This window comes from Pteronotus mesoamericanus, unplaced genomic scaffold (genome assembly GCF_021234165.1).
Source record: "Pteronotus mesoamericanus isolate MK-2021 breed Mesoamerican mustached bat unplaced genomic scaffold, CSHL_Meso_final contig_126, whole genome shotgun sequence".
Lineage (NCBI taxonomy): Eukaryota > Metazoa > Chordata > Mammalia > Chiroptera > Mormoopidae > Pteronotus > Pteronotus mesoamericanus.
In genome coordinates this window covers 267,054-339,142 of record NW_026555056.1, presented here as the reverse complement: position 1 = coordinate 339,142, position 72,089 = coordinate 267,054, and the positions used below count along the sequence as shown (strand labels likewise).

The window sequence follows — 72,089 nt, the reverse complement described above, 5'->3', positions numbered from 1 at the left end:
TCACCCGTTGGGATGTGTGAGAGTCGAATCCACTGTCTGCGGCACCAAGGCTCCTCTCCCACTATCGCTCCACTGCTTTCCAGGTGATTACTCCATTATTTAGTTGCAATTCCAGTTTGGTTTGGGAGGAGGTCAGCGTGACTCCCTTTCACTCCTCCGCTATCTTTCTCCAATCCTAATAAGAGTCTTTTTTTGGAGTTTTGTTCTGTTCTTTCATTGGGCTATTTATTTCTTTTTCTCCTCATTTTGACAGCCTCCCTGTGTTTGCTTCTATGTATTAGGTAGAGCTCCTATGACTCCATGTCTTGGTAGTGTGGCCTAATGCAGCAGGTTTCATGTAGGGTCCAGTGGCACAGCCTCCCCTATGTCCCAAACTGTACTGGATGTGTGCCCTGCGTGTGAGCTTAGTACTCCCTCCTCTTGTAGTTAAGTCTTGGCTGTGACCCCTGGCCAGCAACCATGGCTTTTGCAGGTTATGGTTCGGTGTTCCAAGCTGGTCTCTAAAAGTCCACTGGGTGTGCAGGCTCTGGGTTTTCCTGGGTGGTGCAGGCCAAGGTCAGCTTCCACCTCTGTTCTGTCTGGGCCCCTTGGAATAAGCTATAAAGTGATCTGTGGGTGGCTTTTCCTAGTTCTGGGCCTGGGGACACTCAGTGAGAAATACGGGGACTGGACTCAGCTGTTGCTCATTTGAGTGGATTTAGGGAGGTCTGAAGCCTGCATCCAGCAAAGCCCTTCATATGGAAAAGCCACTGTTACCAGCTTAGATGGGCCCATAAGTTGGATGGGGTCGACCCTTATGTAATCATCAGAGCAGGGATTTTCGTGCAAGCCAGGTTGACTGGGATCCAGATATGGTGCTGCTGCATTATGGCTGTGTATGTGGGAAGGCTCAGAAAAGGGACTTTTGCTGCTGCCTGCACTTTTGTCTGGGAGGAAGCTGTCCCCCAACTCTGACCCTGATGTGAAGTACTTCAGTTCTTCCCTGTATGCCACTGGTGCCCTTTAAGCTGCTGCTCCAGTGTTGGAGCCCAGAAGGAATGAATCTGAGTAAGTCTGTGTGCAGTGTGAGGTCCTTTAAGAGGAGAGGCCTGAGAATCCTGCAGTTTCTTCCACTGACCCAAACCCCACTGGTTTTTATAGTCAGAAGTTATGAAAACTTATCTTCTTGGTATTTGCACCTTGGGCTAGGTAGTCTGGTGTGGGGGTGGGTTCCCTCACTCCCAAGATATCTCTCTGTTTTATATCCACCACATACGGGTTTGAGACCAGCTGGTTCCATGTCTCTGTGTTTCTACCTCTCCATCTGTGCTACCAGTCTGGATGAATGTGGTTTATTTAAATCCTTAGTTGTCTGATGTCCATACAGCTCGATATTCTGATAGTTCTGAGTGATTTTTTCCCTAAGGTTTAGCTGTAATTTTTCTGTGGTTGTGCAAAGAGGTGAGCCATATTTACCTACACCCCCATCTTCTAGAGGAAAATTTATCTCGTCAATAACCTAAGGTTTCACCTTTAGTAACTAGAAAAAACAAACTAAATATAAAATAATTAGAAGAAGATATGAGTAAAATTAAAGTAAATAAAGAATAAAAAGAGGGAAAATAAAAGAAATAACAACTTGATTGAAAAAATTAACAATGTTAACAGGACTTTAGTTAGACTGAACAAGAAAAATAGAAGTATCTAAATTACTAAAACTAGGAATGAAAGAGAGAAAATTCTTATTGTTTTTTCAGAAATAAAAAAAGGTAATAAGGGAACACTAAACAACAGTATGTCAACAAATTAGATAACTTTGATGAAATGGGCATTTTCTTAGGCACAAACTATAGAAACTAACTCATGAAGAAAGAAAATGTGTATAAACTTATAGCAAGTAAAATCATTGAGTCAGTAATAGAAAGTTTCTCAAGAAGAAAAGGAGGACCAGATAGCTTTGCTGGTGGTTCCTATGAAAAGTTTAAAGAAAAACTAACACCAGCCTTTCACAAACTCTTCTAAAAATAGAAGAATATGGAATTTGTGCCAACTTATTCTGTACATCCAGTATTACTCAGATCAAAGAATAACATGGAAAGAAAACTACAGATTGATATTCCTTATTAATATAGATCCAAATGTCCACAACAATATGTAGCATGAGCAAACTGAATGCAGAAACATATAAGTATTACACATATTATACATACTATATAATTGTATATAACATAGAGGTACATATTATGTAATTGTACATAGAGGTATATTTTATTATATGCGTCTTATATACCATGACCAATGGAGGTTTATTTCAGCCATGGTTGGTTGGTTGAATGTTTGCTTTAATATCTCAAATCAATGAAATATATCATATCTATAAATTAAAAGATAAAAAGTTCACCAACATCCCAAAAGACATAGAAAAAGCATTGGCAAAATCTTATATCCTTTCATGATAAATACTAGGAATACCTGGGAACTGTCTGAAACTGATAAAGGGCACTTACAATATTCCCACAGCTAACATCATAGTTAATGAGGAAAGATTGAGAGCATTCTCCCTAATACCAGGAGCAAGACAAGGATGTCCACTCTCACCACCTGGATTTTACTAGTGGTTCTAGCAAGGAAAATTGGGCAAAAAAGGAAATAAAAGGCATCCAGTTACCAAAAGAAAAAAAGGAATAAAAATATCTCTACTTACAGAAAATATGATTTTATAAAATCTTGAAGAATGCACTAAGTCCCTAATAACAAACAAATAAAAACTTCAACAAGGTTACAGGCGCCAAGATCAATTCACAAAAATCAAGTGTATTTTTCTATGACAGAAATTAATAGTAGGAAAATGAAATTAAGAGCAAAAAAGAAAAAGGACTCATTCTGGTGGAGGGGGATATTGCTGGGGGGAAGGGGATATAAGGGGACTAAATGGTAATGGAAAAAAATACAACAAAGATTATATATTTTTAAAAAGAAAATTCCATTTAAAATAACATAAAAAATACTTAGGAATAAATTAACTAATGAGGTGCAAGGCTTGTACAGTGACAAATACAAGACATCACTAAAGGAAATTAGAGAGGATCTGGACCTAAATATATGGAAAGGTATCTCATGCTTTTGGATTGAAAGATTTAATATCGTTAAATGGCAAAACTCAAATTGATTTAATGATTTAATACAACCTTTTCAAAATCACACTTACTGTTTTTATATAAATTGATAAACTGATTCTAAAGTTCACATGGAAATGCTAGGGACTCAAAATAGCCAAAATAATGTTGAAAAGAAGAATAAAGTGGGAGGACTCACAGTTCCTCATTTTGAAATTTAATACACAGTTATAATCAAGATAGTGTAGTGTTAGTGTAAGAATAGACATATAGAACAATGGAATAGGATTGAAATTATAGAAATAAACCCTCGCATTGGTACTGATTTTCTACAAGGGTACCAAGATAGTTGTTTCAACAAATGGCACTGAAACAACTGCACATCCACATGCAAAATAATGAGGTTGGACCCTTTCATCGCCATATACAAAAATTTACTCAAAATGAATCAAATACCTATATGTAAATACCAAAACTATAAAATTGTTAGAAGAAACCTTAGACAGGAAACTTCATGACCTTAGGTATGGCACTGTATTCTCAGATATGACATCGTAAACATAAGCAACAGAAGAGAAAATGATAAGTTGGATTTCATCAGTATTTTTTAAAAAAGGACATTTTTGTAATTCAAAGGACAGTATCAAGTAAGTGAAAAGATACCCTACAGGATGGGAGAACATATTTCCAAATCATATATGTGATAAGTGACTTGTATCCAGAGTATATAAATAACATTTAAAAGTGAACAACAAAAGACAAACAACCCAATTAAAAATGGGCAAAAGACATGAATTGACATTTCTCCAAAGGTAATGGTCATACTAATGGTCATTAAGTGCATGAAAAGATTCATAATATTATTCATTATTATGGAAATACAAGTCAAAATCAAAATAAGACACCAATTTAAACCAAGTAGGATGGCTATATGGCAAAGACAAACAGTAACGGGTGTTGGAGATGGTGTGGAGAAATAGGAATACTCATACTTTGCTGAATTGCTCATGAATTCATGAATTCTCACACATATAAAACATTGTAGCTACTGTGGAAAACAATTTGGTACTTCCTCAAAAAGTTAAATGGAGAATTAACTTATCACCCAACGACTCCATTCCTAAGTGTATACCTAAGATAATTGAAAACATATAGTCACACAAAAACTTGTATGTGAAATAGAAGAATTATTCATTATCACTACAAAAGTAGAAACAATCCAAATATCCATCAATGGATAAAAAACATTTGGTAAAACCATGCACTGTAATATTACTCATAATAGAAAAACACACAGTATTGATACATTCTACAACATTGATGAACCTTGCAAACATTAGGCTAAATGAAAGAAGTTGTAAACAAAAGGCCTCATTATTGTATGATTCCATTTACATGAAATGTTCTGAATAGGAAAATCTATAGAGACAGAAAGTAGATTAATGGTTGCCAGGGATGGGGTGAGGGGAGAATTGAGAGTGACTGCCAGTGTGTGTGGGATTCTTTATGAGGGTGATGAAAATGTTCCAGAATTAGATGAATTAGATAGTGTTAGTCATTGCATGAATTTGTGAATATACTAAAGTCAATGGAATTTATCACTGAAAATGTGAATTTTATGATATGTAAAATATACATCAATAAAAAGTTATTGTCTGAGAAAAATATGTATTCTATTGCTGTCATTAATTAATAGACTGGTGTTATTATGATGATATGTATTGGTAAAGAATAGTGAAGCATGAGGCCAGAATATTTTGCTACAAGAATTTTGAAGGAAAAATACTAAGGTAATTAAAGTGGAAAAACAACGCAAGTAATATAAGAATGCCTCCTATCCCTGTTGCTACTGGTGTTATCATGATCATTTTTATTATTGTTATTATCATCATATTATAGAAGCTCTTGTAAGAACAATACATCATGAAACAGAAATGACAACTAAAGCTATTGAAAATAAGGAGGAAGTATTTCCATTATTTGCAGAGTATATGACTGTTCTCTGGAAACATTCCATGAAGTTCAATTTAAAAAGTTAGAATAAGAATGAATAAGAATAAGACGGACATATATACATGTAAAATCAACATGTTGCATTTAAATTACAAAACATCATTAGAACATATTACCCCCAAGAGTTCATTTTTCAAGATTATAAAAAAGTTAAAAGCCTAGAAATAAACACCCTACAAGACTTGATATTTATGTGAAGAAAAGCGAAAATTGAGCACTTTAAGAAAACACAAATAAATGTAGAGGTGAGTCATAATTCTGAACAGCAACATTGAATGGTTTTAAATTGTCATATTATTTTCAAAAGAACTTATGAGTCCAATGTAATTTTTTTTATTGATATGAAGTTCTTTTTTTTATTTACTTTTTAAATACATTTGTCTCTGCCCCGCCCCCACCTCTTTCCCTTGCCGCCTCCCTCCTTCCCTCCCTCAGCTCTTCCCCTTTGGTTTTGTCCATGAGTCCTTACCAATGTAATTTTTATTCCAACCTCTTAAAGAATTTATATTGGAATATTATGAAAAGATCCTAAGGATAATCTTGAAGAAGTAACAGTGAGACTAGTCAAGGAAATTTTGAAAAGAGAGAATAGAGAGGCCTCGTCATATCATATATTATAATTTCATCCCCCTAACATGCCTGCCTCACTCCAAACTACAATAGCCAAGAAGATGTGGAGCTGGTACAATAATTAATATCTGGATCAATAGGAAAAAATGGCCCCACAGAAAAGCAACCTCTACCATTACCGCTACTATCACCAGCAACAATTAAATACTTGATTTTATAAAGATTTTAGAATATGACTAATATGACCTTAAAAATTTGTAGGAGAAATAGAAGAATTACTCAGTGGTGCTGGTACAATTGTTTAAGTGTTTGAAAAATAAATTTATATCCCAATTATTTTCCTTATATCAGATTAATTAGTTGAATATGAGAACCAAAAAATGATAAAGACCAGAAAAATAAAGGTGAATATTTATTTAGCTTTAGCTAAGAAAAAACTTTGAGGATAAATTAATGGAAGAAACCACAAAGGGAGAGATTGATCAATAAGACTACATAAAATTAAAACATTATATACATAAAAGTACCCCATAGATGGTATCTGCCATGGGTTTAGAGAGAAAAATTGGTAGTTCTGGATTCGTGTTTTGAAAAATCACTGTGACTGCTTTGCGGAGAATGGGTTCTACAAGGGCAAGAGTTAGAAGCAGATAAACTATTTAGCTGAGTATTGCAGTAAATTAGGAGAGAGGTGATTCCAGCTAGGACTAGAGGAATAATGGAGATGGTTTAAAGAGGTTAGATTTGTGTTGCATTTTGAAGCTAGATTACTATTTCTAGAAAGATTTGCTCTGTGCAGATAATTAAGGAAATAGGATAGAGGGGTACTCAGGGTCAGCGGAGAGTTTTTAAGATGTGGTCAAGATTTAAATACACTTATAACTTGAAGGGGAAGTACCAGTACAGAGGAAGGTGTTGATCAGGAAAGAGTAAATATACATGGCAGAGGAAAGTATCAGAAGAAATGATATTGGGATAGAAAGCATAGCACACCTAAATGAATTAGCTTTGACAAGAAGAAAGCACATTTCATTTTATGAAATGATAAAAAAAGAGAGATGGGTACAGGATATTGCTGTGTTTGTAAAGTGGTGGATTTGTAAGGTGAAGAAGTCCATGCCTCAAACCTCTGTTTTATTTGTAGTGGGGCAAATGTGCATTAGGGCAGAGTGGTCTTCATGAGAGAGTGACCTATGCAGTCACATAGGGCTCCTCACTCAGAGGGGGACTGCACACTTGTTGTTTTAATATTCTGGGATTGCCATCTTGGAACTCTAAATCGTTTTATCTTCAAATTTGTTTTGTACAAGTGGAGTCTGATGGGAAAGTGGAAGTGTGTGGGTCTTGGTGCGTTGGATAGGCTGCCCCAGCGCACACATGGTTTTACTTCCTGCTGCACCCCTAGAACTGATTCTTGGCTGCCCACTCCCCTGCCCCTGCCCAGTTATTCCTGCCACCCTCTGTCACTAGCAGAGGTCTGGGTAGGAATACTTTGAGGATCAGGGTCAGGTGTGCATGGCCCATTCCTTAAGTGGTAGGGCAGGGACCTGGATAAATATGAGTGTCTACATTTGTCCTAGGAGTATCCCTGCACCTGAGGGAATGCAGCATTATATAGTAATTAAAAGAATATTGTGATGAACTGAGACAGAGGTTGCAGAAGGAAGAAAAATGCTTTTATCTTCCCTTTGGAACCAGGGACCTTGTACTTTCATTTTGCATTGGGTCCTGCAAATTACGTAGTTGGCCCTATTTAGGGGCCTGGAAGAGGACAGTTAAAGTTTGGAAAATGCTTCAGTAGAATGGGAGATGGAGTATGTAATAGGGTCTCTAAGCAATGTTCATCAATTTGGATTGACACTAATATACATGGTTATGTGTCATCACTCTAGAAGCATCCAGCATCAATTTATCCATTATTGATGATTTCAGAGCACATGTGATAGAAATGCAATACTGAAATCAAGCAAGAAACATTTATGTGATTAATAAGGCTTTTTAATGGAAATTCCACAAAGCAATGATTCTTTGAAAGTGTTGACATTAGTGCCCAAATGCAATCCCTCAAACTTCTGCAGTACTCATGTAGTAAACATTCAGCTTTTCAAGACTATGTGGTTTAGATACTTCATCATCTGTGTGACTCTCTCCAGGTGTGGGGCAATGGAGGATATAGATTCTGTTCTTACTTTTATAATATTTATTGGGCCCTATCAGTAGGCATAGTTGAAAATCAAAACATTTCATAGAAAATTTCAGGCTTCTTCTCAAAGACCCAGGAAAGAACTTTAACCACCTTAAGATCAGAAAGATTTGTTCTGGTCCAGAAAGTCAAAGACTTATTTAAAATATACATTTTTATCTTAATCTTAAACTGGAAAGTTCCATTAAAATCCAGGGCTTCCTTGCTTTGGCCAAGCAGCATTTTGAGGGGAGGTTAGTATAAACATTAATTTAGGATTTATAGGATAACACCAGCTTTTGTTTTTTGTTTGAATCCATGTGTTGGTTTCATTTCACTCATTGTCCCTTTAGATTGGGGAAGATAGGAGTATAAACATGCAATTTCTCAGTGATGTTACTCTGAACTACGTTATTATGCAGTTAGCTCTTTGGCCAGCAATGTGTTTCAGTGACTTACCTGATTCTCCGTGCACACATGCTTTCACTCTTGCTTTTTGATAAATGCACTAATTTTCTTGAGTAGAGATCAAAAACATTATCAAATTGAAAGTGTTTAGTGTTTCTGAGAAGCTATTTTTTTTTTTGGTCTCACTTGAGTTGTTAGAGAATAGGCTTGCATCTCAAAAATCTGACTTTTCCCAAGAATAACACTAGTTGAAGAGACAAGTAAGTTGAATACTCAGTGGTTTATGCTACTTTTTGCATCAATATGCAATTCATAAATGAAGGTAATATAGTAGGTTTGTCGAACATTTGGGTTTTATTTTTTATCTCAGTCTCCTACCAATTGCAAATTCATCCATATCTCCCAAGACATGAGGAATTCAGTATCAAGGCACCTGATTGTAGTTCTCCATTTTTAAAATCCTAGTTCAAGTAACTATGTCTCTACTTGGTCCCTGAGATTTTTCTGTACTGACAGGCTATCCGGTCTTGAGGGATGAGGACCCTGACTTGTTCTTGTCGGTTCTAACCCCAAACTACCTATGACAAAAACTCTATTATGAGCTACAGACTTTCCTTGGTGCTGCCTGCAACCTTAGATCTTTGAATACTGTGTTCCTTAACTCTTTGTGGCTGGGCTTTGTATAATTGCTGGGTAATTCTTTTGCTCATTGGTATCACTATGTTAACAGCTTATCCATGCCACATAACTGTTATTTCATTTTCTTGGAGACCATCTTTGTTTTGCCTGGCAGGGTCTATTCTCATTACTTGACATTTAGCAAGTTTCCACAGTCTGTAGCACCCAAAGTACCTTAGTTCTGTTAACCCTTTGGCTACTATATCTGTCATAGGAAGACAGAATGATACACAGGAATATCATCAGAAGACTGTAGATTCAGTTGCTCTCAACTTGTAAGACATATATATATTTTTTGCCATGAAGATGTTTATAAGGGAAATAAAGGTGAAATCAGTATTATGAGAAATGTAGAGAAACTGAATATTGAAAACTTAGAGGTAAAAGAATGAAGTAGTTAAAATATTTTGGATGGTTGACAATCAACAGAAAACAATTAGTAACATCTTAAGCAAAAGAGGGAGAATTTGTTGTAAAGAAGTATCTAGAATACACAGGTGAAATTGCAGGTCATCTTGAGGAAGAGACTCTCTTGTCTCTCAAATTTGCTTCTATTTATACATCTGCTTCATTTTTTCAAGACAAGTCTTCTCAGCTTTTAAGATGATGTAACAGAAAAGATGATCTTCTAAAAAAGCAAACATACATGTGATCACTTAACTCCTTGCTTTAAAACACTCTGAGCACTTTTTTCTTGGGGAGAATCAAGATGGCAGAGGAGTGAATGGAAGTCATGCTAACCTCCTCACAGGACCAACCTGGAATTACAAATAAATTGTGGAGAAATTGCCTGGAACAAACCACTGAACAATAGCGAAGAGAAGCCTTGTAACCTCAGACACAGAAGAATCGGCTTTAGCGCAATATAACTGGTAAGGAGCGCGGTACAGACATGAGAAGGCGGGCGGGGTGCCCATAGGCAGTAGCACAGAAGGATATTTAAAGGGCCAGTTGGATCACTCTGAGAAGAATGGGTTCTAAACCAAAAGCGGGAATCTCTAGCCCACAGCACCAGAGCCTGAAAGTTACACAGAAAACAGCCAGCTGCGAAGAGCGGCAGGATTGCTCTCTGCCAGAGACAGGTGGCTGGAGATGCAAAGAACTGTTTAAAGGTTCAATGCATAAATTTTTATTTGCAGCCTCTTACCCTGGTCTCTGGCAAAGGTGGGGGTAGAGTGGGCTAGAGATGCCTGAGGAGAGATTGGGGAAGGAGGCTTTGGGGAGAAAAAAGAGAGAGTACCCAGTGGGATCTCGATACTGACTCACCCCCACATGCAGCAGCAGCCACCTTCTTCAGGCAAAGACCAATCCTCCTGAGCGACACCAGCATCAAAGGATCCAATAGCCCCCGCCCCCAGGTAGGATTGCACCCCGCCCTGTGCAGTCTAAGCTGCCTGCTGAGTGCAGAGTGGCAGCCACAGACGGTAGATCCCAGGCTAAAGGAGGTGCAGAGACACTTGGTGACACTTGAGGAAAGACTGGGGATGGAGGCTTTGGTGAGAGAATGGAGAGAGTAGCTGAAAGGATCCCTGTGCAGACTCCTCCCCCATACGGCCGCAGCCTGAGTAGGCCCAATAACCCCGCCCTCAGGAGGGACTCTGCCCCGCCTGCCCCGAGCTGTCTATGGTGGTCTGCTGAGTGCAGACTGAATAGATTATCAGTGGAAGGAGGCAGCCACAAACAGTAGATTACTGGAAGTCTCGAACAGACTATCTAAGGTCAGACATGGTTAACATCTGACATCATCAGAAGCAGATCCAGAAAGTAAAGACAGCGGTCTCCAACCATTGAAGTTCACATCAAAAAGTCAGGAAATCAGGACAGAAAACCTTAAGAATCAGAAGCAAAAGAAAAGAGTCTCACAAATAATGGGAAGACAAAGAAATACACCCCACTTGAAGGGAAAGGAGCAATCCCCAGACAGAGAACTAAATGATAGAGGCAAGTAAACTATCAGATATTGAGTTCCAAACAACAGTTCTAAGGAAGCTCAAGAAGCTCAGTGAGCTCAGAGAGAATTACCAAAAACTATAGGGAAACTACAAAGAACTTACTGCAAACTCTATCAGCATGAAAAAGGACATAGACCATATGATCTTACCTATAAGCGGCACCTAATCAACAAAACAAAGATGCAAGGAAAATAAGACTGGCAACACTGAAAGAAAAAGAAACCGAAACTAGCTAATTGTTGGTGTTGGTTCAATTGTCTTAACATACATAAGTAAAATATAATGAGAACTGTGGGAAAACATTACTTCACATTGTGAGGGCCCATGGAAGGCTACTTCAAGATATCCCACAATGGAATTTTGACTATTTTGAATTAAAGTTAATTGAGGAGGAATAAAGATGGCGGAGGAGTGAATGAGAGTCACGTGGAACTCCTCCCAAGACCAAACTGGAATTGCGACTAGATACTGGAGAAATCACTGGAAAACAATTGAACATAGAGGGAGAGGAGCCTTGGAGCTGCAGACAGACAGTGGAATCAACTTTCATACATCCTAACTGGTGAGAAGTGCGGTGGAGGCTCGAGAGGGTGGGCGGAGCGCCCACGGGCACCAGCACAAGAGAGACATCCAAATGGCCAGTTGGATCCCCCTGAGAAGAACAGAGTCTGAACCATAAACAGGGACCCCTAGACTACAGCAGCTAAACCCAGGAAAACACACAGACAAAAGGCAACCCTGAAAAGCTTAGGGGCACTCTCTGCCAGAGACAGGCGGCTGGGGATGCAAAGAGACATTTAAAGGGCCAATGTAAAAATTTGCAGTGGCAGCCACCCTCCTTGATCTCTGGGTAGAGGCGGCAGCAGAGTGGGCTGGTGCCTGAGGAAAGATTGGCGAGGAAAACTTTGTGAAGAGAACAGAGACTGTGACCAGGAGAGCCCCAGTCATAACTCACCTCCCACTCTGCAGCAACCACCTCGCCCAGGCATAAGAGAATCAATTAACCTGTCTTTTGGACGCTCCGCACACAGCTTGTGCGCGTGTGGCCTGAGTGCAGACTAGCTGGAAGAAATAGAGGATCCCTGGCCGAAGGGGTCACAGAGCTGCCCAGACCCTTCGGGAGAGACTGGAGACAGGATTAACTGTAGAGTCCTGGAGCTGACGTATTCCCATTTCCGTAGTCTCCATTTTGTGGGGACAGGTCGTGCTCCCAAGAGTGAAAAGCAGGGAAAGCACGCAATAGAAGACCGTAAACTGACCAGTGCCTGGAGCGAGCGCTGGGTGACAGGTGAGCGCTGGAGATTGGGGAAGTGCACCTGGTGGGGCGCGGGCTTGCACAGACCATGAGCCCACTCAAAGAGCCTGCGTGAGAATGCAGAGCAATCCACAGAAATAGTGGATCCCTGGCCAAAGGGGTCACAGAGCTGCCCAAAGCAGAAGTCAGACACAGACAGTAGATTCTTGGAAGGCTAAAACAAACAACCCAAGGACAGATAGAGTCAACAACTGACATCATCAGAGGCAGGCTCAGAAAGAAAAGTCAAGAAAAATAAATTAATAAATAAATAAAGAGGCCGACCTCCTACCATAGAAGTTTAATCCCCAAAGTCAGGAAGATAGATGAATCAACTGAAGGACAAGCAAAAATAAATAAATAAACAAATACATAAATTAATTAATTAATACACTCTCAAAGAAATGGGAAAAAAAAGAAGTTGTCCCCAAGTGAGGGGACAAGAGGAATCGCAACAGAGAGAGCTAAGTGAAATATAGGCAAGGGAACTATCAGACATTGAATTCAAAACAATGACTCTATGGAAGCTAAATGAGCTCAGCGAGCTTAAAGATAACTATGAGAAACTGCAGAGAAACTATCAGGATCTTACAGCAAACTATATCAACCTGGAAAAGCACATAGAAACTATGAAGAAGACACAAGAGGCTATGAAGAATACCATTTCTGAATGAGGAACACAGAAGAAGGAATCTAAAGCAGGCTAGATGAAACTGAGGATTGAATCAGTGAGATGGAGGAAAAGGAGGAGAAAAGCTCCCAGAAAGAATAAGAAATGGAAAAAAAGACTAAAAAAGAGAGGATAGGCATTGAGGGAAATGCAGGACAACCTGAAAAGCAATAATATCCGTGTAATAGGGATACCAGAAGGAGAAAAAGAAGAGCAAGGGATAGAGACCTCCATCATTATGAAAAAGTAATGATGGAAAATTTCCCCAATTTGAGGAGAGAAAAGGTCGTATGGATCCAGGAAACACAGAGGGCTCCACTGAAGAGGGACACAAGGAGGCCGACTCCAAGACACATCATCATTAAAATAGCAAATATCAAAGACAGAGAACCCTCAAGGCAGCAAGGGAGAAACAGGGAGTAACATACAAGAGAAACCCGATACTGCTAGGAGCTGACTTCTCAACAGAAACACTACAAGCCAGAAGGGAATGTCAAGAAATATTCCAAGTAATGAAAAACAAGGGCCTACAACCAAGGCTGCTCTACCCTGCTAGGTTCTCAATTAAAATAGCTGGGAAACAAGGAATTTCCCAAAGGAAGGCTAAAAAAACACGTCTCCACAAACCAACACTATAAGATATGCTAAAGGGACTGGTTTAAGAAGATGAATAAAAAGAGTGAGAAGAAAAACAGAGGTACAAAGAGAAGAAATGAATAGGTTTCTATCAGTAGTAACTCTCAATGTAAATGGAATAAATGCCTCAATCAAAAGATACAGGATAGCAGAGTGGATTAGAAAACATGACCCACACATATGCTACCTACAAGAGCCCAAACACAGAACAAAAGACTTACACAGATTGAAAGTAAAGGGATGGAAAAATATATTAAAAGGAAGTGGACAAGATAAGAAGCAGGGGTAGCAATACTTATATCAGACAAAATAAATTTCAAAACAAAGACCATAAAAAAGAGACCCAAGGGACACTTGATAATACTTAAAGGAAGAATCTATCAAGAAGACATAAACATTGTAAACTTATATGCTCCCAACATAGGAGCACCCAAATATATAAGGACAAACTTGGATGACTTGAAAAAAGGGACAGACAGCAGCACATTATTAATAGGGGATTTTAACACCCCATTGTTAAAAATGGACAGATCTTCCAAACAAAACATCAACAAGGATATTGTGGAGCTGAATGACACACTGAATCAAATGGAATTAACTGACATATACAGAACCTTACATCCCAAAGAAGCAAAGTACACATACTTTTCAAATGCGCATGGAACTTTTTCAAAGATAGACCACATGATAAGACACAAGGCAAGCCTCTGCAAATTCAGGAAAATTGAAATAATATCAAGCATTTCCTCAGACCACAAGGGCTTGAAACTCGAAATCAACCTCAGAGAGAAACATCAAAACTTGCAAACTCATGGAGACTGAACAGTAGACTATTAAACAATGAATGGGTCAATAATGAGATAAGAGGAAATCAAAATGTTTCTGGAAACAAATGAAAATGAACAAACAACAGTCCAAAAGCTATGGGACACAGCAAAGGCAGTCCTGAGAGGTAAGTTCATAGCAATACAGGGTTACCTAAAAAAGATAAAAACATTTTAAATAAAAGATCTAACACTACAGCTTCAAGAACTGGAGAAACAACAACAAATCAATCCCAGAACAAGCAGAAGGAAGGAAATAGTCAAGATTAGAACAGAACTGAATGAGACAGAGACTAAAAGAACAATTGGAAGGATCAACCAATCCAGAAGATGGTTCTTTGAAAAGATAAATAAAATTGACAAGCCTTTAAGCAGACTCATGAAGAAAAAAAGGGAGAGGACCCAAATTAATAATATCAGAAATGAAAGAGGAGAAATAACAACTGACACCACAGAAATACAAAGGATTGTCAGAAACTACAATGAAAAATTATATGCCAAGAAATTTGAAAATCTTGATGAAATGGACAGATTTCTACAAAAGTATAATCTTCCAACACTGAATGAGGAGGAAGCCAAAGCTTGAATACACCGATAACGGCTAGGGAAATTGAAGCAGTAATCAAGAAGCTCCTTTTACACAAAAGCCCAGGGTCGGACACTTTCACAGGAGAATTTTACAAAACATTTAAGGAAGAGCTAACCCCTGTCCTTCTCAGACGATTTCAAAAAATCCAAGACGAGGGAAGACTCAGACTCTTTTTCATAAAAAGGCCAGCATCACCCTAATTGCAAAATGAGATAAGGACCCTACAAAGAAAGAAAACTATAGGCCAATTTCGCTGATGAGCACAAGTGCTAAAATCATCAACAAAATATTGGCAAACCACATCCAGCAACACACTCGAAAGATTATCGACCATGATCAAGTTGGATTCATCCCAGGGATGCAGGGATGAATCAATATACTCAAGTCAATAAATGTAATATCTCACATAAATAACAGAAAAGACAAAAACCACATGATCATCTCGATAGACACAGAAAAAACATTCAATAAAGTACAGCACCGATTTATGATCAAAACACTCAGCAAAATGGAAATAAGTGGGGCATTCCTCAAAGTAGTAAAGACCATATATGAAAAACTGCAGCCTACATCATACTCAATGGGCAAAAACTAAAAGCCTTCCCACTAAGATCAGGAACATGACAATGATGTCCGCTTTCACCACTTCTTTTCAACACCATATTGGAAGACCTAGCCACAGCAGTCAGACAAGGAAAAGAAATAAAGGCATCCAAATAGGAAAGGAAGAAGTAAAAATATTGTTTGCAGATGACATGATAGTGTACATAGAAAACCCTGTAGACTCCACCAAAAAACTATGCAAACTTATAAGTGAATTTGGCAAAACAGCAGGATACAAAGTCAGTATTCAGAAATCAAAGGCATGTTTGTACACCAGCAATGTAATAGAAGAAGAAGAAATCAGAAGAAAAATACCATTCGATATAGCAAGAAGAAAAATGAAGTACCCAAGAATTAATTAACCAAAGAGGTAAAAGACCTGTACGCAGAAAAGTATACAACATTGAAGAAGAAAATTAAGGAAGACACAGATAATTGGAAGCATATGCCGTGTTCATGGATTGGAAGAATTAATATCATCAAAATGTCCATACTACCCAAAGCAATTTATAGATTCAACGCAATCCCTATTAAGATACCAATGACATATTTCATAGAAGTAGAACAGACATTTCAAAAATTTATATGGAACCATAAACGACCCCGAATAGCCGCAGCAATTTTGAGAATGAAAAACAAAGTAGGAGGGATCACAATACCGGACATCAAACACTACTACAAAGGCACTATACTCAAAACAATCTGGTAGTGGCACAAAAAAAGACCCAATTATCAGTGGACCAGAATAGAAAGCCCAGAAATAAGCCCAGGTCTCTATGGGCATCTCATATTTGACAAAGGGGGCAGAAGCATAAAGTGGAGTAATAATAGCCTCTTCAACAAATGGTGTTGGGAGAACTGGACGGCTACATGCAAAAAATTGAAATTTGATTATCCGCTCACACCATACCCCAAAATAAACTCAAGATGGATAAAACACTTAAATAAAAGTCACAACAGCATACAAGTCCTAGAGGAGAACACTGGCAGGAAACTCTCAGATATCCCACGCAGATATTTTTTCACTGATATGTCTCCTAAAGCGAGAGACATAAAGGAAAGAATATACAAGTGGGACCTCATCAAAATAAGAAGCTTTTGCACGGCTAAAGAAAACATCAGCAAAATGAAAAGGGAGCCAACCGTATGGGAAAATATATTCTCTAATGATACATCAGATAGAGGTTTGATCTCCAAGATATATAAAGAACTCGCTCGACTCCACTCCTAGAAGATAAATGATCCAGTCAAAAACTGGGCAAAGGACCTGGGCAGATGCTTTTCCAAGGAAGAGATACAGAGGGCCTAGATATATTTGAAAGGATGCTCGGCATCACTAGCTTTCAGAGAAATGGACATGAAAACCAGAATGAAATACCACCTCACTCCATTCAGTATGGCCATCATAAACAGATCAACAAACAACAGATGCTAGCGAGGTGTGGAGATAAGGGAACACTATTACACTGCTGGTGGGAATGCAGACTGGTGTAATCAGTGTGGGAGGCTGTGTGGAATTTCTTCAGAATGCTGAAAATGGAACTGCCTTTTGATCCAGTGATTCCCTGTGGGAGTATACCCTAAGAATCCCACAGCGCTAATTCAAAAGAAGCTATGCACCCCAATGTTCATGGCAGCTCAGTTTACAATATCCAAGTGCTTGAAGCAGCCTATGTGTCCATCATTAGTTGATTGGATCAAAAAATTATGGTACATTTACAGAATGGAATATTATGCAGGAGAAAAAGAAAAAGAACTACTAAACTTCCGGATAGCATGGATTGATCTCGAGAGCATTATGCTAAGCGAAATAAGTCATGGTGTGAAAGACAAATATCATATGATCTCTCCTATAAGTGGAACTTAACGAACAGAACAAAGATGCAAGGAAAATAAGAGTAGCAACACTGAAAGGTAAAGAATCCAACCGAGACAAGAGGGAAGGTGAGAGGAGTGGATGGGGGAAAAGGAAGGGAAGGGGCAAATCAAGGAACATACAGGAAGGAGTCATGGGGAAAAGCAAAAGTGGGGAGATTGTGGGAGGGACGGGTCAGAGGGGAAAGTGGTGGTGGGAAGAAGGAGTAAATGTAGTTGAAAAAAATAAAATAAGTAATTAAAAAAAGGAAAAAGGACATAGAAACTATCAATAAGAAATATGAGGAAATGAAGAATACATATTCAGAACTGAACAACACAGTAGAAGGAATCACATGCATGCTCGATTAAGCTGCGGACTGAATCAGTGAGCTGGAGGGTAAGGTAGAAAAACCTCACAGAAAGAGTATGAAAAGGAAAAGAGACACAAAAAGAATGGAGAGGCATTGAGGGAAATGCAGGACAACCTGAAATGTAATCATATCCGTATAATAGGGATACCAAAAGGGGAAGAGGAGAAGGAAGGAATAGAGATCCTGTTTCAAAAGTCATGGTGGTAAACTTCCCCAATTGGAGGAGAGAAAAAGTCACACAAGTCCAGGAAGCTCAGAGGGTCCCATTCAAGAGGAACGCAATGAAGCTCACTCCAAGGCACATCATCATTAAAATGGCAAATATCAATGACAAAGAGAGAATCCTAAAGGAGGCAAGGGAGCAAGAGGTAGGAACATATAAAGGAGCCCCAATACGGCTAGCAGCTGACTTCGCTATAGAAATGCTGCAAGCCCGAAGGGAGTGGCAAGAAATATTTCAAGTCCCGAAAAGCAGAGGCCGGCAATCAAGACTGCTTTACCCAGTAAGGTTCTCAATCAAAATGGAAGGCAAAAAAAGGAATTCCTAGAGAAAGAAGGCTAGGAAAATACATCTCCCCCAAGCCAGCACTGCAAAATATGCTAAAGTGACTGCTTTAAGATGAAGAAAAAGTTTCTATGAATACCCAGTTCCTTTCAGAGTTGCCAATACTTGGTATTACCAATATTTTTAATACTCATTAATCTGATTGTGACAATGCTGTTATTTTAATTGTTCCTTTACTATTTGTTGAAACTAAACCTGTTTTAGTGTATTTCTTGCATATTTCTATTACTTTTACAAATCTGTAAGTGATTTTTTGGTTTTCTTTATCCATTTATTTATTAAAGTTTTGTAGAACTTTTTTCCTAAAAAAAAGCAACCTAAAGAAATCTATTAACCATATTTTAGTTGTGTTACAATAACTTTTCTATTCTATTCCTTGTCCTTGAACTTTTTTATATTTAGTTAAATGTTTAATATAGTCATATTGTCAATATTTATAACTTCTGGGCTTGAATATTTTACTTGAGATCATGAAAAATATTAGTTGTATTTTCTTCTAAATCTCCTTAGATTGTACATATTGATTTTTAACTCACCTGAATATTTCTTGTATAATGTGTGAAATAGGGCTCTATATTTCAAGTAATAGTCATACATGCACCTTATTTTTTGAATAAGTCTTATTTTCCCATTGATTTGAATTATCAACTTAATCATATATTATATTGTTAGATATATACGTTTGTCTCTAGAATGCTCATTATATTTCATTCATCTACTTGATTATTTCTGTGCTTATGTCATGTTGTTTCAACTGCTGAGATTTTATAATGGTTTTAATTTTTTAAAATATTTTATACTTAACTTTGACACATAAAAAAAATAAAATCAATCTGCATTTAATGAAGGAAGAGAGAGAGATAGAGATGGAACTCGTACCTTTTGCGACAACATGGATGGAAGTGGAGAATATTAAGCTAAGTGAAATAAGCCATTTGATGAAAGACAAATACCTTATGATCTCACCTATAAGTGGAATCTATTCAACAAAATAAACTAATGAAGAAAATAAGCCACAGGCTCAGAAACATGGAGCAGACTGAAAGTGACCAGAGGGGATGGCGAAAGAGGACAATGGTGGAAAGAAGGGGAAGGGACTATATAAAGAACATGTATGAATGACCCATGGACATGGACAACAGAGTGGGAATTGACTGTGGGACTGGGAGGTGGGGGTGGGATGGGTGGGAGGGGGGAAGGGGTAAAAGTTGAGACAACTGTAATAGAGTAAACATGATATTTAAATTTACAAATAAAGGGAAACAAAAAGGCTCCAATGGAGTCCCACTGCATCTGGAAAATATCCTAAAGTCCACAGAGTGAAATATACAAATCTAGTATCATAGAAATGTTCACTTAAACTGTATGTGTTCTCTTTAATCAATATCACACCGATAAGTTTAATAAAAAAATCCAAAGTTCTAAATATGCTCTACAAAGCCCTATGTTATCTGGTTCCTACCTACTTCTCTAATTTCATTTGCTACCACCTCCTTTATTATTCTTCTGTCTTTGAAAGGCAATTTGGAGGCCCGCTTTTGAGCTTTTAGATTTTATGTTTCCTATACTCTTCAGTGTATCACTCTGTCCTCTTTTACTAGCACATATTACTTTCTGAAATTATGTTGTTCATGAATTTATTTGTTTATCACCCAATAACTTTTCTTTTTATTCCTTTCTTTTTTTTTTGGTGGTAAGGTTATGTATAATACTTATTGCTCCTTATATTTTCTGTATTTTGTTTAATGCAGAAAAGTTCAGAAAAATAAGTTACAAAAATAAAAAAGAGAAGTGAAATCATGCAATCTATGTTTCAATGTAACCATAAGTTCAATTTCTTTTCCATTATATGAATGATATCACTATTGATCTTAACTCTTATAGATCACATTTAGAAGATCTTGACATATAGATCCACTTTATAACATTGATCAATAATTAGAAAGACAAAATATAAAAACTTACATGAGGTTTAATGAGTTAGAATAAATGACTACTTTTGTTTTGCATCTCATGTATTACTTCCAATAATATTGAATATTTGATACAATTGCAGTAATTTTTATCAATTGATAAATCCAATTCTGAAGAATCAGAGTCAAATATGATATCTATAATAGGAATATTTATTTTTTACTCTTCAAATAGCAACTAAGCTCTGTTCCTTTTAGACTCTGAGATGTACTGTCAGTGATTAAAGAAACTACCCAAATGTATATATAAAAATGAATGGTATTTAAAAGAAAATTATTGATCAATTTCAGGGCCAAAAATGGTTCATATCAAAAGTGATTTATGTCAATTTTTATATGTTACAAATGTCTGTAGATAGGTATCTAATGATGAATACTATTTTTTTCTGTACTTTTCTTAATTTATGTTTGTAATAAAATTATATTACAATTATGTTCTTTTTTATGGAAATCTAGGAAGAACACTTTAGAATATAAATTCCAAATACTTTAGAATAAGTATTAATATTAATAATACTAATATTAATAAGTATCTGAGGCCAACATAAGTAACTTTTAATAGAATTAAATAGAGAGTTGTAGAGTACAGTTTCCTGGAAGATTACAAAATTAAGATGGATTACAATTTTTACTAGATTTAAAATTATTTTTCCAGAGTTTGCTTGCTTGTCATTGAGCAATTAGTCTAATGTACATAACTGCTCATTGCAATCTTTATCTCTACCTCTGTAACTCTCTCATTCCCTGGTTTAGACATTTTTTCATTATTTTAGGACTTTTTATGAGGGCATTTTAGTAATATTTTAAGTTTGAATTTTCATTTGTATAAAAAGAATGCCTTTATTATTTGGTTGATTAAAAAAGCCAAGTAAATGAATAGAGGACACATGAGCACAGACAATGGGGTGGGACCGACTTTGCTGAGGGGCTGGTCAGGGACAGCACCTGGGAAAAAAGAAGAACTGTAACTGAACAACACTTAACAAAAATTTTTACAACTTCTTAAGGTATCACATAGATTCCTCTGGCAAATGGCATTTTTAAATGCTTTTCCATATATAATATTTGGGGTTTATTTAATGCAAATCTAATAGGTTTTAGGATTGTGATAATCAGGCTGGTAATATGATTTTCTCCTCTTAATCAGGTCACTGGAGCCCTGAAATTCAGTGGAGTGAAATATATTTCTGAGAAGAGGAGCAAATCCTCAAGGTAAGGTCATCTTGAAGTGGTAAGGGGCAAGAAAAGGCAGGATGCTAACAGGAGGGAAACTTCTGTCTGGGTACTGAAAGGACGCTTTGGTGCAATGTCGAAGGAACATTCTAGACTGTGATACACACGGGCAGCTCTTACACAAGCAAGTGGTGAGTGAGTTGTCAATTGTCTCTGTGTTGTTTGTACTTTAACAGATAGTCTATGCTTCCTCTATTTCCTGAAAACAGGGGCTGTGGTGCTTTTTGGTTCACACCCTCGAGTTACAGTATAGCCCACTGAGGTGGCCACAATGTTACTGGCACATAATGTTATTGAGCAAATTGATTCCACTGGATCTTAGACAAATGTATTTAAAAAGTAAATAAATTAATTAAAATAAAAAAAAAACCTAGACTGTTTATATTGGGTCATATTTATTATTGCACCCCCATTCCCTGGATGGTTATATCTGGCATTCATCTGAAAGTGACACCTGGAAACAAATACAACCACTTGATCACACATACACCAAAATATCCTTGTCAAACTCCAAGCCCAAGAAAACAAGTAAAATTAAATAAAAAAATAATTTTAAAATACTGTTAAAGGAAGTGGTATCTCATTGTGGTTTTAATATACATTTCTCTGGTGGCTAGTGATGCTGAGCATCCTTTCATATGTCTCTGGGCCCTCTGTATGTCCTCCTTGGAGAAGTGTCTGTTCAGGTCCTTCGCCCATTTTTTAATTGGACTGTTTGTCTTCCTGGAGTGGAGTCATATGGGTTCTTCATATATCTTGCAGATCAAACCTTTGCCTAAGGTATCATTGGCAAATGAACATTTCTCATACGGTTGGTTTTCTTTTCATTTTGTTGATATTTTCTTCTTTTTATTTTTAAATTTATTTATTTTTTCAAATACATTTGTCTCTGCCTTCCCCCCACCACTTTCCTTTGCCCCCTCCCTCCCTTTCTTCCTCCCTCAACTCTTCCTCTTTGGTTTTGTCCATGAGACTTGCTATATGTTCCTTGACTTTCCCCTTCTCTTCCTTTTCCCCGTCCCCCCTCCCTCCTTCCCTCTTGTCTCTGTTGATTTCTTTTCCTTTCAGTGTTGCTGGTCTTATTTTCCTTGCATCTTTGTATTGTTGGTTAGGTTCCACTTATAGGTGAGATCATATGGTATTTGTCTTTCTCCCCCTGGCTTATTTCGCTTAGCATGACGCTCTCCAGTTCCATCCATGCTTCCGCGATGTTTAGTACTTATTTTTTTCTTTCTGCTGAATAGTATTCCATTGTGTATATGTACCATTATTTTTTGATCCAATCATCTACTGATGGGCATTTAGGTTCCTTCCAACACTTGGCTATTGTAAATTGTGCTGCTATGAACATTGGGGTGCATAGGTTCTTTTGAATTGGCCTTTTGGTGTTCTCAGGGTATAGTCCCAGCAGGGGAATCACTGGATCAAAAGTTCCATTTTCAGCTTTTTGAGGAAATTCCACACTGCTTTCCACAGTGGCTGCACCAGTCTGCATTCCCACCAACAGTGTACTAGGGTTCCCTTTTCTCCACAGCCTCGCCAGCACCTTTGGTTTGTTGATGTGTTTATGATGGCTTTTCTGAGTGGTGTGAGGTGGTACCTCATGGTGGTTTTGATCTGCATTTCTCTGATGGCTAGTGATGCTGAGCATCCTTTCAAATGTTTCTGGGCCCTCTGTATCTCTTCCTTGGAAAAGCGTATGCCAAGGTCCTTTGCCCATTTTTGACTGGATGGTTTGTCTTCTAGGAATGGAGTCGAGTGGGTTCTTTATATATCTTGGTGATCAAATCTCTATCTGATGTATCATTAGCAAATATATTTTCCCATAGAGTTGGCTCCCTTTTCATTTTGCTGATGTTTTCTTTAGCCCTGCCGAAGCTTCTTATTTTGATGAGGTTCCACTTGTTAATTCTTTCCTTTATGTCCCTTGCTTTAGGAGACATGTCTGTGAAAAAATTGCTGCATGGGATATCTAAGAGTTTCCTGCCAATGTTCTCCTCTAGGACTTTGATGGTGTTGCGACTTCTTTTTAAGTGTTTTATCCATCTTGAGTTTATTTTTGGGTATGCTGTCAGCTGATGATCGAATTTCAAGTTTTTGCTTGTAGCCATCCAGCTCTCCCAACACCATTTGTTGAAGAGGCTATTATTGCTCCATTTTATACTTCTGCCCCATTTGTCAAATATTAGATGCCCATATAGTTCTGGGCTGATTTCTGGGCTTTCTATTTTGTTCCACTGGTCTATGTATCTGTTCTTGTGCGAGTACCAGATTGTTTTGAGTATAGTGCCTTTGTAGTATAGTTTGATGTCAGTATTGTGATTCCTCCTACTTTGTTTTTCTTTCTCAAAATTGCTGCAGCTATTTGGGTTGGTTTATGGTTCTATATAAGTTTTTGAAATGTCTGTTCTATTTCTATGAAATATGTCATTGGTATCTTAATAACAATTGTGTTGAATCTATAAATTGCTTTGGGTAGTATGGACACTTTGATGATATTAGTTCTTCCAAACCATGAACATGGTATATGATTCCATTTATTTGTGTCTTCCTTCATTTCTCTCTTCAATATTGTATATTTTTCTGCATACAGGTCTTTTACCTCCTTGGTTAAATTTATTCCTAGGTACTTCATTTTTCTTTTTGCTATATCAAATGGTATTTTTCTTCTGATTTCTTCTTCTTCTATTTTATTGCTGGTGTACAAATATGCCTTTGATTTCTGAACATTGACTTTGTATCATGTTTTGCCAAATTAACTTATAAGTTTTCATAGTGTTTTTCTGGAGTCTACAGGGATTCCTAGGTACACCATCATGTCCTCTGCAAACAATGATAGCTTTACTTCCTCCTTTCCTATTTGGATGCCTTTTATCTCTTTCTCTTGTCTGACCACTGTGGCTAGGACTTCCAATACGATGTTGAAAAGAAGCGGTGAAAGCGGACATCCTTGTCGTGTTCCCGATCTTAGTGGAAAAGCTTTCATTTTTGCCCATTGAGTATGATGTTGGCTGTACGTGTTTCATATATGGCCTTTATTACGTTGAGGAATGCCCCATTTATTCCAATTTTGCTGAGTGTTTTGATGATAAATGGGTGCTGTACCTTATCGAATGCTTTTTCTGCGTCTATCGAGATGATCATGTGGTTTTTGTCTTTTCTTTTATTTATGTGATGTATCACGTTTACTGATTTGCGTATATTGATCCATCCCTGAATGCCTGGGATGAATCCCACTTGATCGTGGTGGATAATCTTTTGAATCTATTGCTGGATGCAGTTTGCCAATATTTTGTTGAGGATTTTAGCATCTATGTTCATCAGCGAAATGGGCCTGTAGTTTTCTTTCTTTATAGGGTCTTTATCTGGTTTTGGGATCAGGGTGATGCTGGCCTCATAGAAAGGGTCTGGGAATCTTCCTTCCTCTTGGATTTTTTGGAATACTCTGAGAAGGACAGGGGTTAGCTCTTCCTAAAATGTTTTGAAAAATTCTCCTGTGAAACCATCTGGCCCTGGGCTTTTGTGTGCCCGGAGTTTCTTGATTACTGCTACATTTGCCCAGCTGTTATCGGTCTGTTCAAACTTTCTGTTTCTTCCTCCTTCAGACTTGGAAGGTTATATTTTCCTAAATTTTTCCATTTCATCAAAGTTTTACAATTTCTTGGCATAAAATTGTTCATAGTAGTTTCTGACGATCCTTTGTATTTCTGTGGTATCAGTTGTTATTTCTCCTCTTTTGTTTCTGATATTATTAATTTGGGTCCTCTCCCTTGTTTTCTTGATGAGTCTGTTTAAAGGCTTGTCAATTTTATTTATCTTTTCAAAGAACGAGCTTCCGGATTGGTTGATCCTCTGAATTGTTCTATTTGTCTCTATGTCATTCAGTTCTGCTCTAATCTTGATTATTTCCTTCCTTCTACTTCCTATGGAATTTATTTGTTGTTGATTCTCCAGTTCTTGAAGTTATAGTTAGGTCTTTTATTTGAAATATTTCTATCTTTTTTAGGTGAGCCTGTATTACTATGAACTTACCTCTCAGGACTGCCTTTCCTGTGTCCCATAGGTTTTGGAATGTTGTCTGTTCATTTTCATTTGTTTCCAGAAATCTTTTGGTTTCTTCTGTTATCTCATTATTGACCCATTCATTGTTTAATAGTGTACTGTTCAGTCTCTATGAGTTTGCAAGTTTTTGAAGTTTCTCTTTGAGGTTGATTTCCAGTTTCAAGCCCTTGTGGTCCGAGAAAATATTTGGTATTATCCAATTTTCCTGAATAGGCAGAGCCTTGCCTTGTGTCCTAGCATGTGATCTATCTTTGAAAAAGTGCCATGAGCATTTGAAAAGAATGTGTATTTTTCTTCTTTGGGATGTAAGGTTCTATATATGTCACTTAAGTCTATTTGATTCAGTTTGTCTTTCAGGTGCTCGATATCTTTATTAATGTTTTGTTTGGAAGATCTGTCCATTTTTGACAGTGGGGGGTTGAAACCCCCAGTATCAGTCTGTTGCTGTCTGTATATTTTTTTAAATCATCCAACAGTTTCCTTATAAACTTGGGGGCTCCTGTATTGGGAGCATAGAAATTTACAATGTTTATGTCCTCCTGATATATTCTTCCTTTAAGTATTATAAAGTACCCCTCTGGGTCTCTTTTTATGTCCTTTGTTTTGATACAAGCATGGCAATCCCGGCCTTTTTCTCATGCCCATTTGCTTGGAATATTTTTTTACATCCGTTTACTTTCAATCTGTGTAGGTCTCTTGCTCTGAGGTGGGTCTCTTGTAGGCAGCACATGTGTGGGTTATGTTTTCTTATCTACTCAGATACCCTGTTTCTTTTGATTTTGGCATTTAGTCCATTCACATTGAGAGATATTACTGATAGAAACTTATTCATCTGTTCTCTTTGTACCTCTATGCCTCTCTCTCTCATTCTTTTCCTTCATCTTCTTAAACCAGTCCCCTTAGCATATCTTGGAGGGCTGGTTTGGTAGAGATGTATTCTTTTAGACTTCTTTTTTTTGGGAAACTCTGTATTTCCTCTTCTATTTTAATTGAGAGCCTTGCTGGGTAGAGCCGCCTTGGCTGTAGGCCCTTGCTTTTCATGACTTGGAATATTTGTTGCCATTCCCTTCTGGCTTTTAGTGTTTCTGTTGAGAAGTCAGCTCCTAGGCTTATTGGCGGCCCCCTTATATGTTACTTTCTCTTTCTCCCTTGCTGCCTTGAGTATTCTCTCTTTGTCTTTGATAATTACCATTTTAATGATGAAGTGTCTTGGAGTGGAATTCCTTGAGTCCCTCTTGAGTGGGGTCCTCTGTGCCTGGTGGATCCATGAGAACCTTTTTGTCCTCAAATTAGGGAAATTTTCCATCATTACTTTTTCGAGGAGGTTCTCTATCCCTTGCTCCTCTGCTTCTCCTTCTGGTATCCCTATTATACGGATATTATTGCTTTTCAGTTTGTCCTGCATTTTCCTAAATGCCTCTTCATTCTTTTTGACTCTTTATTCCATTTCTTGTTCTTTGTGGTAGCTTTTTTCTACCTTATCCTCCATCGCACTGATTCGATCCTCGGCTCCATCCAGCCTGCTTTGGATTCCTTCTCTAGTGTTCTTCAATTCAGAAATGGTATTCTTCATATCCTCTTGTTCTTCTTGATAGTTTCTATGTGCGTTTCCAGGTTGATGTAGATTGCTCTAAGGTCCTGATAGTTTCTCTGCAGTTTCTCATAGTTATCTTTGAGCTGGCTGAGCTCATTGACCTTCCTTAGAACCAGTGTTTTGATTGCAATATCTGATAGTGGCCTTGCCTCTATTTCATTTAGCTCTCTTTGTGGGGAGTCCCCTTTTCCACTCATTTGGGGGGATCTTCTTTTTCTTCCCATTTTTGTGAGAGTCTGTGAATTAATTAATTAATTTATTTATTTATTTTTGCTTGTGCTTCAATTGGGCTGTCTCGATATCCTGACTTTGTGGGTTAAACTTCTATTGTAATAGGTGAGTATTTTTATTTATTTATTTATTTATTTATTTTTGTTCTTTAGTTTTCTTTCTGGACCTGCCTCTGATGATGTCAGTTGTTGACTCTATATGATCTTGGGTTGTTTATATCAGCCCTCCAGGAGTCAAATGTCTGTGTCTGACTCCTGCTTTGGGTAGCTCTGTGACCCCTTCGGTCAGGGCAGGGGTATTTTTTGGTGTCTGCGCTCTCATGGAGGCTCTTTGAGCGTGCTACCTGGCATGGCAGGATCACCCGCCTGCCTGGGCTCGAACCTGCTTGCCCCAGACTATGGGGCTTTTGCGACCTTGCATACTCATTTTGCCCCCCTGGCCGGCGAGCTCCCTGACACTGGTCAGTTTCGGGTCTTCTATTGTGTGTTTTCCCCGCTTTTGGTTCTTTGGGTGCATTGCTTGCCCTCGCCAAATGGGGACTATGGAAATGGGAGGAAGTCAGCTCCAGGACTCTCCGGTTAATCCTGTCTCTGGTCTCTCCTCCAGGGACTCTGGGCAGCTCTGTTACCCCTTCAGCTCGTGATCTAATTTTGTGGGCCTCTCCGCAATTGCGGGCTTGCGGGTCAATTTATGTCTGCCCGTGTCGCTCTGTGCACTCCCTCACAGGTCATATTGGTGACAATCTGTGGGAGGCTTTGCGGGCCGGTGGAAGCATTCGGCAGCCCGCACTGGTCACACACACGCTCACCAAACCTCGCCAGCAGCTCGGCGCACGTGCGCGCGGCTGTACTGGGTGTTTTTGGGGTGTCTATGTATGCTTTTCTGCTTTTGGCTCTTTGGGGGTGTGACCTCTTCCCGCGTAATGGAGCCTACTGCAAGGAGAAGAAGTCTGGACTCCCTGGTTCCTCCTCCCGTTATTTCCCCAATGTCTCCTTTTCTAGTCTCTCCTTGGGGGTCTCTGGGCAGTTCTGTGACCCCTTCGGCCAAGGATCCACCACCTGTACGGCCTGCATTTCAATCGCCGTCAGTATGGTTCCTGCGCGCCCCTCTTCTGCCTCTTTGGGGGCATGCTTTCCAGCCCACAATGGAGACTAGAGAACAGGGAGCGAGTCGGGACTCCCCAGTTCCTCCTCCCGTTCTTTCCCCAACCTCTCCGTCTCCAGTCTCTCCTCTAGGCTCTCCCAGCCAGTCTGCACTAAGTCCCCTAGCTCACATGCACAAGCTGTGTGCTGAGCACACAAAGGCAGGTTAATTGATTCTGTTATACCTGAGTGAGATGGTAGCTGCAGAGTGGGAGGTGCGTTATCACCCTGGTTCCACCGGCCGTTGTGTCAGTTCTCTTCACAAAGTTTTCCTCACCAGTCTTTTCCCAGGCACCAGCCCACCCTGCTGCCGCCTCTACCCAGCGATCAAGGAGGGCGGTTGCCACTGCAATTTTTGCGTTGGCCTTTTAAATGTTTCTTTGCATCCCCAGCCACTTGTCTCTGGCAGAGAGAGTCCCTAAGCTTTTCGGGGTTGCGTTTTGTCCATGTTTTCTTGGTTTTAGCTGCTGTAGTTTAGGGGTCCCTGTTTATGATTCAGACCTCGTTCTTCTCGGGGGAAGCTAACTGGCCGTTTTAATGTCCCTCTGGTGCCAGTGCCCGTGAGCACCCAGCCCACCCTCTCGATCCTCCACTGCACTTCTCACCCATTGGGATGCGTGAGAGTCGAATCCAGTGTCTCTGGCTCCAAGGCTCCTCTCCCACTATTGTTCCATTGTTTTCCAGGTGATTACTCCACTCTTTAGTCGCAATTCCAGTTTGGTCTTGGGAGGAGGTCAGTGTGACTCCCATTCACTCCTTCGCCATCTTCAGGAGTCCTCTAATCCCCACTTTAAATATGTGCAAAGTAAGACATGAAAATGTTAAGTAACTTGCTCCAGGTCAAACAGCTAGTAAAACGGAATGCCAGGATTCAGGATAGAGACTGGCCTAGCCTGAATCCACCTACAGTGCACCTAGTCACCAACACATACTGCCTACCTTGGCTGCACAGTAAACTGGCAGCAAAACAAGCTTGTTTCTGAATCAAAGGGTCCTTCATACATTCTCTAACCAGAGTTATAGGTAGGGCCTCAATATATAGATCTTAAAGGTTAGAATAAGTAAGCATATCCAAGGGCCAATGAAAGTGTGTGAGAGGTGGGAGCCAAGCTGTCCTCAACACAAATAAATAAGGCTCAAAAGTCGAATTAACCCACATTAGGAATAGTGAGTGACCTCACCAGAAATAAAATGTGAAGGTAGATTTGATTTTACTGTCTCTAAAGAATTAAGGTGGTCTTTCAGAATGAAGTACCCAGTGCTGAGACTTTAAAACATATTGTGTGTGTGTGGTCATATTCAACTACTTCATAATTTGTCTCAGAAGGGGGTAATATTAAATTCTTGCACATTTGTAATCATTTATCCAAACTGTGGAACATCTTTTATTTCTCATGTAAAGCAAAATTGGTGTCATAAAATAACTGCTGGAGTATAAATTTTGAAATTACTGTGGCATCCAACAAACTTCAGAGTGAAAAAAAAAAGTGCTTAGTGCAAGAACAGATAAAAGGGATAGGAAGCATCTATTAAGAAGATATGAAAATGGAATCTCAGTTCTTACTATGAAATGTTGAATACCTATTTGTTTTTACACTGTGTGTTGTTTACCACAAGATGGCAGCTAAGCAATTGTCATCTGAATATGACAAAGATAGGTAAACAGTGTTGTGTAGAAATCCTTTCTTTCTTTAATGAATTACAAATGGAATTTCAAATTTTGCTTCTAAGAATATCCAAGTTTATAAAAACCATGGTACAGAGGACCTTGCCATCAAGTATATAGATTGCCAAGATTTTTCTGGATTTATACAGCTTTAAAGTTATTGGGAGGATGGTATTGATTGTCAGCCAAGGAAAGCCTTGGATAAGGCTTATTTAAAAATCATCCTTGCAGGGATGGTTCAATATACACAAATCAATAAACATAATACATCACTTAGACAAAAGAAAAACAAAAACCACATGATAATCTCGATAGTTGCAGAAAAAGCATTCGATAAGGTACAGCACCCATTTATCATCAAAACACTCAGCAAAATTGGAATAAATGGGGCATTCCTCAACGTAATAAAGGCCACATGTGAAAAACCTACAGCCTAAATCATACTCAATGGGCAAATACCAAAAACTTTCCCACTATAATCGGTAAAACCACGAGGATTTCCGCTTACACCACTTCTTTTCAACATAGTATTGGAGGTCCTAGCCATAGCAGTCAGACAAGGAAAAGAAATAAAAGGCATCCAAATAGGAAAGGAACAAGTAAAGCTATCATTGTTTGCAGATGATATGATAGTGTACATAAAAAACCCTGTAGACTTCACCAAAAAACTATGCAAACTTATAAGTGAATTTGGGAAAACAGCAGGATACAAAGTCAATATTCAGAAATCAAAGGCATGTTTGTATACTAGCAATAAAATAGAAGAAGAAGAAATCAGAAGAAAAATACCATTCAATATAGCAAGAAGAAAAATGAAGTACCAATGAATAAATTTAACCAAGGAGGTAAAAGACCTGTATGCAGAAAATTACACAACATTGAAGAAAGAAATTAAGGAAGACACAAATAAATGGAAACATATACCGTGTTCATGGTTTGGAAGAATTAATATCATCAAAATGTCCATAGTACCCAAAGCAATTTATAGATTCAACACAATCGTTATTAAGATATCAATGATGTATTTCAAAGAAATAGAACAGGTATTTCAAAAATTTATATGGAACCGTAAATGACATTGAATAGCCACAGCAATTTTGAGAAAGAAAAACAAAGTAGGAGGGATCACAATACCAGACATCAAAGTATAGTAAAAAGGCACTAAACTCAAAAGAATCTGGTACTTGCACAAGAACAGACCATTAGACCAGTGGAACAGAATAGAAAGCCCAGAAATAAGCCCAGGTCTATATGGACCACTAATATTTGACAAAGAGGGCAGAAGCATAAAGTGGAGTAACAAGAGCCTCTTCAACAAATGGTGTTGGGAGAACTGGATAGCTACATGCAAAAAATTGAAATTGGATCATTAGCTGACACCATACACAAAAATAACCTCAAGATGGATAAGGACTTAAATATATGTTGTAACACCATAAAAGTCCTAGAGGAGAACATTGGCAGGAAACTCTTAGATATCCCACGCAGCAATTTTTTCACTGATATGTCTCCTAAAGTAAGGGACATAAAGGAAAGAATAAACAAGTGGGACCTCATCACAATAACAAGATTCTGCACAGTGAAAGAAAACATCAGGAAAATGAAAAAGGAGCCAACTGTGTGGGAAAATATATTTGCTAATGATACATCAGATAGAGGTTTGATCTCCAAGATACATAAAGAACTCACTCGACTCCACTCCAAGAACACAAACGATCCAATCAAAAAATGGGCAAGGGACTTGGGCAGACGCTTTTCCAAGGAAGAGATACAGAGGGCCCAGAAACATTTGAAAGGATGCTCAGCATCACTAGCCATCAGAGAAATGCAGATCAAAAGCACCATGAGGTACCACCTCACACCAGTCAGAATGGCCATCATAAACAGATCAACAAAGAACAGGTGCTGGCAAGGCTGTGGAGAAAATGGAACCCTAGTACATTGTTGGTGGGAATGCAGACTGGTCAGCCACTGTGGAAAGCAGTGTGGAATTTCTTCAAAAACTGAAAATGGAACTGCCTTTTCATCCAACAATTCCACTGCTGGGGTATACTCTAAGAATCCCAAAAGGCCAATTCAAAAGAACCTATGCACCCCAACGTTCATATCAGCACAATTTACCATAGCCACGTGCTGGAAACAGCCTAAATGCCCATCAGTAGATGATTGGATAAATAAATGGTGGTACATTTACATAATGGAATACTATGCAGCAGAAAGTAAAAAAGAACTACTACACTTCGCAACAGCATGGATGGAACTGGAGAGTGTCATGCTAAGCGAAATAAGCCAGGGGGCGAAAGACAAATACCATATGATCTCACGTGTAAGTGGAACCTAACCAACAAAACAAAGATGCTAGGAAAATAAGATCAGTAACACTGAAAGAAAACAAAACCAACAACTCAAGAAGGAAGGAGGGAGGTGTGGGTGGGGGAAAAAGAAGGGAATGGGCAAGTCAAGGAACATATAGCAAGGTCTCATGGCAAAGTGAAAGTGGGGAAGGATTGAGGAAGTGAGAAGAGGGAGGAGGGCAGGGGAAAGTGGTAAGGGGAAGGTAGAGATAAATGTATTTTGAAAAATAAATAAATTAATTTAAAAAAGTAAAAAAATAAAAATAAGGAAGTAAAATCTATGCAGTAGAAAAAATACAGAAAATTCAGGAGGAAGAGGATAAATAAATATTGTATAAAAATTAAAACAAGAAAGATACACAGAGACTGAAAATAGTGATTCAAAAATTATTTCATGAAAATGGAAACAAGCTAACAAGAAAAGCTGTGATAGCAATATTTATACCAGACAAATAAACTCTATTTTATTTAAAAAAATCAAACAGTAGGAAGCACAAGCTACACAAAAAGATGTGCTAAGATCTTGGAAAACAATGGAATGTATAGTTTGGATGAGGGAACGTGAAATTATTTCAGCTAATTTATCAGTCCAGCAATGATGCTCATCTTGGTTGTTAAATCAATGGTTCAGTATACTTTATCCATCATTAAGAAAGCCAAACCATGAGAGGAAAACTACTTTCGAAATATCGATGAGGCACAAAACATTATTCCTTTAAGCTTAGCCTCCTCCACTGAAGTCCTTTTGCACTTCCTCTGAATTCCTATTACTCTTGCTGCCCAAACTACTCAGTTTGAGATTTAATCATGCCTGGAACTATGGTGTTGTCTGTGTGTTTTGTGTGTTTGTTTTTTATTAGATTATAAAGTGATTTGTGTAAGTGTATTTTACTTTTTCTTGCTGAAGATATGGCTTACCTGGCAGCATGCTCAGTTACAAAAATGGTCATACTAGCATGGGTAGTATAATATAGAAGTTAAAAATGTGTACCTTGGAGCCATACTGCCTGAATTTACACTCTCTGTTTGTGTAACCCTATGTAAGTTATTTATCTTCTCTGAGACTTAATTTCTTCAAATGTGAAGTGATTAGCAGTTAATATAAGTAAAAGTTTTAAAATAGTGATAGTGTGTAGTAAGTTATTAATCTTTGCTATCAGTGATTCATGTCTTGGAGAGGCTCCTAATATGAGAGGGCTGAGTTGCCCTTTGAGCTCTATCCTGGTAGAGTGAGTAAACCTGACACTGGGAAACCAACTTCTGTCTACTGGTAAGCCCTCTGGTCAAAATTATGCTAAATGATTTTTCCTTAAGAGAAAGAAAGAATTTTGCCATTCTGGAATTTATAATGTTGGTATACCACTTTGGAGAGGCTTGCTCTCTAAGAGTCAGGTCTGTTGTTTCATACTATGGTCAACTCTGCTGAAGTGCTGGTTCAGTATTGTGTCATCGACTGTGTTTTGTTAGAGCCACATAATGGAAAGGGGAGGGACTGATGGTAATGGACGATAATCAATATTCATTGAAATTTAATATATGTTAAGCTTTTTCCTAGGAGCTTTCATATGCAGTGTCATATGCAATTGTCACAATTACTAGTCACATTTTACAGCTAAAAAATCTGAGATTCATATAGGTGTGTAACTTTCAAGATTATTTATACTTGGTGGCTGCTTTTACATGTGGGCTCATCTTTAGTCCTCTCAATTCTTTTCCTCCATCCTTCTTGTCCTTTTATTCTGCTTGTAAGAAAGCAGATAATTCTTCCTTGAAAGACAACCACAGAGAGTTTTATGCTGCCTTCTCAGTGTTTGCACTGTACGTTCTTGAAACATTTTTTTTAAACATTGTATTTATTTATTCTTAGAGAGAGAAGAAGGGAGGGAGAAAGAGAAGGAGAGAAACATCAATGTGAAAGAGAAACAGAGATCGGTTGCCTTTCACATGCGCCATGACCTGACCCCAACCAGGGACTGAACCCACAACCCAGGCATGTGCCCTGACTGGGAATCAAACCAGCAACCTTTCACTTTGCTGGACGATGCCCAACCAACTGAGCCACATGGGTCAGAGCTCCACTGTGTTCATTTTTATGCTTTTATTAAAGGGTTTAGATATACAAACATATTTTAAGGTTGCCAGATTTAGCCAATAAAAATAGATATATGTCCCAAATATCGCATGGGACACACTTAACTAAAGGATTATTTGTTGTTCACCTGAAATTTAAATATAAATTAGAATTTTTTGTATTGCCTGTATTTTTTGGGAATTCTAAAATTTTTAATTATTGTAAATATGTTACTACCTCCCCTCTTTCTTCTCTCACTTCCTCCCAATATAGTTTCACTCCCATTTATTTGGAGAGTGAGAGTATCCCCGGGGCCTCCCATAGTGCCTATATATGATAGGTGTTCAAATGTTGGAAGGAAAGAAGTAATTTCTACAGGATGTCAAATAAGTTCATTTGGCAGCATGCTATGAGGTATTGGTGTCCATTATCTAAAAATCGGGTGGCTGAAAAACAGATAATCTCCAGTAATTGCTGTGAGTTACACTTGAAAAAATGAAACAATCATGATCTTGCAAATTGATTTGGTAAATATGAGGTAAATTATTCTCCCAAGCTAGGTTTGAGGAACACAAATCATGTTGAGTTGGTTAGTTTCCATTTTCAACTCTGAAGAGCTTGGTCTCATAGTAGTGGGTATATGCAAGCCCCTTCCTCAGACTCACAGATGAAGTAATCCATATATAATAGTTTTACTTCAGTTATCATCTCATATTGGTGTCTGTTTTGATTGGAATTCTCTTGTTAATGTTACCAATCTGCACTCTTAACCATCTCCTCTTTCCATCCCCTCCTTTAGTGTTTCAGGATGGACACAGACTAAGTGAAATGCAAAGAAGTTTCTTCTTTGCTTGTTTTTGCCTATAAATATCTAGCTGTCACAAACAAGTTGTGTTAAATTAATGAAAAACTTTTATATCATTACATGTATTTAAAATACAGCTAAAAAATCCTTTGTTTCTGAAACATGATGTCTAGTGTTAGAATTATTTCCAAAATGGAAAATGATAGCATTTTTAGAAATAGAAGGCTTAAAAAAACTATTTAGAGTTGTAACTACCCCAAGAGAAATTGAAACCAAGAATTATTAAATCAAGTTATAATTTCCTTGATGGAAAATATTTTAAGTAGACATTATCTTAAATAGACATCCTGCTGAGGACCTAGAGATAAGCTCATCTGTGGAGCTGTACTAGGTTTTTCTAAAAACATAATTAGCTAATTTTGTGCAGCATTTACAGTCTTATTACTCTTAACAAAATTCTATTTTAAACCTACTAATATAATGGCTGCTCTTCAAGGCAGAATAATAAAAGCTACTTACATCACTTGGAGGCTATAATTATAATGTGCTATACCTTCAACTTCTAAAGGAGAATGTGCCCATCCTATGAAATGGAGAAAATTTTACAGGAAAAGTACTTATTTCAAAGAAAATGATTTAATTTCTAATATATTTACAATTGCTTTCCAATTGTCAGTATTTCTGGTCTGCTTCAGAGGATGTTAACCCAAATGTAAGTAAGGAAACTTCCGCAAATGCAAAGGTTCCACACACAGTTTCCATTTGCTTCTGTTGCCCAGATGTCAGGAGTATATGAGACATTAAGAAAGAAAAAACGAGGTGCAGAGGATGGAAGCAGGGGTCTAGATGGAATCTTGCTTATATTTTTGGGATAATATTTCTTTCTCTAGAGATTGTCTTTCTATCTTTTCATTTTTCTCTTTTGTGTCTTTCTTGTATCCATGCTTTCCAGGTAAATGACGCCAAACCTCCAATTACTTCCCACTCATCTTTAGACTGCTTTCAGTCATGATATGAACAGAGCACATAAAGTAAAATATATCTCATGGATAGAATGTGCTAGAACAAAACCTGGGCACCATGTGCCTCTGTGGATTGTATGTCTCGTAACTACTTCTACCCCAGGCACAGTTCTGTATATGTGTCTCTGTATGGGTGGAAGGTGTGGGGAGGAGGGATCTACATCAGAATGACCTTATTCTCTCCTTTGTAGTTACAGAAATAGTTGGAAGTACAACTTCACAGATTCCACAAAGAACAAAAACACATTGCATTTGTAGATACAGTGCTTCCACAGAAGACCATAAATGATCCTTTAAAACAATACTATTTGGCTAAAGTAAGGGAACCTCTTTTGTTTTTCTCATGCGAAACTGAGGCTCAGAAGAGTCAAAACTTTGCCTAAAGACACATATCTTATACAATATGGCTGTGCAATACCTTACTTTCCTCTCCAAGTCAGTAGTGAAACAAGTGGTCATTCTGTAACTGCTGTTTTTCTTTTTCTAAAAAATTATTGAATTTTTTGGGGGTGACACTGGTTAATAAAATTATATAGGTCTCTGCTGTATAATCGTATGATAAATCATCTGTACATTGTATGTTCACCACCCAAGGCCAAGTCTCTTTCCACCACCCTTTATCCCTCCTTCACACTCTTCTACTTCCCCCACCTCTTTTCCTTCTGTTAATCACAACTGATGTTTTCTCTTCCTCCCAGCCCTCTCTGTCTTTTCCAAATTTTGCTGACCACACCTTTACTTCACTTTGCTGATACTGACAGACAGCCAGTCCTAGGGTCATGTCTCAGTGATGTTGCTTTGCACTCGCAACTCCTTTTGCTTCTGGTATCAGTGAGGCATCTTCCTAGACTTGTCTTGGATATAAGGAGAGTATGTTTTTCACAAAAGGAGTTTTGTCACCTTTCCCTTTCCTTATCCTTATTATAGCGTGGAATAGCAATAGAGACAGTTCACCTTCTCAAGGCCACCACGCATTGCTAATGTCCTGACCACTGACGTTGGGATATTCCTTACCTTACTCCTGTCTTGTTGTATACGTCATATAAAAGCAGAAGTATGGCAGGTGCTCGCAGATGAGACTGCATTTGAATACATATGGCACCTTTCCTTAAACCTTGAGTGGCAGGCCGCCTGGGGCTCCCTGGCCGGTGCTCTATTAACTTTTATGCAACTTTCATTATTCTTACGTATCAGTTCACAAAAATCATTAAGGAAACTTTTTTTTGTTTTTGTTTTTATTTTCTTCTTCTAATGTTTGGAGCATCTATATACATCTGCTATGCTGAAGCCACCTCTTTCCCCTTCAGCTTTACCTTATAGAAATATGATTATTTAATATTTTATACAGATTCAAAGCCTCTATCCAGATATCATCTCTAATTTATATCTTATTCCATTCATTCTATGGTAACATATTATATATATTGATATATATATGAATTTCAATTAACGTTTGGATCTGGATCTCTCAAGATGGATATAATAATTTCATAGTGCACAAGCCAGAGTGTCCATCACTGGAAAATATCAGGGTGGGCGTGGGAGAGACTAAGAGAATGATGAATCATTAGAAAGCTTAGTAGATGAAGTGCCTCTGCTGGACTTTCACCTATACTCTTGGAATCTAAAAATTTTGTTTTTCTTAGGAAATTGATCTGTACCCTTTTGCTCCTAATTGTGATGGACTACATAGCAAGCATGGTATAAGTATCTCCCTTTCAATATTTGTACAGTAAGTCCTCACTTAACATTGCTAATAGGATCTGGAAATTTAAACAAAATGATGTTTAATGAAACCAATTTTATCATTGGTTAATTGATATAAAAAGATTTGTTATTTTTTCACTATTATAATAACTTGAATTTATCTTGCATTTTACAGAAGTTTGTGAACTATTTTTAAAAAGCACTGCCTTACCCCATCATATGTCTCTGACAGTTCATAAAGTAGGCCACAAGTATGATAACAGCTTGAGCACTGGCATCTTGCAAGGATTTCAGACTAACCAGCCACATGCCAAAGAGCTTGTTGTCTTTTCTATTTTGTCTTTAATACAACGGTATATCCACTCTGATGGCAAACTTGTCCAGCCAAATTTCCATAGCACACTTTGCAAAATCAGTGCTGATTAGCAAGTTAGTGAGCTTTGGCATGGAGATGTGCTCATTTGCCTGTGACAGCCTGGAAGTGAGTTTTGATGCTGGCAACAGTGCATTGAGAATGACAAGTTTCACACTAAGAAATGAGTCAGATGTCCTCTTGCAGTGTTATGTCAGGTGATTGGCACATGTAGCAGGTGATGTATTCTTTGCTATATATTCTCAAAAACATTTGTATCTATTTCTGTTGGAATCTTCCTTTGATTACAAGTTGGTTATTGCCATCGATAGAACCACTTGTACCCAGTTCAGCCAATAAAAATGCAATGAGATGTTTGGGCTGACAATGTAATAGTTTAGAGATATCTGTAAAGTTGACAAAAGAAGTTTTCATGGTTCCTGCTCATGTGACCCAAGTAGATTTCATAACAAATTTTCTTTTCTCTCCATCAAGCTTATCTGGATTCTTTTCCCTCATTATGTTGAACACTCGATTCAGTAACTCCTCTTTCTGGGCCTGCCTAAGCAGGGCCTTTCTGGTTAGTGAATAGATGCCATCATCTTTTTTTGCTGTCTTCACCTTCTCAAGCTTTGTCTTTCTCTATAATTTCATCCTCATATTGGAACTTGACATTGTTCTATTTCTTGTTTGTATTGTCAAGAATAATGTCAAGGCCATCCTCTGGCACAGCTGGTTCATGAACATCACTTTCAGTCTTAAGATCCTTTATACTTTCTACAGCTTCATCAGTATCAAATGTTTTCTGTTTTTTACAATTAAATTTATCACAGTGACATTGATTGATAAAATTATATAGGTTTCAAGTGTACATTTCTATGACACATCATCTGTGTATTGCATTGTGTGCCCACCACCCAAAGTAAATTTTCAATCACCATACATTTGACACCCTTTACCCTTTACTACCCCCACCCCCTTCTCTCTTATAGCCACCATAGTGTTGCCTGTCTACAAGTTCTTGTTTGCTTTTCTTGTTTGTTCATTTGTTGCTTTCAGTTTTATATACCATATCCTGCATTTGAGTGAAATCATATGGTTCTTGACTTTTTCCACCTGGCTTATTTTGCTTAGCATGATATTCTCAAGGTCAGTCCATGTTGTTGCAAATAGCAATGTTTCATATTTTCTTATGGCTGAGTAGTGTTCCATTGTATATATGTACCACATCTTTACCCAATCATCTATTGAGATGATTGGTTGTTTCCATGTCTTGGCCACTGTGAATAATGCTACAATGAACACATGGAAACATACATCTTTACAAATAAATGTTTTCAAATTTTTCTGGTAGATACTCAAAAGAAGGGTTGCTGGATTGTATGGTAACTTTATTTTTAATTTTTTGAGGGAGCTTCCTACTGTTTTCCATAGTGGCTATACCAGTTTACATTCCCAGCAGCAGTAAATGAGGGTTCCATTTTCTTTACAACTTTTTCAACACATTGTTAACACCTACAGAAGTTGGACAGGTCAGTCCCAGGCCCTGGCAGCAGCACAGTTTCTGTTGACACCTCTCCCACCACCGCACTAGGCTCTTGCATGAGCCAAAAAGCAAGAGTTAAATTCTTATGGTATCTCATAAACATTATAACATAACAATGTTGAATAAACCAACATTATTCAAGAACCTGCTGTAGTAAGAAATCCACTCTGTTTTAAGCATCTGTAGAAATGTTGGTGGAAGTGGCTATAAGATAGGGCTCTCTCAAAATCTCATACTAATTCTAGGATTCTGGGACTGCCTCTATTCCTTTTTTGGAATAGAGAAGTCCTGATGCAGCCATAGCAAATGGCACAAGCAAGTGAATATATGTTTGGGTGATCCTCAGCCAGAATACTGACTCTCCCATGAATTAGTCAGAGTCCTAATGCCTCTGGACAAAGGAAAATAGAAACTGGATCATCCAGAAGCTCTGAATAGCATTGAAAAAGGATGACTCAATGAGAACATATTGGATTTTAGGGCCAACTTTTTGGAGGTTGGGCACTACAGCTGAGTGGAAAGAGTGAAGGCTCAGATTCCAGCATTTGTGAGCTGAGACAGTCATTTATTGCAGTCAATTTTGTTGGTGGCTCTAAAATGTTATGGCAACAGCATGCTACCTTTCTCTTCTAATTGGAAGTGAAAAGTATTGGAGAATAATTAAATATAAATGAGCCACCTTGGAACTCGGTGAGCAGGAACTGACTAAGAGAGTGAAAAAGAAAGAAGAAAAAGTTTCACCCAATTCATTCTCTGCTATTTACTGTAAATTCTAGTGGGTAATATCAATGTAGCAGGTATGGAAATATTTTCTTCAGTTTGATATGTGGTACTTGGAGATATAGTGAGACTTCTCCAAATTAGGCACAAGTCAGTGTTCATTAAAGACAATTGTATGATAAAGCATTCTTTGTTTTAGCATGTCAAAAAAAATCTGTGCTACTGCCAAAGATTTGTTAAATCAATATACCTGCCCTGCTGGAGAGTGAAGCAAATCTGAACGGAATGTCAAACTCCTGACTAATTTATGACATAATAGAGCTGATACAGGAGGAACCATAGGTCAACGGTAAGACAGACATTTTGGGCTGAGTCCACATCAACAGCTCAACTAACTACAGCATTTGTAATTAAGGTAACAAGATTAGTGGGAACTATCTTAATAGTCCAGATACTGCTTTAAAAACTGAAGTACACTTCATAGAATGACAATTAAGAAGTGTAATAAATATTCCATTCATTATAATTAAAACACACCACTTTTTATGAAGAAGCTATTAAAACACTTTCAGAACATTTCTGCTTAATCTTTAGTAAGAAAATATTTCTCGGAGAGATTAAGATGGCGGAGGAGTGATGGGACTCAGGCTAACCTCCTCCCAAGACCAAACTGGAATTGTGACTAAAGAGTGGAGTCATCACCTGGAAAACAATGGAACGATTGTGGGAGAGGAGCCTTGGAGCCGGGGACACTGGATTCGACTCTCACACCTCCCAATGGGTGAGAAGTGCGGTGGAGGATCGAGAGGGTGGGTTGGGGGCCCACAGGCACTGGGGCCAGAGGGACATTGAAACAGCCAGTTAGCTTTCCCCGAGAAGAACGGGGTCTGAATCATAAACAGGGACCCCTAAATTACAGCAGCTAACACAAAAAAATACGGACAAAACGCAACCCTGAAAAGCTTAGGGGCGCTCTCTGCCAGAGACAGGTGGCTGGGGATGCAAAGAGACATTTAAAGGGCCAATGCAAAAATTCGAGTGGCAGCCACCCTCCTTGATCTCTGGGTAGAGGCGGCAGCACAGTGGGCTAGTGCCTGGGAAAAGACTGGTGAGGAAAACTTTGTGAAGAGAACTGACACAACGGCCGGTGGAACCCGGGTGATAACGCACCTTCCACTTTGCAGCTACCATCTCACTCAGGCATAAGGGAATCAATTAACCTGCCTTTTGTGCGCTCCGCGCACAGCTTGTACGCCTGTGAGCTGTAGGGCTGAGTGCACTGGCTGGGAGAGCCTTGAGGAGAAACTGGAGACGGAGGCATTGGGGAAAGAACGGGAGGAGGAACCGGGGAGTCACGACTCCCTCCCCTTTCCGCAGTCTCCACTGTGGGCTGGAAAGGCACTCCCTCAAAGAGAGAGAAGAGGGGAGCGGAGGAACCATATTGACTGCAATTGAAACGCAGGCCGCACAGGTGGTGGATCCTTGGCTGAAGGGGTCACGGAACTGCCCAGAGACCCCTGAGGAGAGACTAGAAACGGAGGCACTAGGGAAAGAATGGGAGGAGGAACTGGGGAGTCCCGACTGCTTCTCCTTGCCGTAGTCTCCATTTCGCGGGAAGAGGCCACACCCCCAAAGAGCCAAAAGCCGAAAAGCACACATAGACACCAAAAAACCACCCAGTGCAGGCGCGCACACTTGCGCCGAGTGGCTGGCGAGGGTTGGCGAGCGTGTGTGTGACCCACGCAGGTGGGCGGACGTTTGAACCGGCCGACAAGGCCTCCCGCACGTTGGCACCGATATGGCCTGTGAGGGAGTGCACAGAGTGGCAAGGGTAGGCATAAATTGACCCGCCCCACCCACGACTGCAGAGCGACCCACAAAATTAGTACATCCCCGGCCGAAGGGGTCACAGAGCTGCCCAGAGTCCCTGGAGGAGAGACCAGAGACAGGATGAACCGGTGAGTCCTGGAGCTGACTTCCTCCCATTTCTGTAGTCCCCACTTGGCGAGGGCAAGCAACGCACCCAAAGAGCCAAAAGCGGGGAAAACACAAAATGGAAAACCCTAAACTTTCCAGTGCGGGGGAGCTCCCCACCAGGAGGGCCAGATGAGTATGCGAGGTCGCGAATAAGCCCCCTAGTCTGGGGCAAGCAGGTTCAAGCCCAGGCAGGAGGGGGATCCTGCCCCCGCCCAGGGGAGCGCGCTAAAGGAACCAGCGTGAGAATTCAGAGCGATCGCAAAAAATAGTCCAGCCCTGACTGAAGTGGTCACAGAGCTGCCCCAAGCAGGAGTCAGACACAGACAGTAGACTCCTGGAAGGCTCAAACAAACAACGCAAGGTCATATAGGATCAACAACCGATCTCATCAGAGGAAGGCCCAGAAAGAAAAGTAAAGGACAAAAATGAATAAAGAAATAAATAAATAAAGAAAGAAAGAAAGAAAGAAAGAAAGAAAGAAAGAAAGAAAGAAAGAAAGAAAGAAAAAGACCCACCTACTACCATAGAAGTTTAACCCACAAAGTCAGGAAATCGAGACAGCCCAATTGAAGCAGAAGCAAAAATAAATAAATAAATAAGTAAATTACCTCACAGACTCTCACAAAAATGGGGAGAAAAAGAAGTTGCCCCCAATGAGTAGAAAAGGGGACTCCCCACAGAGAGACTAAATGAAATACAGGCAAGGGAACTATCAGATATGGAATTCAAAACACTGGTTCTAAAGAAGGTCAATGAGCTCAGCCAGCTGAAAGATTACTATGAGAAACTGCAGAGAAACTATCAGGATCTGACTACAAACTATATCAACCTGGAAAAGGACATAAAAGCTATCAAGAAGACACAACGGGATATGAAGAATACCATTTCTGAATTGAAGAACACAGGAGAAGGAATCCAAAGCAGGTTGGATGATGCCGAGGATCGAATCAGTGAGATGGAGGATAAGAGAGAAAAAAGCTCCCAGAAAAAACAAGAAATGAAAACAGACTAAAAAACAATGAAGGGGCATTTAGAGAAATTCAGAACAACCTGAAACGCAATAATATCCATATAATAGGGATACCAGAAGGAGAAGCAGAGGAGAAAGGGATAGAGAACCTCCTCGAAAAAGTAATGATGGAAAATTTCCCCAATTTGAGGAGAGAAAGGCTCTCATGGATCCAGGAGGCACAGAGGACCCCACTCAAGAGGGACTCAAAGAGGTCCACTCCAAGACACATCATCATGAAAATGGCAACTGTCAAAGACAAAGAGAGAATCCGGAAGGCAGCAAGGGAGAAGGAGAAAGTAATATGAAAGGGGGCCCTGATACGCCTAGCAGCTGACTTCTCAACAGAAACACTAAAAGCCAGAAGGGAATGGCAACAAATATTCCAAGTCATGAAAAGCAAGGGCCTACAGCCAAGGCGGCTCTACGCAGCAAGGCTCTCGATTAAAATAGAAGGGGAAATATGGAGTTTTCCAGACAAGAGAAGGCTAAAAGAATACATCTCTACCAAACCAGTCCTCCAATATATGCTAAGGGGACTGGTTTAAGAAGATGAAGGAAAAGAATGAGAGACAGTGGAATACAGGTACAAAGAGAAAAGATGAGTAAGATTCTATCAGTAATATCTCTCAATGTGAATGGACTAAATGCCCCAATGAAAAGACACAGGGTAGCTGAATGGTTAAGAATACATGACCCGCGCATATGCTGCCTTTAAGAGACCCACCTCAGGGCAAGAGACCTACACAGATTGAAAGTAAAGGTATGGAAAAAAATATCCCAAGCAAATGGGCATGAGAAAAAGGCCGGGGTTGCCATACTTGTATCTGACAAAGTAGATTTCAATACAAAGGCCATAAAGAGACCCAGAGGGGCACTTTATAATACTTAAAGGAAGAATCTATCAAGAAGAGATAAATATTGTAAACTTATATGCTCCCAATATAGGAGCCCCCAAGTTTATAAGGAAATTGTTGGATGACTTCAAAAAAGATATAGACAGCAACAGACTGATCGTTGGGTATTTCAACCCCCACTGTCAAAAATGGACAGATCTTCCAAACAAAACATTAATAAAGATATTGTGCACCTGAAAGACACATTGGATAAAAGAGACTTAACTGACATATATAGAACCTTACATCCCAAAGAAGGAAATTACACATTCTTTTCAAATACTCATGGCACTTTTTCAAAGATAGACCACATGCTAGGACACAAAGCAAACCTCAAGAAATTCAGGAAAATTGAAATAATACCAAACGTTTTCTCGGACGACAAGGGCTTGAAACTGGAAATCAACCGCAAAGAGAAACTTCAAAAACTTGCAAACTCATGGAGACTGAACAGTACACTAATAAACACTGAATGGGTCAATAATGAGATAACAGAAGAAATCAAAAAGTTTCCGGAAACAAATGAAAATGAACAGACAACATTCCAAAACCTATGGGACACAGCAAAGGCAGCCCTGAGAGGGAAGTTCATAGCACTACAGGCTTACCTAAAAAAGATAGAAACATTTCAAATAAAAGACGTAACACTAAAACTTCAAGAACTGGAGAAACAACAACAAATAAATCCCAGAGCAAGCAGAAGGAAGGAACTAGTGAAGATTAGAGCAGAACTGAATGACATAGAGACGAAAAGATAATTCAAAGGATCAACCAATCCAGAAGATGGTTCTTTGAAAGGGTAAATAAAATTGACAAGCCTTTAAGCAGACTCATCAAGAAAATAAGGAAGAGGACCCAAATTAATAATATCAGAAATGAAAGAGGAGAAATAACAACTGATACCACAGAAATACAAAGGATCGTCAGAAACTATTATGAACAATTATATGCCAAGAAATTTGAAAACCTTGATGAAATGGAAAACATTTTAGAAAAGTACAATCCTGCAACACTGAAGGAGGAAGGAAAAGAAAGCTTGAACAGATCGATAACAGCTGGGGAAATTGAAGCATCATCAAGAAACTCCTGACCCACGAAAGCCCAGGGCCGGACGGTTACACAGGAGAATTTTACAAAATATTTAAGGAAGAGCTAACCCATGTCCTTCTCAGAGTATTCCAAAAATATCCAAGAGAAGGGAAGACTCCCAGACTCTTTCTATGTGGCCAGCATTACCCTGATCCCAAAACCAGATAAAGACCCTACAAAGAAAGAAAACTACAGGCCAATTTCGCTGATGAACATAGATGCTAAAAATCCTCAACAAAATATTGGCAAACCGCATCAAGCAATACATTCAAAAGATTATCCACCACGATCAAGTGGGATTCATCCCAGGCATTCAGGGATGGTTCAATATACATAAATCAGTAAACGTGATACATCACATAAATAAAAGAAAAGACAAAAACAACATGATCATTTTGATAGATGCAGGAAAAGCATTCGATAAGGTAGAGCACCCATTCATGATCAAAACACTCAGCAAAATGGGAATAAATGGGGCATTCCTCAACGTAATAAAGGCCATATATGAAATGGCTACAGCCAACATCATACTCAACGGGCAAAAACTGAAAGCTTTCCCACTAAGATTGGGAACACGGCAAGGATGTCCGCTTTCACCACTTCTTTTCAACATTGTATTGGATGTCCTAGCCACAGCGGTCAGACAAGAGAAAGAGATAAAAGGCATCCAAATAGGAAAGGAGGAAGTAAAGCTATCATTGTTTGCAGATGACATGATAGTGTACATAGAGAACCCTGTAGACTCTACCAAAAAACTCCTCAACCTAATAAGTGAATTTGGCAAAACAGCAGGATACAAAGTCAATATTCAGAAATCAAAGGCATGTTTGTACACCAGCAATGAAATAGAAGAAGTAGAAATCAGAAGAAAAACACAATTTGATATAGCAAGAAGAAAATAATGTACCTAAGAGTAAATTTATCCAAAGATGTAAAAGACCTGTATGGAGAAAACTATACAACATTGAAGAAATTAAATAAGGAAGACACAAATAAATGGAAGAATATACAGTGCTCATGGATTTGAAGAATTAATATCATCAAAATATCCATGCTACCCAAAGCAATTTATATATTCAACACAATTGCTATTAAGATACCAATGACATATTTCACAGAAATAGAACAGACATTTCAAAAATTTATATGGAACCATAAATGACCCTGAATAGCTGCAGCAATTTCGAGAAAGAAAAAGTTGGAGGTATCACAATACTGGACTTCAAACTCTACTATAAAGCCGCTATACTCAAAACAAGCTGGTATTGTCACAAGAACAGATCCACAGACCAGTGGAACAGAATAGAAAGCCCAGAAATAAGCCCAGGTCTTTATGGGCATTTAATATTTGACAAAGGGGCAGAAGCATGAAATGGAGCAATAATAGCCTCTTCAAGAAATGGTGTTGGGAGAGCTGGATGGTATATGCAAAAAAATTGAAATTGGATCATCAGCTGACACCATACACAAAAATAAACTCAAGATGGATAAAAGACTTAAATATAAGTCGAAACACCATCAAAGTCCTAGAGGAAAACATTGGCATGAAACTCTCAGATATCCCACGCAGCAATTTTATAACTGATATGTCTCCTAAAGCAAGGGACGGAAAGGAAAGAATACACAAGTGGGACGTCATCAAAATAAGAAGCTTCTGCATGGCTAAAGAAAACATCAGAAAAATGAAAAGGGAGCCAAACATAATGGAAAATATATTCGCTAATGATACATCAGATGGAGGTTTGATCTCCAAGATATATAGAGAAATCACTCGACTCCACTCCAAGAAGACAAACTATCCAATCAAAAAATGGGCAAAGGACCTGGGAAGACACTTTTCCAAGGAGGAGATACAGGGGGCCCAGAGGCGTTTGAAAGGATGCTCAGCATCACTAGCCATCAGAGAAATGCAGATCAAAACCGTCATGAGGTTCCACCTCACTCCTGTCAGAATGGCCATCATAAACAGATCAACAAACAACAGGTGCTGGTGAGGCTGTGGAGAAAAGGGAACCCTAGTACACTGTCATTGGGAATGCAGACGGGTGCACCCACTGTGGAAAGCAGTGTGGAATTTCCTCAAAATCTGAAAATGGAACTGCCTTATGATCCTGTGATTCCCCTGCTGGGACTCTACCCTAAGAATACCAAAACGCCAATACAAAAGAACCTATGCACCCCAATGTTCATAGCAGCAGATTTTGCAATAGCCAAGTGTTGGAAGCAACCTAAATGCCCATTAGTAGATGTTTGGATCAAAAAATCATTGTACATATACACAATGGAATACTATGCACGAGAAAGAAAAAAAGAACTACTAAACTTCGTGACAGCATGGATGGAACTGGAGAGGATTATGCTGACTGAAATAAGCCAGGGGGCGAAAGACAAATACCATATGATCTCACCTATAAGTGGAACCTAACCAACAATACAAAGATGCAAGGAAAATAAGACCAGCAACACTGAAAGGAAAAGAAATCAACAGAGACAAGAGGGAAGGAGGGAGGGGGGAGCGGGGAAACGGTAGGTAAGGGGATAGTCAAGGAACATATAGCAAGGACTCATGGACAAAACCAAAGGGGAAGAGCTGAGGGAGGGAGTGAGAGAGGGAGGGGGCAAAGGAAAGTGGTGGGGGGTAGGAAAAGAGAAATATATTTGAAAAAATGAATTAAAATAAATAAAAAAATAAAGAAGCTTGGAGGAGAAAAATATAAGAAAATATTTCTCTTGAGGCGACTGAAAACTTTTTACCATTTCAAATGTGATGAAAGTGAGATTGCAGTTAGGTGGTGGGAATTTTTTTTTCCTTTTTAGAGACCTATTTATTTTGCTGATATCGGACATATTGTTAATTTTCTAGTGCCTGAAAATTTTTTAAATTAATTAATTTATTTTTTTCAAATACATTTCTGTCTGTTTTCCCCCTACCACTTTACCCTCCCCCCTCTCTCTCCCTCGTCCTTTCCCCACTTTGGCTTTGTCCATCAGTCCCTGCTATATGTTCCTTGACTTGCCCCTTCCCTTCCTTTTCCCCCACCCACCTCTCTCACCTTCCCTTTTGTCTATGTTGGTTTCTTTTCCTTTCAGTGTTGCTCGTCTTATTTTCCTTGCATCTTTGTTTCGTTTGTTAGGTTCCTTATAGGTGAGATCATATGATATTTGTCTTTCACACCCTGACTTATTTCGCTTAGCATAATGCTCTCTAGTTCCATCCGTGCTGTCGCGAAGTGTAGTAGTTCTTTTTTCTTTCCGCTGCATAGTATTCCATTGTGTAAATGTACCACCATTTTTTTATTCAATCATCTACTGATGGGCATTCAGGCTGCTTCCAGCACTTGGCTACTGTAATTTGTGCTGCTACGAACATTGGGGTGCATAAGTTTTTTTGAATTGGCGTTTTTGGATTATTAGGGTATAGTCCCAGCAGGAGAATCACTGGATCAAAAGGCAGTACCTTTTTCAGCTTTTTGAGGAAATTCCACACTGCTTTCCACAATGGCTTCAGCAGTCTTCATTCCCACCCCCCAGTTTATGAGGGTTCCCTTTTCTCCACAGCCTCGCCAGCACCTGTTGTTTGTTGATGTGTTTACGATGGCCATTCTGACCAGTGTGGTGTGGTATTTCATTGTGGTTTTGATCTCCATTTCTCTGAAGGCTAGTGATGCAGAGCATTGTTTCAAATATCTCTGGGCCCTCTGTATCTCTTCCTTGGAAAAGCATCCACCCATGTCCTTTGCCCATTTTTTGACTGGATCTTTTGTCTTCTTGGAGTGGGGTTGATTGAGTTCTTTGTACATCTTGCTGATCAAACCTCTATCTGGTGCATCATTAGCAATTATATGTTCCCATTTGTTGGCTCCCTTGAAAAGGGAAATTTAACTTTTTGGTTTAAATCTTTTATGTTTTAATTTCTCCAATGAGAATGTACTATATTTGAAGTGTATCTAAATATATAATATCTATATATGTAGTTATTTATCCATCAGGGAAAATGATGCTGAGTCAATGAATATAGTGGTTAGCAGCACTGTATTTTAAATATGAAAGTCCTTGGTTCATATTTTGCATATAATATTTATTAGTCACATCGCCTTGGACAGGTCACCTATTCCTATTTGTAAAATGAAGATAATATATTACCTTCAATTATTGCTGAGAGATTATGATAATGTATGCACAGAGCTTTGCATAGCACGTAACGCAGAAGGGGATCGAATTAATAGTTATCTACTATTTGTATTATTATTACTTATATAGTAATTTATAATTTTCTAAGTTCTTTCAAATGGTATCAAATTCATATATCCTTATAATTCTGAAAAAATTCGAAACCAAATGGAGAATTTTCAAGAATATTGTCACTCTTTCTAATGGATTGATAACCCATGTAAATATGCACCTACATTCAGGATGACAGTCCTGTCTGCCTCCAGTTTTGTCCAAATGAAATATCTTGGCCTTTATGCTCAATAGTTACCAAATTTCAGTATATCATTTTCAAAAAGGTGGTCAATGAGCTCATTTCATTATTCAGAATTTAGGAATAGATCCTTGAAGTGTTTTAATGTTTCTGGATTAAGGAAACATCAATTAGAATCAAGAGGTGTTCTTAAAAATATATTTTATTGATTATGATATTACAGTTATCTCAATTTTTACCCCTTTACCCTCCTCCACCCATCCCACCCCCACCCCTCTACTCCCACAGTCAATTCCCCCTCTGTTGTCCATGTCCATGGGTCATTCATACATGTTCTTTGTCTAGTCCCTTTCCCTTCTTTCCACCATTGTCCTCTTTTCCCATGCCCTCTGGTCACTTTTGGTCTGCTCCATGTTTCCGTGCTTGTGGTTTATTTTGTTCATTAGTTTATTTTGTTGAATAGAGTCCACTTATAAGTGAGATCATAGGGTACTTGTCTTTCACCAACTGGCTTATTTCACTTATCTTAATATTCTCCATTCCATCCATGTTGTTGCAAAAGGTACAAGTTCCATCTCTCTCTCTCTCTCTTCCTTTCTTAAATACAGATTGATTTTATTTATCTTTTTAGATGTCAAAGTTAATTATAAAATATTTAAAAAATTTAAAACCATTATAAAGTCTCAGCAGTTAAACCAACATGATATCAGCACAGAAATAATCAAGTAGATCAATGAAATATAGAGTATTCTAGAGACAAATGTATATATCTGTCTAACAGTGTAATATATGATTAAGTTGATATTTCAAATCAATGGGTAAAATAAGGCTTATTCAAAAAATAAGATGCATGTATGACTATTACTTGAAATAAATATAGAGCCCTATTTCACACATTATACAAGAAATATTCAGGTGAGTTAAAAATCAATAGGTACAATCTAAGGAGATTTAGAAGAAAATAGAACTAATGTTTTTCATGACCTGAAGTAAAATATTCAAACACAGAAGTTATAAAGTAAATATTGACAATATGACTATGTTAAACATTTAACTATATAATAATACACATATAAAAAATGTTAAAGGCCAAGGAGTAGAAAAGTATTTGCAACACATCTAAAAATGGGTTAATTCATTTTTTTTAATAGAAAAAAGTTCAACAACCTTTAATCAATAAATGGATGAAGAATACCAAAAAGTCATTTAAGGTTTTTTTTTAAATAATAGAAATAGGCAAGAAATGTACTAAAACAATTTTAGTTTCAATAAATATTAAAGGAACAATTAACATCATAGTATTGTCACAATCAGATTAATGAGTATTAAAAATACTGGTAATATCAAGTATTGGCAACTCTGAAAGGAACTGGGTACTCATAGAAACTTTTTCTTCATCTTAAAGCAGTCCCTTTAGCATATTTTGCAGTGCTGGTTTGGTGGGGGTGTATTCTTTTAGTCATCTTTTGTCTGGGAAACTCTTTATTTTGCCTTCCATTTTAATGGAGAGCCTTGCTGGGTAAAGCAGTCTTAGTTGCAGACCTTTGCTTTTCATTACTTGGAATATTTCTTGCCACGCCCTTCTGGATTCCAGTGTTTCTGTTGAGAAGTCAGCTGCTAGCCGTATTGGGGCTCCCTTATATGATACTACCTCTTTCTCCCTTGCTTGCTTTAAGATTCTCTGTTTGTCTTTGATATTTGCCATTTTACTGATGTGTCTTGGAGCGGGCCTCATTGGGTTCCTCATGAATGGGACCCTCTGTGCTTCCTGGACTTGTGTGACTTTTTCTCTCCTCTAATGAGGGAAGTTTTCCATCGTTACTTTTTCAAACAGGTTTTCTTTCCCGTCCTTATCCTGTTCTCCTTCTGGTATCCTTATTATACAGATATTGTGTTTCAGGTTGTCCTGCATTTCCGTAAATTCCTCTTCATTCTTTGAGTCTTTTTTCATTTTCTTGCTGTTTCTGGGAGCTTTTTTCTACCTCGTCCTCCAGCTCACTGATTTGTTCCTCTGCTTCATCTAGCCTGCTTTTGATTCCTTCTACTGTGTTCTTCCATTCTGAAATTGTATTCTTCATTTCATCTTGTCTCTTATTGATAGTTTCTATGTTCTTTTTCATGCTTATGTAGTTTGCAGTAAGTTCCTCATAGTTTCCCTATAGTTTTTGGTAATTCTCTCTGAGCTCACTGAGCTTATTGAGCTTCCTTAGAACCATTGTTTGGATCTCAATATCTGATAGTTTACTTGTCTCTATTTCATTTAGTTTTCTTTGTGGTGATTCCACCTTTCCCTTCAAGTGGGGCATATTTCTTTGTTTTCCCATTATTTTTGAGATTCCTCTTTTGCTTGTGATTCTTAAGTTGATCTGTCTTGATTTCCTGACTTTGTGGTGTGAACTTCTATGGTTTGAGACAGCTGTGTTTACTTTCTGGATCTGCCTCCGATGGTGTCAGATGTTGACCCTGTCTGATCTTAGTCTGTTCAAGACTTCCAGGGATCTACTGTTTTTGGCTGTCTCCTTCAGGTGTTAATGTATTCACTCTGCACACAGCAGGCAGTCTTAGACAGCTCAGGGTGGAATGGAGTCCCTCCTGGGGGAGGGGTATTGGGTCCTCTCTTGGTGCTGCCACATGGGGGAGGAGTCCGCACTGGTATTCCTCTGGCTACTCTCTCCATTCTCTCCCCAAAGCCTCCATCCCCAGTCTGTCCTCAAGTGTCTCCAGATGTCTCTGCAGCCCCTTTAGCCAGGGATCTACTGTCTGTGGCTGCCACTCTGCATTCAGCAGGCAGCTTAGACATCACAGGGCAGGGTGGAATCCCACCTAGGGGTGGGGCTATTGGGTCCTTTGATGCTGGTGCTGCTCATGGGGATTGGTCTTTGCCTGAGCAAGATGGCTGCTGCCAGATGGGCGTTGAGTCAGCCCTGAGATCCTTCCGGCTCTTCTTTCAGTTCTCTCCCCAAAGCCTCCTTCCCCAGTCTCTCCTCAGGAGCCTCTAGGCCACTCTGCCACCACCTTTGCCGGAGACTACAGTAAGTGGCTGCAAATAAAAATTTACACGTTGGCCTTTTAAACAGTTCTTTGCCTCTCCAGCCACCTGTCTTTTGCAGAGAGCAACCCCACTACTTTTTCACAGCTGGCTCTTTTCTTTGTAGTTTTTGGGCTCTGGTGCTGTGGGCTAGAGATCCCCACTTTTGATTTAGACCCAGCTCTTCTCATGGGGTTCCAGTTGACCGTTTCAATATCCTTTTGGTGCTGCCACCCATGGGTGCCCCGCCCTACTTCTTGAGTCTCTACCACAGTCCTTACCGGTTAAATTGTGCTAAAGCCTATTCTTATGTCTCCAAAGTTACAAGGCTGCTCTCTCGCTATTGTTCAGTTGTTTGTTCCAGGCCATTTCTGCACAATTTAATTTTAATTCCAGGTTGGTCCTTGGAGGAGGTCAGTGTTAGGTCCACTCAATCCTCTTCCATCTTTATTCTCCTCCCAATTTGTATTTCTTAATCCCTGCACCTTTCCCCCCATTGTTCCCTTTCCAGTGGATAATGCTCCAAATGACCTCCATATTTATGATTCTATTCCTGTTTTTCTTGTTTGCTTAGTTTGTTTTTTAGAGTGAATTGTTTATTGTTGTGAATTTATTGCCATTTTAATGTTCATAGTTTTTATCTTCTTCTTAAATAAGTCCCTTTAACATTTCATATAATTAGGGCTTGGTAGTGTTGAAGTCCTTTAGCTTTACCTTGTCTGGGAAGCACTTTATCTGCCTTTCCATTCTAAATGATGTCTTTGCTGGGTAGACTAATCTAGGTTGTAGGTTGTTGTTTTTCATCACTTTGAATACTTCTTGCCAGTCCCTTCTAGCCTGCAAAGTTTCTTTTGAGAAATCAGCTTATAGTCTTATGGGAATGCCTTTGTACGTAACTATCTGCTTTTCTGTTGCTGCTTTCAAGATTCTCTATCTTTAACCTTTTGCATTTTAATCTTGATGTCTTGGTGTCTTTGTGTGGTCTTCTTTGTGTCCATCTTGTTTGGGTCTCTCTGAACTTCCTGGGATTGTATTTCTATTTCCTTCATCAAATAGGGAAGTTTTCTTTCATTATTTTTTCAAGTAGGTTTTCAATTTCTTGCTTTCTCTTCTCCTTCCAGCACCCCTATGATTTGAATATTCACACGTTTGAAGTTGGCCCCAAGGCTCCTTAGCCTACTTTGTGTTTTTGGGTTCTTTTATCTTCTTGCTGTTCTGATAAAATGCTTTTTTTCTTCCTTATGTTCCAAATAATTGGATTCTTGGCTTCATCCACTCCCTTGTTGTTTCCGTGTAAATTTTTCTTTATTTTTATTAGTGTAACCTTCATTCTGACTGGGTCTTTTTTATGCTGTTGAATTATGCAGTGAGTTCTTTGAGCATCCTAATAATGAGTATTTTGAACTCAGTATCTGATAGATTGCTTATCTCCATTTTGTTTAGCTCTTTTTCTTTAGTTTTGTTCTGTTCTTTCATTTGGGCCATAGTTTTAGTCTCCTCATTTTGGCAGCCTCCTTTGGTGTTTGTTTCCATGTATTAGGTACAGATGCTTTGACTCCCTGTCTTAGCAGCATGGCTTATTGTAAACAAGTACACTGGTAAGATGGATGGGATGGAGCCTTAGGTAATCGCTAGGGCAGGGCAACCTATGTGAACCAGGTTGATAGAGTCTCTGATGTGGTGTTGTTGTTTTGTCGTTTTGTGTTGGGGAGGGCTCATAAAGGGGACAATGCTGCTGCTTCGCCTCTGGAGTTTTGTCACAGTGGAAACTGTCCCCCAGCTCTTGTCTAAATGCCAGACCCTTCAATTTGTCCCCATATACCACTAGTACCCTTCCAGCTGCTGCTTGTGTGGTAGAGCCCAGAGGGAGTGAGTCTGCACAAGTCCTACATCTGTTGCAGGCTCTTTAAGAGGAGATGCTTGAGAACCCCAGTTTCTTCTGCTGCCCCAACCTCCAGTGGTTTTTACGGCCAGAAGTTATGGGGACTTACCTTCTTGGCACTGCAATTTTGGGCTATGTAGTCTGGGTGGCACTAGGATTTTTCATTCCCAAGGTGTTCCTCCTGATTTTTATCCACCACATGTGGGTGTGAGACTATCCATTCTGCATCTCTCTGCCTCTGTGCCTCTCCACATGTCTCCGTGTCACTGCCCCTATTTGTGTCTGGATGACTGTGACTTCTTTAATTCCTTGGTTGTCAGACTTTCATACAGCTCAATTTTCTGACAATTTTGGGTGATAGTTGTTTTATAGTTCTGGTTGTAATTTTTGCTGTGGTTGTGTGAGTAGACAAGCCATGTTTCCCTACATTTCCATATTGACTGGAAGTCCCAAGAATCAAGAGAGTTTTTTTTCTCTATTTATTTATTTATTTTTAATATGTATTTTACTGATTATGCTATTACAGTTGTACCATTTTTGCTCCCCCTTATTCCCTTCCATTCTTCACCCTCCTCCCACCAGCATTCCCCCCTCTTTAGTTCACGTCCATGGGTCATACATATAAGTTCTTTGGCTTCTCCATTTCCTTCATATTTCTTAACCTCCCCCTGCCTATTTTGTACCTACTATTTATGCTTCTTCTTCCCCATACTTTTCCCCCCATTCTTCCCTCTCCCTCTCCCCTCTGATTTCCATTTCTGTGATTCTGTTCCTGTTCTAGTTGGTTGCATAGTTTATTTTTGTTTTTGCTTTAGATTCAGTTGTTGATAGTTGTGAGTTTGTTGTCATTTTACTGTTCATAGTTTTTGATCTTCTTTTTCTTAGATAAGTCCCTTTAACATTTCACCTAATAAGGGCTTAGTGATGATGAACTCCTTTAACTTGACCTTACCCGGGAAGCACTTTATCTACCTTTCCATATTAAATGGTAACTTTGCTGGATAAAGCAATCTTGGATATAGGTCTTTGTCTTCCATGAATTTGAATACTTCTTGCCAGCAAAGTTTCTTTTGAGAAATCAGCTGATAGTTTTATGGGAACTCCTTTGTAGGTAACTGTCTCCTTTTCTCTCTTTTTAAAAAATTTATTTATTTATTTTTTCAAGTACATTTGTCTCTGCCTTCCCCCCACCACTTTCCCTTGCCCCCTCCCTCCTTCCCACCCTCCCTCAACTCTTCCCCTTTGGTTTTGTCCATGAGTACTTGCTATATGTTCCTTGACTTTCCCCCTTCCCTTCCTTTTTCCCCGCTCCCCCTCCTTCCCTCTTGTCTCTGTTGGTGTCTTTTCCTTTCAGTGTTGCTGGTCTTATTTTCCTTGGAAGCAACCTAAATGCTAATCAGTAGATGATTGGATCAAAAAACTATGGTACATTTACACAATGGAATAATATGCAGCAGAAAGAAAAAAAGAACTACTAAAATTCACAACAATATGGATGGAACTAGAGAGCATTATGCTAAGCGAAATAAGCCAGGGGGCGAAAGACAAATATCATACGATCTCACCTATAAGTGGAACCTAACCAACAATACAAAGATGCAAGGAAAATAAGACCAGCAACACTGTCTCCTTTTCTCTTGCTGCTTTTCAGATTCTCTCCTTATCTTGAATCTTGACTAATGTAATTATGATGTGCCTTGGTGTGTGCTTCCTTGGGTCCAACTTCTTTGGGACTCTCTGAGCTTCTTGGATCTCCTGGAAGTCTATTTTCTTTGCCAGACTGGGGAAATTCTTCTTCATTATTTGTTTAATAAGTTTTCAATTTCTTGGTCTTCCTCTTCCTCTTGGTCTATGGTCTTCCTATGATTTGGATGTTGGAACATTTAAAGTTGTCCCAGAGGTTCCTAAGTCTCTCCTCATTTTTTAAAAATTCTTGTTTATTCATTCTGTTCTAGCTGAATGTTTGTATCTTCTTTCTGCTCAGTGGCCAGTTCTGTTGGAAATGGCAGAACCTTAGGTACTTCCCAGGGCAGGGAAAACAAGGTCACTTCATCGTGATGCTGTATGTGGGAGAGGGATCCAAGAGGGAACAATACTACTTGCTTGGCTCTCTGCTAGCTTTCAGTCACTTCCCCTCTACCCACAAGCTAATTGGGCCCTTCTGGTGCTGATTCCTGGGTGGGTTTGTGTACATTCTAGGACCCTGTGGGTCTTTCCAATGGTCTCTCCTGTGAGGCTGGGAGTTTTTCCCACTGTTTCAACCCCCCATAGATGTTTACAGCCAGAGGTATTGAGGGTTTTTTTTCCAGACTGGAATCCTGGATTGAGCAGTCTGTCTTACTCCCCAGCTGTCCCTCACAGTTTATCCACATGCAAATGTGAGACTGCCTGGTTCTCCAGTCGCCACCTTGCTGCATGTCCTCTACACCGTGGCTGCCCATCTCTCCCCTTGCTAAGTAGTCGGGATGAATGTTTCTTCTTTAACTCCTTGGTTGTCAGACTTCCATACAGTTCTATTTTCTGGCAGTTGTGTTTTTTTGTTTTTATATTAGTTGTTGTCCTTCTTTTTGTTGTGTGAGGAGGCATAGTGTATTTACCGACACCTCCATCTTGGCTGGAAGTAAGCCGTGTTCTTGCCCATTTCACCTATGCATAAAATATTTCAGTCCTCAAATCAGAAACTAAGTGAAGCAAATGTCTAATCCTAACAGGAACCTAGGCTTAGCCCTAGCATCAGAACTGCCACAGTCATTGCTGTTAAACCTTCTAAGTGTCATCATGGAAGTACATATGTTGATCCAAGTTCAGACTTGACTTAATACAAACAACTACCTTCTCTTTTTTCTTTCTTTTATTTTTGTTTTCATTCACTTAATGATGGAATTCATAAAGTAAGAATAAAATATATTGTAATTGTTCATTGTATAGAGATATGGGCCTGTTTAGGCCAAACAGAAAAGCAAAAGAATCCTAGTTTGTGAGGCAAAGCATACACATGCAATGTTAACATGATCAAATGTAAACATTTTTTGAGCACTATTGTCTCCCAGGCATTGGGATAAGTTCTTTAAAATAATTATCACATAGTATCTTTACAAAACACTATGAGTTGAACTCTATGATCATCTCCAATTTATAGTTCAAAGAACTAAAATATATGAACCTTAAGAAACTTACCTAAATAAGTAAGGTGGATACCATATGGCACCTGATCTGTTTGACCTTAGCATTTACAATGCTCCATTGCCTCCACTTCTGAAGCATACCTAAGTACCATAAAAGGCTTAAATGTCAGCTAGTTCATTTGATCAAATATGCTAATTACAGAAGGCTAGTTTCATGTATATTGGTCACAGTTACTTGGTATAGGTAACCGAATCCACTCCAGCTAGTTTAAAATACTTAGGAAAAATAATTTGGGTAACCCATAGAATTTCTAGGCATGCCAAAGAAATTCTTTTTGAAGAAATTTCTTTGCTCAAAGAAATTTTTTGGCTTGGATGCCAAAAAACCTAAAGGAATAATGCAGCAAGAAATGCCCAACCATACTCTAGGATGCTTATAGTGGAAAGGCTACTGCTGCTGCCTCCTGGTTCTCAATTTTAACTTGAGTCTGGAGCCATAAACTCTGCCAGAGTTGTTTCAAAGGATCCAGATGCCTTGGCTGCTCTGATTGAGCGAACTTCCATCTCTCTAAATGCGATTTCTGCAGAACCAGGACATATACCAGTACTCTAGAACACAACAGAATCTGAAAATGAAATTTAGCTTTTCAGTCACGAAGTACAGAACGACAAGCTAAGAGAGAGGTATTATAGACTTTGACTGACTTAACCTATAATATCATGGATTCTATGTGACAGATTTTCACCTTGGTCTTCTTCTGGCAGTAATCTTCCCATATGTAATCAGTTAGTGACTGTACAGGGTATTTCAGGTCAATAAGATTGAATAATAATTTTAGACAGAAATTATGACTTCCTTCAAATTAATCCATGTAGAGAAGTACCTAGACTGCCTTAACACAGACCTAGACCTAAGAGTTACACTCTGTATCTCTATCTCTCTATCTATATAGTACTCCCATCCAGTAGCCCAAGCAAAACAACTGGAAGCTATCCTCAATTTATTGCTAACAACTGCCTTTACTTCAGCTAATCAGTTACCAGGACCTGTGATCTATACCTCCTAAATCTTTCTCAGGATATTTCTCCTTTCCCTCATTAATGTTCCTGCATTGGAATTCACTTAAAAATTACACATTCTCTCACATCACAGCTTATTCCCTGTGGCGTGAATGCTCTTTATTTCCTAATTCAACATGAAAACTCACCCTTCAAAACCAAATTTAAGAGTCACCTTCCTTAACCCCTCCCCTAACTTACCAGGTTTCCGAAATTCTTTAGTCACATAGTAACATTCTATTTTGTTGTTGTTCATGAGTCTGTCTCTATCATGTAGGCTCCAAGGGAGCAAAAATCATTATCTTATTCTGTTCTGTATCTATAGCACTTAGTCTTCTGTCATATACGTAATAGACAGTAACTGTCTACTGAATTGATCTAAATGGAAGTGTATATAGGGCATATGATCTTATCCACACTCCGATTTTGATTTATTATTCTGTAATGGGATTATATTACTAATTCATTTTTACTATTTCTGTTATTAGATTCAACCAGTTTATTTTACTACTTTTAAACATAGTAAAATACACGTAAATAGAATTTACCATCTTAATGAGTTCTAAGCATACAGTTCAGTAGTGTTAAATATATTCATGTTTTTGTCCAACCAATTTCCAGAAGTTTTCACCTTGCAAAACTGACACTCTATGCCCATTAAAAAAAAGACTCTCCATTCTCTTTTCCCACCAGCTCCTGGAAATGAACATTCTCTTTTCTGTTCCTATGAATTTGATTACTCTAGATAACTCCCATACATGGAATCATACAGAATTTATCTTTGTGACCCCACCAGTTTATTCTTAACCTTCAAAGATGTTGCATTACTAATGGGCATCAGAACAGTAAATTATTTTAATTATTTCTTCACTCATAAAGGGGCTTGTCCTATCAGGACATCTCCAAGTTTATCAGAATTCTCTATTGCCTATATTTGAGGAGCTAATATGTGTTTTCTTATTGCCTGATTTTCCAGATCCCCTAGAGAAAACACAAAACAACAGTTAACATCTCCTAGGAGAAAAAGTTTACAACTAAGGTATGTAAGCTCTTCAGTGTATAGTATACAGTGGGAAAAACAAACAAGTGTCAAAAACAACAGTATGCAAATTAAAGAAATGCCAGAAACATGATGACAACCATTCTAGGGAAAGTGTTACCTGTTTCATTCACTCTCAAAAAATTATTGGACTTCAGTAAAAGTTAAGCTTCACATTTGTCCATAGTTGTCCTGGGGGAAAAGAATAACAATGGGAAATTTGTGATGTTGAAATTTTCACAATTTAATGCCATAAATGACTATCTGTATACACTATCAAACCATGTAAATTAAAATGGCAAATTCAAACCATCTTCCAAATATTTTCCTTTTTTCTGTATTGCTTAAGTCTCATCTTGTTCACAATAAATTCCAAAGTCCTTATGATGGCTCTATGTAACCTGGCTCTTAATAACCCATACACCTCATCTCCTATAATTCATTTCTTCATTCACTATTCAGCCTTCACTATCCACAGCGACCTTCATGCCGTTTTTGAAACACTCCACGCAGACCTCAAGGCCTGGCCTCCACCTGGAAGGCTTTACCGCAAGACATTCTCATGGCTTAACTTTTACTTCATTCAGGTCTCTGCTCAATTTCCTTTCCCCAAAGAGGCTTGCCCTAACCACCTCTTATAAAATAGTACCCAATTTATATCATTTTCTATCCAATTACTTCACTTTACTGTTCTTCATAGAAGCTATCATCATCTGGTGCATCTCAATATTTTTTGTCTGTCACCTCCTACTAGAATGAAAACTATATGTGGTCCATGAACATTGTCTAATATGTTTATGCTATATCCCTAGGGCCTAGCACAGTGCCTGACACATAATATATATTAAAACAAATATCAGCTGAACTGATAGTTTAAAGTCACATTCACCAAGCCATTTTTATCAGGTGGAAACAGTTTCCATGCTGAAAGTGAGTAAATATTAGATTCGCTCCTCTAATCAGCTGTAAATACAAAATCTCTGTGTCGCTGTCTTATTTCAGTTCAGGTGTTCTCCAAGTATGGTTTCCAAATCAATAACATCAGCATCATCTGAAAACTTGTTAGTTGTTCCCAAGTGAATTCAAAATTTGGGGCCCTGGGCCCAGCCCTCCAAGTGATGCTTCGAGAGCCATCGGTCTCATCCAAGTTATTTTCCACAAGTGAAATATCTAAAAAAAGTATGCTAGAAAAAAGGCTTCTTAAAGGGTAAAAAATGAAAAAGAGTAAATATATGAAACCTAAGTTCATAAAAGGCAAGAACAGGAAGATAGCTACTGCCTTTTCTAGAGTTTGTTTTGTTTAATATTAGCAGAGCATTTTTTGCATGCCCTATTAGATATGGGTCAATATACCTTGCTGTGGATGCCTTTTAAATTGATCCCTAAACAACAGGTCCCCAAATAACATTGTTTTGTTCAATGTCATTTCATTATAACATTGATAAGGAAAAAATCAATTCACAGCTTGTCCATTCACTGTGTTGTGTTTGCATGTCTCCCCATGTCTGCATGGATTTTCTCAAGGTCCCTCCCTATCCTTCCACATCCCAAAGATGAGCATGTGAGGTGAACTGGCATTACTCAATTGTCCCAGTCTGAGAGAGTATGGGTATGATGCACCCTGCAATGGAAGGGTGTCCTCTCCAGGTCTGGTTTTCACCTTGCATCCTGAGCTTCCAGGACAGGCTCCGGCCCCCTGTGACCCTGAGCTGGAATCAGCGGGTTGGAAAGTCATCTTTCTTGTTTTTATTCCTCTTTCTTAAATGTACGTGTAACTCACACTTATTTCAATATTTAATATTAGAAGTGTCTTGAGTTTTCATTTACAAGCTTGGCGATGTTTTTGTGACAAGAAATAGACATGGAACTTAACTGTTGTTTATACCATTTAGCCTAAGGGAAAATGGGTTTTGTTATACATTGTTTCACTTAAAAGTTGCAGTTTCCAAGAACCTATCTACAACATTAAGTGAGGACTTACTTTGTCTACTTCTTTACAGTGAATATAAGCATCTACTCTTGAGGCTGAATTTGAGCTTTCTCTTCATAGATTAAAACCTTCTGGACTTCCAGCCAAGATAGAGGTGTAGGTAGATACACTTTGCCTCCTTCAACCAAAAGAAGGACGACAGTAAATTTAAAAACAAAAAATAACCAGAACTGCTAGAAAATCAAAGTGTATGAAAGTCCGACATCCAAGGAGGTAAAGAAGAAACATTCATCCAGACGGGTAGAAGGGATGGAGATGGGCAGCCAGGGTAGAGAGGTCATGCAGCAAGGCAGTGGCTGGTGGACCAGACAGTCTCAAGGAGGAACACACCAAGTCACAGCATAATTAAATTACCCAAGATTAAAGATAAGGAGAGACTCTTAAAAGCAGCAAGAGAAAAGGAGACAGTTACCTACAAAGGAGTTCCCATAAGACTATCAGCTGATTTCTCCAAAGAAACTTTGCAGGCAAAAAGGGGCTGGCAAGAAGTATTCGATGTGATGAAAAGGAAGGACACACAACCTAGGTTACTCTATCCAGCAAAGCTATCACTTATCATGGAAGGGCAGATAAAGCGCTTCCCTGACAAGGTAAAGCTAAAGGTGTTCATCATCACCAAGCCCTTATTATGTGAAATGTTAAAGGTACTTATCTAAGGAAAAGAAGAAGATCAAAAACTATGAACAGTAAAATGACAACAAACTCACAACTATCAACAACTGAACAAAAAAAAAAAAAACAAAAACAAAAACAATGCAAACAAGTAGAACAGGAACAGAATCACAGAAATGGAGATCAGAGGGGAAAGGGAGATGGAAGAATGGGGGAAAAGGTACCGGGAATAAGAAGCATAAATAGTAGGTACAAAATAAGCAGGGGGAGGTTAAGAATAGTATAGGAAATGGAGAAGTCAAAGAACTTATATGTACGACTCATGGACATGAACTACAGAGGGGAGAATGCTGGTGGGAGGGGAGTGCCTGGTGGAGAGGAATAAGGGAGAGAAAGAAAATGGGAGAACTGTAATAGCATAATCAATAAATAATATATATTATAAAAAGAATAGTATAGGAAAGGAAGGAGTGAAAAAACTTACACACATGACCCAAGGACATGAACTAATCAGGGGTGGGGAGGCGGATTGCTGGAGGGGAGGGGTGTACTTAACTGAGGGGAGCAAAAAGAAAAAAATTAGGACAACCATAACAGCATAATCATTAAAATACACTTTTTAAAAAAAGAAAAAAACCCATAATGCTGTGCAAAAGAAGCCAGTTACTCAAGAGTAGATAATGTGTGATTCTATTTACACAAAGTTCAATAACTGTCAAAACTAATCTATATTGATACTGTTTAGAAAAATAGTTTCTTCTAGGGAGGAGTAATGACTGTCAGTGAACATAGAGGAACTTTCTGAGGTTCTTAGGGTGTCCTTCATCTTGATCTGGGGGATGGTTACAAGTGTACACATGTAAAATTAATTGATCTGTATACTTAAGATTTGTGCACTCTGCTGTGATTATTAATCAATTTAAAAGAGGGGTCTGAGCACACTTTGTTGCATGGAAGTCTCACTGAATAAATACATGAAGTGTTACTTTAAGGAGACAATATTAATATAATCATACTTGTTTTGACATTATAGAAAGCAATATGATTGTACAGTTACTCCTATTAGGTCCTATCCACAATCTACAATCCAAGAAATAAAAACAAGTATATCTCTGGTGCTAATATCAAAATATGTTCATTTAGAAACTTATCTTGGCCTTTGGCGCTTGTGAAATACTAAATAGTTAGTGTTAACTTGTTTAATGCCGTATATTAAATGTCATGAAATATTTTAAAACAAATTCATCCTATTGATTGTTTCTATTTTACCAATAATTTAAAAAGTAAACACTGCACCTTGGCCAGTGTTCCTCAGTTGGTTGGAGTGTCGCCCATAGACCAAAAGTTTACAGTTTCAATAACTGGGCAGGGCACATACCCAGGCTGTGGGCTGTGGGTTCCATCCTCACTTGGGGTGTGTAGGAGAAAGCAACTGATTGATGTTTCTCTGTCACATCAATGTTTTTCTCTCTCTCTTACTCTTCCTCCCTCCCTCTCTCTCTAAAAAGCAATGGAAAAAATTGTCTTCGGGTGAGGATGAAAAAAAAATTAAAACACTGCCTTTTACTCCCTTTAAGGTTCAAAGGTGACCATCTGATTTCTATTTAATGCTGCATTTGTGTTTGGTTATGGTTCAAAAATGTTCCTTTAATCATGACATGGAGAATTGTTTTTGGATGCCAGATATCGTATGCTGTTCAAGACTCTTTACAAATTGTGAAATTAATTTTTCTTGTATATCAGCATTTCCTCAGCTGTTTCATTGATTTGGCTTTCTCCCATAATTCCCTAAGTAAAGGGTTAGCATTAGTCATTGTTTGTAAAGAACTTTCAAATCCCAATTTCCTAATTAATAAATATGGAGAAAATTAGGAGATATAATGTTGCAACACATGATAAAAGAGCAAATGTTAAAATATGACATGCTACTTCAGATCTATATGGCTTTTAGTTAATGGTTTTTATTAATATTTAGAAAAAAATTTTTTCTTACATGATGTGATCTCTAGGGAAAGGGAGAAAAGTCACCCAGCAAATATCAACTTTTTTCTACCCCAGGTTATAAATATTTTGAAAAACAAAACAATGACTATAATAGGGATACCCAGCTATCAACTTTATTATTGGGAATGTCCAGTGTGAGGCTCTCTGTCTTTGGGTCTGGTATCCAGGTGGGCCTGCTCACTAATCCCCAGAATTAGGCAAATATGCTCACCAAGTTTCAGACAGAGCTGAACTGGGGTAGGCCTCCCCCTGCAAATGTAAGTACATGTATAACCTGTGGCCTGGAGGAACAGAGGAAAATTTATACTGTCTGCATAAAGGCTTACTCCCAAGAGGAAAAAAAAAGGCAAAATGAAGCCAATCATGCCAAGTTATTCTTCCCAAATTTACCAGTCAACTGTGTCCTTCCATCTCCCCACAGGCAGCATAGGTAAAGAAATCAGAAAGAGGTCTTTAGTAGACTAAGTGAGATCTCTTTGCAAAAAGGGAATATCAGGTCTGGAGAAGTGTTCCTAACTAATACAGATTTTTCCATTAAATATTAAAATCAAGGAGAACAGAAGGAAGTTAAAATCTGTGTTGAAATTCTCTAAGATTGTGATCATATTTATTTTCAACTAGCTTCATAATTTGAAATGTGAAATACTAAGATTATAGTAAAAATTGATACCTAAATATCTCTAGACCATTTTATGGATCAATGCAAAGTATAACACAAAATTTTAAGAGAAATATTAAATCTTAACTTTATAAAGAATATAGAAATTTCTCCCAAACCTAAATTTGTATTCAAACATCTGTTGTTTTCCAGAAGACCTCTTCATCACAAGGAAATCCTTCTTACCATAACTCTCTGGACCATGTCATTGGTCTGTGCCTCCAGCACTTTTCTGTGCTATTTTCTGATAACATGTTGATAAAGCAACACAAGCCATCCTTATTCATATACTTCTGGTATCTTGGTCTTGTCCATGGTCTGTTTGATATTCTAAACATAAAGGTCCTCATTTTAGGATTTCTAGAATCCAAAGTCATATGCATTACATGCCACTACATGAAACCTGAACATATTTTCCAAAAGAATGCTCATGTCATAGCAAAAAAAAAAAAAAATCACAGGAAGGAAGATGGCAGAGGAGTGAATGGGAGTCACGCTGACCTCCTCCCAAGACCAAATTGGAATTGTGACTAAATAGTGGAGAAGTCACCTGGAAAACAATGGAACGATAGAGGGAGAGGAGCCTTGGAGCCGTGGACAGACAGTGGATTCAACTCTCACAATCCTAATGGGTGAGAAGTGTGGTGGAGGCTTGAGAGGGTGGGCTGGGTGCCCACGGGCACCAGTATCAGAGGGATATTGAAATGGCCAGTTGGATCCCGCTGAGAAGAACAGGGTCCGAATCACAAGCAGGGACCCCCAGACTACAGCAGCTGAAACCAGAAAAACACACAGACAACATGCAACCCTGAAAAGCTTAGGGGCGCTCTCTGCCAGAGACAGGCAGCTGGGGATGCAAAGAGATATATAAAGGGCCAACGCAAAAATTTGCAGTGGTAGCCGCCCTCCTTGATCTCTGGATAAGGCAGCAGAAGATTGGGCTGGTTCCTGGGAAAAGATTGGTGAGGAAGACTTTGTGAAGAGAACTGAGACTGTGGCCGGTGGAGTCCCGGTGGTAACGCACCTCCCACTCTGCAGCTATCACCTTGCCCAGGTATAAGGGAATCAATTAACCTGCCTTTTGAGTGCTCTGCATACGGCCTGTGCACATGTGAGCTGGGGAGTTAAGTGCAGACAAGCTGGAAGAAATAGAGGATCCCTGGCCAAAGGGGTCACACAGCTGCATAGAGAGCCTTGAGGAAAGACTGTAGACAGACGCATTAGGGAAAGAATGGGAGGAAAAACTGGTGAGTCCCGACTCCCTCCCCATTCCATTCTGTAGTATCCCTTTTCTGTGGGCAGGATGCGCCCCCAAAGAGGCAGAAGTGGAGCGCAAGGGAGACAGATGGCGGGCGATTACTACGCAGTCCGCAGAAAGATTGGATCCCTGGCCGAAGGGGTTACAGAAGTGCCCAGAGAACCCTGAGGAGAGATTGGAGACAGAGGCGTTTGGGAAAGAACGGGAGGAGGAACCAGGAAGTCCCAACCCCCTACCTATTCCTAGGCTCCATTGTGCGTGGGTAGGCCACACCCCCAAAGAGCCAAAAGCTGAAAAGCACACAATAGACAGCCCAAAACCACTCAGTGCAGGCATGCACACACACGCCGAGTTGCCGGTGAGGGTTGGCCAGCGCGTGTGTGGACCTGCGACTGCGTGGGCAGGCGAGGGCTCCTACAGTTTTGCGCCCACCGGCGGTAAGAGGGAGTGCACAGATCGGCTAGGGCAGATGTAAACCGCCCACACGTGGACCCGTGACTACAGAGCAGTCTGCAAAAATAGTGGATCCCAGACCAAAGGGGTCACAGAGCTGCCTAGAGACCCTGGAAGAGAGACTGGAGACAGGATTAACCGGAGAGTCCTGGAGGTGACTTCCTCTAATTTCCGTAATCTCCATTTTGCACGGGCAGGTGACGCCCCCAAAGAGCCAAAATCAGGGAAAGCACACAAGAGAAGACCCTAAACTGACCAGTGCAGGGGTGCCCACCGGGCATGGGAGCGAGATGAGAGCATGAGGTCCGGCGAATAAGCGCTCAAGCGGGTGGGGGAAAATGCCCGGCAGGGAAACATGCTCAAGGAGCCAGTGTGAGGGTGCAGAGCAATCCACAGAAATAGTGTATCCCTGGCCAAAGGGGTCAAAGAGCTGCCCAAAGCAGGAGTCAGACACAGACAATAGACTCCTGGAAAGCTCAAACAAACGACCCAAGGTCATATAGGGTCAAAAACTGACATCATCAGAGGCAGGCCAAGAAAGAAACTAAAGAAAAAATAAACAAACAAACAGACAAATAAAAAAAAAAAAGACCTGACTAATACCATAGAAGTTTAATCCACAAACTCAGAAAATCTAGACAGATCAATTGAAGCAGAAGCAAAAATAAATAAATAAATAAATAAATAACTTAATAGACTCTCACAAACATGGGAAGAAAAGGAAGTTTCCCCCAAATGAGTGGAAAAGGGGAATCCCCAAAGATCGAGCTCAATGAAATAGAGGCAAGGAAACTATCACATATTGAATTCAAAACAATGGCTTTAAGGAAGGTCAATGAGCTCAGCCAGCTCAAAGATAACTATGAGAAACTGCAGAGAAACTATCAGGATCTTACAGCAAACTATATCAACATGGAAAAGGACATAGAAACTATGAAGAAGTCTCAAGAGGATATGAAGAATACCATTCCTGAAATGAAGAACACAGTAGAAGCAATCCAAAGCAGGCTGGATGAAGCTGAGGATGAAATCAGTGAGATGGAGGATAAGGTAGAAAAAAGCTCCCAGAAAGAACAAGAAATGGAACAAAGAATCAAAAAGAAAGACGAAGCATTTAGGGAAATGCAGGACAACTGTAAATGCAAAAAATCCGTATAATAGGGACACCAGGAGGAGAAGAAGAGGAGCAAGGGATACAGTACCTCCTTGAAAAAGAAATGAAGGAAAATTTCCCCAATTAGAGGAGTGAAAAGGTCTTATGGTCCAGGAGGCACAGAGGGCCCAACTTAAGAGGGACCGATGGAGGTCCACTCCAAGACACATCATCATTAAAATGGCAACTATCAAATACAAAGAGAGAATCCTCAAGGCAGCAAGGGAGAAGGAGAAAGTAACATACAAGGGGGCCCCCGATATGCCTAGGAGCTGACTTCTCAACAGAAACACTACAAGCCAGAAGGGAATGGCAACAAATATTCCAAGTCATGAAAAGCAAGGGCCTACAGCCAAGGCTGCTCTACCCAGCTAGGCTCTCAATTAAAATAGAAGGGCAAATATGGAGTTTCCCAGACAAGAGAAGGCTAAAAGAATGCATCTCCACCAAACCAGCACTCCAAGATATGCTCAAGGGACTGGTTTAAGCAGATGAACTAAAAGAGTGAGAAAGAGAAAAACACAGTACAAAGAGAAAAAATGAATGTTTCTATCAGTAATAACTCTCAATGTAAATGGACTAAATGCCCCAATCAAAAGGGACAGGGTAGCTGAATGAATAAGAAAACATGACCCACCCATATGCTGCCTACAAGAGACCCACCTCAGAGCAAGAGACCTACACAGATTGAAAGTAAACGGATGTAAAAAAATATTCCAAGCAAATGGGTAAGAGAAAAAGGCCAGGGTTGCCATACTTTTATCAGGCAAAGTAGATTTCAAAACAGAGTCCATAAAAAGAGACCCAGAAGAGCACTTTTTAATACTTAAAGGAAGAATCTATCAAGAAGATCTAACATTGTAAACTTATGTGCTCCCAATATAGGAGCCGCCAAGTTTATAAGGAAATTGTTGGACGACTTCAAAAAAGATATAGACAGCAACACACTGATAGTAGGGCATTTCAACACCCCACTGTCAGAAATGGACAGATCTTCCAAACAAAACATCAACAAGGATATTGTGGAGTAGAATGATGCACTGAATCAAACAGACTTAACTGACATATATAGAACCTTACATCCCAAAGAAGAAAAATACACATTATTTTCAAATGCGCGTGGCAGTTTTTCAAAGATAGACCACATGCGAGGACACAAAGCAAGCCTCAGTAAATTCAGGGAATAGAAATAATACCAAACTCTTTCTCAGACCACAGAGCTAGAAACTGGAAATCAACCTCAAAGAGAAACCTCAATAACTTGCAAACTCATGGAGACCGAACAGTAGACTATTAAACAATGAATGGGCCAATAATGAGATAAGAGAAGAAATCAAAAAGTTTCCGAAAAGAAATGAAAATGGACATACAACAGTCCAAAACCTATGGGACACAGCAAAGGCAGTCCTGAGAGGGAAGTTCATAGCAATGCAGGCTTCCCTAAAAAAGATACAAACATTTCAAATAAAAGACCTAACACTATACAACACCAAGAACTGGAGAAATAACAACCTATATATCCCAGAGCAAGTAGAAGGAAGGAAATAATCAAAATTAGAGCAGAATTCAATGACATAGAGACAAAAAGAACAATTCAGAGGATCATCCAATCCAGAAGCTGGTTCTTTGAAAAGATAAGTAAAATCGAGAAGCCTTTAAGCAGACTCATCAAGAAAAAAAGTGATAGGACCCAAATTAATAATATCAGAAATGAAAGAGGAGAAATAAGAACTGATACCACAGAAATACAAAGGATTGTAAGAAACAAATATCAACAATTATATGCCAAGAAATTTGAAAACCTCTACAAAATGGACAAATTTCTAGAAAAGGATAATCTTCTAACACTGAAGGAGTAAGAAACAGAAAGCTTGAACAGACCGATAACAGCTGGGGAAATTAAAGTAGTAATGAAGAAAGTCCTGGCATACAAAAGCCCATGTCCGGATGGTTTCACAGGAGAATTATACAAAACATTTAAGGAAGAGCTAACCCCTGTCCTTCTCAGACTATTCCAAAAAATCCAAGAGGAGGGAAGACTCCCAGACTCTTTTTCCAAGGCCAGCATCACCCTAATCCCAAAACCAGATAAAGACCCTACAAAGAAAGAAAACTAGAGGCCAATTTCACTGATGAACATAGATGCTAAAATCTTCAACAAAATATTGGCATACCACATCCATCTATACATTCAAAAGATTATCCACCATGATCAAGTGGGATTCATCACAGGGATGCAGATATGGTTTAATATACACATGTCAATATACGTAATACATCACATAAATAAAAGAAAAGACAAAAACCACATGATCATCTCAAGAGACTCAGAAAAAGCATTCGACAAGGTATAGCACACATTCATGATAAAAACACTCTGAAAATAGGAATAAATGGGGCATTCCTCAACGAAATAAAGGCCATATATGAAAAACCTACAGCCAACATCTTACTCAATGGGAAAAACTAAAAGTTTTCCCAATAAGATCATGAACACGACGAGGATGTCTGCTTTCTCCACTTCTATTCAAAATAATTTTCGAAGTCCTAGCCACAGCGGTCAGACAAGAAAAAGAAATAAAAGGCATCAAAATAGGAAATGAGGGAGTAAAATTATCATTGTTTGTAAATGACATGATAGTGTGCATAGAAAAACCTGTAGACTCCACCAAAAAGCTACTCAACCTAATAAGTGAATTTGGCAAAACAGCAGGATATAAAATCAATATTCAAAAATCAAAGTCATTTTTGTACACCAGTAATGAAATAGAAGAGGAAATCAGAAGAAAAATACCATTCAATATAGCAAGAATAAAAATAAAGTACCTAGGAAGAAATTTAACCAAAGACGTAAAAGACCTGTATGCAGAAAACTACACAACATTGAAGAAAGAAATTAAGGAAGACACAAATAAACGGAAGCATATACCGTGCTCATGGATTGGAGGAATTAATATCATCAAAATGTCCATATTACCCAAAGCCATTTATAGATTTACACAATCCCTATTAAGATACCAATGACGTATTTCAGAGAAATAGAACAGACATTTCAAAAATTTATATGCAACCATAAACGACCCCGAATAGCCACAGCAATTTTGAGAAAGAAAAACAGAGTAAGAGGAATTACAATACCCGACCTCAATCTCTACTACAACACCACTATACTCAAAACAATCTGGTACTGGCACAGGAAGAGACCCAAAGAGCAGTGGAACATAATAGAAAGCCGACAAATAAGCCCAGGTCTATATGGGCAACTAATAATTGACAAAGGGGGCAGAAGCATAAAATGGAGCAATAATAGCCTCTTCAACAAATGGTGTTGGGAGAGCTGGACGGCTACATGTAAAAAATTGAAATTGGATCATCAGCTGACACCCTACACAAAAATAACCTCAAGATGGATAAAAGACTAAAATATAAGTCAGAACACCATAAAAGTCCTAGAGGAGAACATTGTCAGGAACTCTCAAATATTCCACACCACAATTTTTTCACTGATATTTCTCTTAAAGCAAGGAACATAAAGTAAAGAAGAAACAAGTGAGACCTCATCAGAATAAGAAGCTTCTGCATGGCTAAAGGAAACATCTGCAAAATGAAAACAGTGCCAACCGTATGGGAAAATATATTTGCTAATGAT

General features: G+C 38.8%; 1 pseudogene; it reads right to left on the bottom strand.

The window, feature by feature from the left end:
* Positions 1-38,597: 38,597 nt before the first annotated feature.
* Positions 38,598-57,698, bottom strand: LOC129083586 (eukaryotic translation initiation factor 2 subunit 2-like; annotated as a pseudogene).
* Positions 57,699-72,089: the final 14,391 nt, after the last annotated feature.